Source organism: Homalodisca vitripennis, chromosome 6 (genome assembly GCF_021130785.1).
Source record: "Homalodisca vitripennis isolate AUS2020 chromosome 6, UT_GWSS_2.1, whole genome shotgun sequence".
NCBI classification, from domain to species: domain Eukaryota; kingdom Metazoa; phylum Arthropoda; class Insecta; order Hemiptera; family Cicadellidae; genus Homalodisca; species Homalodisca vitripennis.
This window is the reverse complement of record NC_060212.1, coordinates 150460420-150532508: the sequence shown is the minus strand read 5'-3', so window position 1 is coordinate 150532508 and position 72089 is coordinate 150460420. Positions and strand designations below refer to the sequence as shown.

The following is a 72089-nucleotide window of genomic DNA, read 5'->3' as shown; positions in this document are numbered from 1 at the left end:
AGGGGGAGAGTCGATACAGTACAAGGTCGATGGCACTGATACAAAGTGCAACGGTCACCAACAGGATTCGAACCTGCGCTATCTCTAACTCAGACTCAAAGTCCAGCGTCTTAGACCACTCGGCCATCGGCATTCCCAGTGTAGTTATTTTAAATACGATTATGAATGATTTGAAATGTGTTTCAATTGAAAACTTAATTATATTAATATACTGAATGTCAACAAGATTGACCTTAATTTTCCAGTCTGTTATTGAATTAAACGTTTTTATGCGCAAAAAAATATTCATTTTATTTTTAATTCGTTACACGAGTAAACATGGCGATGTTTTTGGTAAACACGTACTTCGTTGAAGATGGAATATACATTGTGCACTATTTAAAACTGTAAAAAATAGGCACTTTAATAAAAAGTGGTGAATGTTCCCAATGTCAACATTTAAAATGTTTAACATTGGATTCGGAATTCTATGTTATTATCCCAAAAAGGTATGCAGAGGGTGTTATTGCGAGTTCATAAAATGACGATGACAAAGAATAGAATTTGAAGATTTTATTTATTTCGATTTCGAAACATAATGTTATAATTGTACTAAAACTATTGCGAAATAAATGAATTAGTACTCTTGCAGCCGACGTAATTCTGGTAAATTAATATTTTAAATTAACGGTATATAACTCGCTGGTAAAAGAAATAATATACATAAATGATTGGATGTAGAAAATCATAAATACACATTAAAAGAATAATAACTATAAGATTTGAAGCCATCAAATTTATTGTCTTATAAGTTAAATCTAAGTACAAATAAATACCTTAATCCTGAAGATCGTAGATTAATTCATAATAGAATAATATAATAAATTTGTTTAGCGTTCCAGTTACGGAATATAAACATGGAATGGCTTTAAACCATTGCTTGAGTAAATGATACAAAACTAGAAGTTCAAAGAACCGAAGGACGCGAAATGGAGGAACCAAAAACAGATAAAATGTAGAACGTAACGACTGTAAGCAGATAGGATGCAGAGACAACCTGGCGTCCTACCAAGTAAAGTTCAGATGTTTCGTAACTTTACTACTACGGGGGGAGTAGCCGTGGCCTCTGTACATATCATGCCTGATTGGAGTAGCCTTCAGCTAAACTGTTGTCACTTTGGTAGTTCAAGTCATACCGTTCAATGTTAACAAAGTAAATATCCATGTTTAACACCACTGGTGAAATGCACAAGTTAACATGAATTACAAATTTATTTATTTATTTATCAACGGTAAATACACCATTTTACAGATAGGGATATCAAGATGACAATACAAATTGTAGAAAAACAATACAAAGGTATCAATAAATAAAAAAACAATAAAATATTGCAAGCACGTCAACCAACAACAAGCTAAATCAATAAACAAACTTAATAACTAAAACAACAATTCAATAACCAATCATTTTTTTTTTTGTTTTGTTTTGGTCAACCAACAATAAGCTAGTTCAATAGGCAAACTAACAAACTAAATAACAATTCAATAAATAGAGGTAACACGAGGAAAGCAGTATAAATAATAACAATAACAGTTTAACAATAATAGCAATAGCTAACATAACAATGACAAGAAACAACGATAACATACATAAACATAAAAACAATAAGTAAGCTCGAGATATAATATATTTATTTATATAGGAGAACTCCATTCCGGAAAACAAACATTCACCGGGGAACCCGACTCTGGAAGACTCCTCTGATCACAGATTGGCTGTCATCAAAGAAGTCGAACTGGCGACACAGCTGGTTGCCCAGTCGATGCAAACGTGGAAGAGGGTTTTGAATAATAGAAAAATTTCAAATATAATATTTAAGCATTAAGAGATAAATTTTAACCAAAAGATGAAATACACGGTTGCTCATATTCTATTTTAATAAGAATAAAAGTAATCAAAATGTGATAGGTTTATTGACTAAGAGTTTTGCGAAGCGTATCCAACCAGACCGCTGAACGAAATCTGGTTTCTGTCAACCTGTACGCACGATAACTGTGGAATGAGTCGACCTAGTGGGCTGAAATTCGGTGTGGAACCTATAATACCTTTCTTTGCTTTGAGAATGGATAATATTATGTTCATTGGGAGTACCAACGTCTGTCTATCACGTTAGTATTGGTTTTATGAGTTACCTTTGTTAGCGGAGAAAAAAACTCATTATAACAAAATTAGTAAACAGAGTAAATTGGAAAGGTTAATCAGTGATACTTTCCAATATCTTATTGTCATATGAGAAACTTATATATATATATATATATAGGATAAGAGCGAGTGAGGGGCAATCTCCCGCACCCGAGGGAATTTCCTCTACTCATAAGCAGCCGTCATCTTGGATCACGTGACCCCTCTCGACCAATCAACTCTTGTGTGGGCAACTAATATCAAAGTCAAAAGACATTTATTTATTTGAGTTTTATATGACTAATAATTATTATTACTATCAAACTAAGCATAAAAAAATGAAGAAACGTCAAGGCCTCTATAGTCCAGTCGTATAACCTGATTAAAAGAAAAAAATTAAAAACAAAAAAAAACGGTTTATTGAATTTTTTGGGAAATTTTTGAGGTTAGGGCAAAAATGATTACTACATAATTTGTAGAGTTTTTATTTCCAACAACTTTTACATTTGACTGTTTTCAATAGGATGCATTGTTTACTCACAAATTGCAAAAAAACCATTTTCACCCCTAAAAACCACCCCAGCTATACCCCCTAATAGACGATTTTGGTTCGGAAGGTTTTTTTATTTATTTATGATGTATTTGACTAAATTGTGCCATTAGTTTGCTGTAAGAAAACATTTATTTATTTGACCATTTTTAACTGCTATTTCTCCTGGACTACTAATAAAAACTCGTTTATAATAAGCATAAAAATGATTAATATAACTCTGTGAAATATTCTAAGCTTAAGTCTATTTTCTTAGACTAACTATCTCAACGAGTGACGTGACTATCATTTAAGTTTTCTGGTTCGCACAGCATCTAAGCATTCTTAACACAATTAAATCGCGAGTCAGTCGTAGGTGGTTGGTAGAGGAATGCAGACCTATGTTGACCTGTGTATTATGTAGTTTAGTTTTAATGATTAGTGTTGTGTTTAGTTTTTTATTAAGTGCATGTTTTAGAGTTAGTGAAGTTGGCACACAACACGGTGGTTGTGATTTCTGTCTTACGCGTGTCACAACGCTCTGGTACGATTTGTTTATTTTAACCTAGTTTGTAATTATGTGTTAGGTTAGTTATTTACCTGAAGAATAGATCGGGCTGTAGATCTCGAAACGTAGTGTTACTGATTTTTTGTTTCACTGAACGATGGCAAATGTCCGAAAAATTCCTGTTTCCTTCACAATCCTTCCATCGTCAAAAACAAACTTCAAACAAACAGTTAAATCCTTGTTATGATTTGTGTAATGTATTTTTATTGAAGATAAATGTCCTCTGCGAGTCTGAAAATTTTAATTAATTGCATTGTGGCCATTAATGTTTAGTCGTTGTATCAACGAAAACGAAACAAAAATACTTAATGGTCCTAATAAAACAATGGCATACTAACATAATGAATAACCAATTTAATTCTGATATCAGTTGATTGGTGGAATGTATCCTGACCATAAAAGGCGGAACTTAAAATATATGTCTATGGAATTTCTAGTCTAATTTTAATTTATGGCGTAAAGAAAGGATGTAATAAACATTTCATTCATGCATGTACCTAAAACTGCCTTAATTTTTACTATACGTGAATTTCAAATTTGAGGTAAAATTATATAAAATATGCATATGCAGTAGCATAAGTTCATTCAATATTCTAAATATGAATGAAACATTCATTATGGCAATAGCACGTTGCACAGAACAGCGTACATGCCTCTCCTGAGGTTACTGTGGGTTATAAATGTGCCGTATGTGGCTACGTTACGCGTGAGTGTGACATTACGCTATAATTTATTGTATATAAACCAGTTCATCTAGTATTTAACTACTTTTGTACTGGACTAACATGTCTGTGAAACAGTAGTTTTGTGGAGTATCGCACTGTAAAATTTCCCATTTGATTTTGTCATTGCTTATGGATTCCATTGATCGAAATGGAGTAGAATAGAGTTTAGTTTTTAAAACAAAATATAATACTGACGCAAAAGTCAAGAACATTCAGTGGTTAATTTCTTATATAGAGTATATAAAATAATACACACCCAGCCGACTTTAAAACTAAAATAACCTGTTTCATTTATTCTTTGTAATTCTGTTAATTTATTTTTGTGTTGTAAGAAATTGAGTAATTTACCATGAGCCATAGTTTGAGACGAGACAGACGTTATTATAAATTATAAAGGAGCTATAGAAATTCCTAGTAAAAGTATTTGAAAATGACTTACACTAAGCGTTATTACAGAGGATAGTAATTAAATGTAAATAATTATTTCATTTCACATCATACAAAATTTGTGAAAAATAAAAATATATTGCAAAATGTAAGAATAAATTGTATAGGCCTACACTTTTTTGAGCAACAATTTGCGAATTGTTTTTCCAATGATGGGTGACTTAAAAGTCCCCTTCCCCCTATTTACTTTTTGATAAATAGACATGAAGTGATTTACTTTGGGAAATGTTTATATGACCAACTGAGGAGTTTTATTTATTTGTGATAACTCTTACCCCCCACTCCACCCCTTCGTCATTAGGGAGTAATTTTTACGAATAGAACAATACCTTACCATTAAATGTAAGTTATTTATATAAGAAACATTTCTTTGCTGTAGGAAATTATTTTGATTACAATGTACATCTGATATTGTTTAATAATATAGTAATATATTTTGTTAAAAAATGCGAGTACTAATGATACTGGCAATACTTACACTGTACGTACAATATTTGAAGTCATACCTCCAAATACAAATGAACAAATCCGTAACTGTCATAAAACGAGTTCAACTTTAAAACTAACTTTATATTAAGTAATCTAAGAACTTGGTAACAATCTTCTTACTTAATCTATGTTGGGAAGTAAAATTGCATTTTGTAAGATTTGTGTATACGATGAAATAATACTACTAAAAAGAGGTGAACCGAATGTTGATGCTTGTAAAAAGTAATACCATATAACAAACATTGTTTATTACCTAGGAAGTAAAAGAAATTGTTACAGCCTTTTAAGGGTTTTAATAAATATTTTTTAATCCTTATGGAGAAATTTTATACGTACTTCCACTTATCGTAAGATAGAAAACACATATAAAATATTTACTAACATATAGTACAAATAAAAAACCCTTTTTGTAAATTAACAAATAGCTATTGTTAAGAAGACATACAATTTCTCTTGTTGTTTATAGAATATACAAACATTTTATTTTGTCCTAGTCGACATTTAAAACATCTGATGCTGATAAATTGTCCGAACAATGTAAGTGTTTTGTTATTGTGTGTTTTAACTCACTAATCGCGTAAATTTTGCTTTTTACTAATTAGTAATTCAATCAAAATCATCGTTGTCAATTTATTATCTTCCTTCACACTTTATGTTTGAAATAAAAATTTAATATTTCTGTCCTTCTCTCACGATGGGTAAGAAAATATTCCCAATACACATTTTACTGAGTTAAAAACTTAATCTCGACTATGCCAAAGTTCGGTGAACTACAATATGACGTTGATCGATAGAAAATATTTAATAGGAGTCATCTACTCTCATCTTACAAAGTTACTTTATTGCCTGGAACACAATCGCAACTGACTGAGGCTGGAGTAGAATAAGTAAGGAAAATGAGGATCACAAGTACTGTAGCTTGTGCTATTATAAAGTAATTGGGAGCGCTTGTATGACTCGACGGGCTGAGTGTATGGCGCTGGGCCAGTAATCGACCCAACAAAAAGCCAATTATCTGTTTGACAAGCTAACAACAACGTTTGTTTTTATAATCGACCGTATCTTCCTAGCCTACAAGTCTCCTCTATTGATACGCAAATTTATGTAAATACTAAAGCCGATGACGTCGAGACCAAAGCGGACTGAGCGTTAATGTTTCCTTCCAATTCTTTACTCCCCCTCTTTTTTACTCCTTTAAAATTAAGTAAAGTGGTAAAGAAACGTCCCAATATTTGCGCATATAAAACCTAAATTTAAAAGAGTTCCAAAAGAGTGCACTATAAAAGAGTTCCAAACATTCTAAAAAACTAAACTCTTAAATTTAAGATGAAAAATATATCACATTTAAATATTTTATTGCTACCCTTTTAAAATTTTATAGTATGTAACTGAGAATTTTAAAACTTTCTTCTTTATAACATAATATACAAATCATATAAAACAAGTGGGCTTGTATGAATAAAAATTTCTAATAATAGAATTTGCGTTTACAAGTGACAACTTGTTCTCAATAATGAAGTGAAAACTTCTATAGCGAAGTTGGAGTACTTCTAATTCAGTGTGAGTTTCAGCAGTTTCGAGTCACGTTTACACTCGAGCGAGACATCTTGTGCGCCACCATTCACGCAACACTGTAGTATCTAATACATTATTTATCACCAATGATTGTTTAGCATCTTAATTTTTAAAATAATTTATTTATGTATGTGTATGTGGGTAATGTAGCACCATAATTTATTTTTGTTGACTTATCTGTAATTTTGCTACCGGTAATTCATTCAAGTGCATGTGAATAATATAAATTATGTGAGAAATAAAAGGATTTTTTTTTGAAAATATCTAATTGCATACATTTCATAATATTTAGATTTTTTATAACAGGAGGTTTTGTTGAAAAATACTTTATTTACAGTTTTTTGGACTTATGCACAGCCATGTTATTTTATTTTAAAGATAAATCTTGGGATCTCAAGATAGTAATAAATAGTAATTATAGCATAATAATAACCGAAAAGCGAATAGCGTCAATGGTAAAAAGCATATGTCATATACACTCCGTCATTTCCGTGGATATAAAATTACTAAAAGTTTGCACTATGAAATATTTCAGCCCTAAATTTTGTTAACAAGAGTTAAACACAGAGTGGAAAGAGTTTTAATTACATCCGTACCCTGTTTGTTCTAATTGCTCTCTATTTGGTGTGCTTTGTACCAGTCTTTGTTCACTACACGTTCTCATTTAATCATTTAGGCCTGTGTTTGTGTTGATACCAGGGTGTAAAACAGAATATATAAAAAAAGTACTAAACATTTACAGTGTCATATATTGTGTGAGTTGTAACAAAGATATTTTCAAAATCTATTGTTTTTGTCATGAACGCATACTTAATTCTTGAAAGGACATAGAATTAAAAAAGAACAGAATGAACTCCCGTTTGATTTAGTTTAACTTTGATCTAGAAGTTAAGATCAAATTGTTATCATTAATTTAGCACTAATGATAGCTACGAAAATAGATAATATCTAGAAAAAGATCCTGCTTCCTTCAGATAAGGTTTAAGGTTTTAATGTTTTGTATATTCTTGAAGTTCTTTGTTGGTGAATATATTTAATTCCCTTCTCAATAATTGTAAGTGGTTCAGTTTACTTTATATTAATTTTTTTTAGTTAATTATAAATATCAAAACAAAAAACTTAAAAATCTTTAAAGTTTAATCATTTACATAGCATGTTTCCATTTATATCCTCAAGCCTAGCTGTGTTTATTCTTAGTTGTGTGACATTCTCACAGTATACTGCATAAAGATTTAAACAAGCTAGAGCAATAACTGGTTAAACTAGTTAACACAGTAACTGGATAATTGAGAATTTACGAAATAAGGATTAAAGAGAGAAACAACGAATCCACAATTTAAGAGAAATTGTCTGTCGTAACAATTCCTCGAGCAGAACTTGTAAATATGGAGATTCACATGAAGAAACTGTTCACTTTCAACAAGGGAAGATTAAGGAAGCAGCCAAGTGGTCTCGAAAGGCGGAAGTGGTGCTAATCTGCGTGGAAACAAATTCACAACTGAGCTGCAAACACGGAGATGTTTCGCTTGGCCGCACATCTGCCTGAATAATGGCTCACACAATCGCCCACCACCGCTTGCGTCTTAGTTCTGGTTTGAAATTATTTGAACTCCTAGCATTGTGGTAATTTAAGATGCTTCTTAGTTCAGCACAAAGAGGGCATTTTAAAAGGACAACAAGAAGTAAGAGATTTGCCATAGTTACGCGTTATAAGTATAGAAAACTTAAGTTTCGAGAATTGGCCTCTACAATCTTCCCAAGATGTAAATCGATAATACGTAGTTTTAAGGAAGGACCATATTCATCAAAATCTGATAATTAATTCACCAATGTCATGAAATTTTTATTTGACTAAACCAAGTTTTGAACCTAAAAAATGTAAGCGTTTTCTTGAGATTCACAGCTTTGAAAAGAACTATGAACCTCAAATGTCAAAGTCAAAGATGCCTTATTTTACCAGGCGAAGTTATAGGCCTCTCTAAGACTTCACCAGAGGACAAACGGCTTCAAGGTGACTTCCGAACCTTGCCACCACGAATGGCTGGGCAGGCGGACAGCTTGCAAGGAAAGGATCGCTCAGCGATCACCCATCCAAGCATAAGCCACGCTCTAAAGTTGCTTGATTCAGTTATCTTCCGATAACCGCCGTACCCGCTACACTGCGCCATTGGCCTCATGGTTGAACATTTTACGTACATCAAGTTGTACCAGCCAAGATTGGAACCAAGGTTTAATAAAAAAAGTTCTGAAATCTGGGGAATTTACCATTAAATATTAATTTTTAAAATGTCCTCAGGTACGATATGAAATTTCTCAAAATGAGGTTTGAAATGTATCAACCATTAAAAAGTAAGTAGGAAATGGGATTTTTGTGCATTCTGGTTACGTATACTCCTGGAGGAATAAACAAGCTAATAATATTAATCTATTGAAAGAAACAAGAATATATTAAGATGTTACAATCGCAACATATGTTCTATCCTTGCAACACGTGCCGATGGCAAATGTCCGAATTCCTTCAGTCAATGATAAATAAAAAAATAAGTCATGTTTTTGTTTCTTAAGCTACTGTTTCCTAGCAACGCCAGAAGTAAATGTGTATCCTGAACTTATATTTATTTGGAAACAAATTTGTTTGAAATAAACCTTAAAAATAAAGTAATATTTCTGAGCCTGAAAATAAAATTCAATCGGAATTCTATGCCTTTTCTTTCCCGAATATTCGTATATAATTAACTGATACAAACTACAAGCTGGCAACTATCCAATAGAAGTTAAATCTGCGAACATCACATTTTAGTACTAGTTCAAATGCATACTAAGTACTTGTCCTATTAATTCTGCTAAATAATAGGAAGTTGTGGTTAACTACTTGGTTGTTCGCCTAGAACTTGCTAACTTAAGCATCGGGTCACAGCGTACACTTGCACCATACTAACACAACATGAACTTTGAAATTACCACAGAATAAATAGTGGGAAAATTTACTATACCTGCTAAAACAGTACCTTCTGATTTTCTCTCACACATGATCTGTTCTTGTTCTAGACTCGTTCTTATTAAAGTTCCTGTTGCCTTTTTGAATTGACAATAACTACTAAAAATTGCTGCAAGTTACGCATATTAATATGGAACAATAAAACATACCAGTCAATAGGTTATACGTCGTAATACATCATCCAGAATTATCCATAAAAAATTTTACTAAAATAAATGTTCTATTTAGAATGTCATCATTACTTTCATTCAAAAATTAATTATTATGAAACTATAAATGGTACCTTTTAAGTGGTATGTAATTTGATAGTATGAGATTTATAAACCTTTAAAACATATTCGAAAAACCTTCTGTAAATTGAAAATACGGTGAAAATAAAAGGCTATTAATTAAAAAAACGTCCAAATAATGATTGAACCCATGAAAATGGAAGCCGGTTTGACAATACGATTCAAAACGTGTGGCCAGAGTTATAGGTTAAATTGAAATTGAGAAAGGCCAACTTTTATATCTCACACGTCTCCGATAAATTACAACACGGTAGTGCGCTCTTTCAAGTCACCTAACTCTCAAATGGTAAATAAGAGATGCCATTACCGGGTAACTCTGGTTACTATCATCTTCCATATTTTCAATTTGATTTCATTTTATTTAAAAAAAAATTGTCGTGATTCTCTCAAATAGCTAAAATATGTGGCTCAAATATAGAAATATAGAAAAGAATATAATTATAAGGCATCAAGTTTTCTCTATTTTCACGTCTAATTAAAAAAAAAAAAAAACTATTTGGAAACTTTAAAAGTAAACAAAAAATGATTTTTTAGAAGGTTTATTTGCTGAAATGACGGAAATGAATTTCTTAAATGATCTGTTAATAGTTTGTACGTTCATCACTAACATTTAAAAACGTACTGTATTAGTCTTGATTTAATTAGTACATCATTTTTGTTTTCAAAACTAACTCAGTACAAAGTCGTGTTAAAAAGTAATATTTTATAGTTTGTGATTAAATTTTCCTTATAATTTGCAATTCGTGTAGACCGGAAGAAGATTTTTAATCTAGTAATATTCCTTAACATTCAAAGGTTTTACTGTTTCTAACGGTTGACTAGTGCATAAGTGGATCTGGTACGTTGCAGATGGAATATGTTGTCAAAAACTAATAGAATACAACTTTAAAAATGTTGTCTTGCTGAAATTCAAACCATTTTATTTATAAAGGACCATTTTCTACACAGAAAAAGATCACGATTCATATAATTTCCTACTGCAAGAATTTCCTAAATGTCATCAGAAAAAGCGGTAATATCAGACGAACATTACCACACTTGTTGCAACTCTTATTTTCAACTTATTTCAACACTCAATGTTTTGAATTTGTCCAACGAACGAACAGCAAAGTGCGTGTAGTAATTCGAATTAATCTGAAAATACTGTCAGTAGAAATGTTAGGAGATATCATATGATAATGATACATGGTACATGTAGTATACTGGCTGTAATGTATGTGATGTATGACCACACGAGCAGTCAGGGCAGTGCCAAGATATCGCTATCAATTCAGACGCGGGATGTGGATTTGCCTTTGCCCAACACTGAGTTATAACCGACATCTTTCAAGTGAAAATGGGCTTAGTTGAGGAAGGCTATGACCTGTTTAGAAGCAATTCCATTTATACGGCTACAACAACAGGGTACATCCAAAGTGATTTAACTGGAGTATTTGTTGCAAAGAAGTGGTGAGCTATAAATTCCGTAAAGAATTTTGACTAATATGGCAAGATTGTACTCTACTGCTTTATGTAAATATCCATACCAAAAGCAAGAATAGCACCATCTAACTTACGTTTTCGTATATGGTAATTAAAATTGATTAGGTGTAATATATAACGTAAAAAGTTTTATTGTCTCTTAGATTTGGCTTTATTGACAGGTATAATTTCAGTTAGAAGTTCAATAAGATTGAAAGGAGGAATTTAAAAATGTATGAGAATGTAAAGAAAAGCACTAATAAAAATATAACATTCTAATCGTTAAATAAAACTACTTAAACAAATTGAAAACTTTGTTCGAGCGTTTAAAAATACGATTTAATACAATTTTCAGTCGAAAGAAACTAGAAATTTTTGTAAAATTAAAATGCTGTATTTCAAAGATAACGATAAAAAAAAGAATTCATGATTAAGTGTGTGTCGTCCCGTCGGTGTATCACATGAATCTTCTACGGAGCATATCGAAAGTATTTGAGTGGAAAGTGCCTACTAATATTTTTCAAATAATCAAAAAGGGAAATGCTGTATATCAAATATAATGAATAAAAAAAAATAATTCATGATTAAGTGTGTGTCATCCCGTCGGTGTATGACATGAATCTTCTACGGAGCATATCGAAAATATTTGAGTGAAAACTGCTTACTAATATTTTTCAAATAATAAAAAAGGGAAATGCTGTATGTCAAATATAATGAATTAAAAAAAAGAATTCATGATTAAGTGTGTGTCATCCCGTCGGTGTATGACATGAATCTTCTACGGAGTATATCGAAAATATTTGAGTGAAAAGTGCCTACTAATATTTTTCAAATAATCAAAAAGGGAAAGTGCTGTATATCAAAGATAATGAATTAAAAAAATAATTCATGATTAAGTGTGTGTCATCCCGTCGGTGTATGACATGAATCTTCTACGGAGTATATTGAAAATATTTGAGTGAAAAGTGCCTACTAATATTTTTCAAATAATCAAAAAGAGAAAATTATGTATATCAAAGATAATGAATTAAAAAAAAAGAATTCATGATTAAGTGTGTGTCATCCTGTCGGTGTATGACATGAATCTTCTACGGAGTATATCGAAAATATTTGAGTGAAAAGTGCCTACTAATATTTTTCAAATAATCAAAAAGAGAAAATTATGTATATCAAAGATAATGAATTTAAAAAAAAAGAATTCATGATTAAGTGTGAGTCATCCCGTCGGTGTATGACATGAATCTTCTACGGAGTATATCGAAAATATTTGAGTGAAAAGTGCCTACTAATATTTTTCAAATAATCAAAAAGAGAAAATTATGTATATCAAAGATAATGAATTTAAAAAAAAGAATTCATGATTAAGTGTGTGTCATCCCGTCGGTGTATGACATGAATCTTCTACGGAGTATATCGAAAATATTTGAGTGAAAAGTGCCTAATAATATTTTTCAAATAATCAAAAAGAGAAAATTATGTATATCAAAGATAATGAATTAAAAAAGAATTCATATTTAAGTGTGTGTCATCCCGTCGGTGTATGACATAAATCTTCTACGGAGTATATTGAAAATATTTGAGTGAAAAGTGCCTACTAATATTTTTCAAATAATCAAAAAGGGAAAATTATGTATATCAAAGATAATGAATTAAAAAAAAAGAATTCATTATTAAGTGTGTGTCATCCTGTCGGTGTATAACACGAATCTTCTACGGAGTATATCGAAAATATTTGAGTGAAAACTGCTTACTAATATTTTTCAAATAATCAAAAAAAGAAAATGATGTATATCAAAGATAATGAATTAAAAATAGAGTTCATGATTAAGTGTGTGTCATCCCGTCGGTGTATGACATGAATCTTCTACGGAGCATATCGAAAATATTTGAGTGAAAAGTGCCTACTAATATTTTTCAAATAATCAAAAAGGGAAAATGCTGTATATCAAAGATAATGAATTAAAAAAAGAATTCATGATTAAGTGTGTATCATCTCGTCGGTGTATGACATGAATCTTCTACGGAGTATATCGAAAATATTTGAGTGAAAAGTGCCTACTAGTTTTTTTCAAATAATAAAAAAGGGAACATGCTGTATATCAAAGATAATGAATTAAAAAAAGAGTTCGTGATTAAGTGTGTTTCATCACGTCGGTGTATGACATGAATCTTCTACGGAGTATATTGAAAATATTTGAGTGAAAAGTGCCTACTAATATTTTTCAAATAATTAAAAAGAGAAAATTATGTATATCAAAGATAATAAATTAATAATAGAGTTCGTGATTAAGTGTGTGTCATCCCGTCGGTGTATGACATGAATCTTCTACGGAGTATATCGAAAATATTTTGAGTGAAAAGTGCCTACTAGTATTTTTCAAATAATCAAAAAGAGAAAATTATGTATATCAAAGATAATGAATTAAAAAAAGAGTTCATGATTAAGTGTGTGTCATCCCGTCGGTGTATGACATGAATCTTCTACGGAGCATATCGAAAATATTTGAGTGAAAAAGTGCCTACTAATATTTTTCAAATAATCAATAAGGGAAAATGCTGTATATCAAAGATAATGAATTAAAAAAAAAATTCATGATTAAGTGTGTGTCATCTCGTCGGTGTATGACATGAATCTTCTACGGAGCATATCGAAAATATTTGAGTGAAAAGTGCCTACTAATATTTTTAAAATAATAAAAAAGGGAAAATGCTTTATATCAAAGATAATGAATTAAAAAAAGAATTCATGATTAAGTGTGTGTCATCTCGTCGGTGTATGACATGAATCTTCTACGGAGTATATCGAAAATATTTGAGTGAAAAGTGCCTACTAGTATTTTTCAAATAATCAAAAAGAGAAAATTATGTATATCAAAGATAATGAATTAATAATAGAGTTCGTGATTAAGTGTGTGTCATCCCGTCGGTGTATGACATGAAACTTCTACGGAGTATATCGAAAATATTTGAGTGAAAAGTGCCTACTAGTATTTTTCAAATAATCAAAAAGGGAAATGCTGTATATCAAAGATAATGAATTACAAAAAAGAGTTTCGTGATTAAGTGTGTGTCATCCCGTCGGTGTATGACATGAATCTTCAACGGAGTATATTGAAAATATTTGAGTGAAAAGTGCCTACTAATATTTTTCAAATAATCAAAAAGAGAAAATTATGTATATCAAAGATAATGAATTAATAATAGAGTTCGTGATTAAGTGTGTGTCATCCCGTCGGTGTATGACATGAATCTTCTACGGAGTATATCGAAAATATTTGAGTGAAAAGTGCCTACTAGTATTTTTCAAATAATCAAAAAGAGAAAATTATGTATATCAAAGATAATGAATTAATAATAGAGTTCGTGATTAAGTGTGTGTCATCTCGTCGGTGTATGACATGAATCGTCTACGGAGTATATCGAAAATATTTGAGTGAAAAGTGCCTACTAGTATTTTTCAAATAATCAAAAAGAGAAAATTATGTATATCAAAGATAATGAATTAATAATAGAGTTCGTGATTAAGTGTGTGTCATCCCGTCGGTGTATGACATGCATCTTCTACGGAGTATGTCGAAAATATTTGAGTGAAAAGTGCCTACTAGTATTTTTCAAATAATCAAAAAGGGAAATGCTGTATATCAAAGATAATGAATTAAAAAAAAGAGTTCGTGATTAAGTGTGTGTCATCCCGTCGGTGTATGACATGAATCTTCTACGGAGTATATCGAAAATATTTGAGTGAAAAGTGCCTACTAGTATTTTTCAAATAATCAAAAAGGGAAATTGTATATCAAAGATAATGAATTAAAAATAGAGTTCATGATTAAGTGTGTGTCATCCCGTCGGTGTATGACATGAATCTTCTACGGAGCATATCGAAAATATTTGAGTGAAAAGTGCCTACTAGTATTTTTCAAATAATAAAAAAGGGAAAATGCTGTATATCAAAGATAATGAATTAAAAAAAGAATTCATGATTAAGTGTGTGTCATCCCGTCGGTGTATGACATGAATCTTCTACGGAGTATATTGAAAATATTTGAGTGAAAAGTGCCTACTAATATTTTTCAAATAATCAAAAAGGGAAAATGCTGTATATCAAAGATAATGAATTAAAAAAAGAATTCATGATTAAGTGTGTATCATCTCGTCGGTGTATGACATGAATCTTCTACGGAGTATATCGAAAATATTTGAGTGAAAAGTGCCTACTAGTTTTTTCAAATAATAAAAAAGGGAACATGCTGTATATCAAAGATAATGAATTAAAAATAGAGTTCATGATTAAGTGTGTGTCATCCCGTCGGTGTATGACATGAATCTTCTACGGAGTATATTGAAAATATTTGAGTGAAAAGTGCCTACTAATATTTTTCAAATAATCAAAAAAGGGGAGAAATGCTGTATATCAAAGATAATGAATTAAAAAAAGAATTCATGATTAAGTGTGTATCATCTCGTCGGTGTATGACATGAATCTTCTACGGAGTATATCGAAAATATTTGAGTGAAAAGTGCCTACTAGTTTTTTTCAAATAATAAAAAAAGGGAACATGCTGTATATCAAAGATAATGAATTAAAAAAAGAATTCATGATTAAGTGTGTGTCATCTCGTCGGTGTATGACATGAATCTTCTACGGAGTATATCGAAAATATTTGAGTGAAAAGTGCCTACTAGTTTTTTTCAAATAATAAAAAAGGGAACATGCTGTATATCAAAGATAATGAATTAAAAAAGAGTTCGTGATTAAGTGTGTTTCATCACGTCGGTGTATGACATGAATCTTCTACGGAGTATATTGAAAATATTTGAGTGAAAAGTGCCTACTAATATTTTTCAAATAATCAAAAAGAGAAAATTATGTATATCAAAGATAATGAATTAAAAAAAAAGAATTCATGATTAAGTGTGTGTCATCCCGTCGGTGTATGACATGAATCTTCTACGGAGTATATCGAAAATATTTGAGTGAAAAGTGCCTACTAGTATTTTTCAAATAATCAAAAAAGAGAAAAATTATGTATATCAAAGATAATGAATTAAAAAAAGAGTTCATGATTAAGTGTGTGTCATCCCGTCGGTGTATGACATGAATCTTCTACGGAGTATATCGAAAATATTTGAGTGAAAAGTGCCTACTAATATTTTTCAAATAATCAAAAAGAGAAAATGCTGTATATCAAAGATAATGAATTAATAATTGGGGGGGGGGGGGGGTGGGGGGGGGGGGGGGTGGGGGGGGGGGGGGGTGGGGGGGGGGGGGGGTGGGGGGGGGGGGGGGTGGGGGGGGGGGGGGGTGGGTCAGTAAAGATTATGGGTTAGTATTTCTGTGATTTTGTACTATATCTGTTCTATATAAAGTTCTATATCTGACCGATGGGATCGTAATGTGAAATGTTGTTCTGATAACGCTTCTTCTGTGTTTGATCTTTTTCTGAGCTTCACAGCTTAAACCATGTGCTTAGTGATCATGATTAATACTTTTACTCCGCTACAGGCCTGTTTTACATTCACATCCTGAAAGATTAACATCTCTTTTTCTTCCATAAAAAGATCTTCATGTAATAGTGAGACTAATCGTTAGACATTGGTACGTAATAAAAATTCTCAACAGAGTGGTAAATATCTAGGAATGTAGGAGGTGGGCCGTTGCTACTGGACCTACCCCGTCGCGAAGCTTCGTTAACCGGATCGGATTCGGAACCGCGACAACGACAATGTAGCCTAATGGAGCGGAGCTGTCACGATTATTCCGTAACAATGTTTTCTAGCTTTATATTCATCATCCATTTTACATTTTAATCCCTGGTTAAAGAAATGTTTTAATGTCTTTCCCACCTCTATATATTTATTTACATTTCACTTTTATCTTAATCAAAATATACATTTTATATAACATGTTTTATGTAGTTTCTAAAATTGAACAAAACAAAGCTGAATAATCATTGTATTAAACACATTTTAACATCATGTATTAGTAAAATTCTTTGAAATTCCAACCATTGATTGGGTGCGTCTTTTAGCCATGCTGCCTGCAATAAAACAAATACCATATACGTGACGTAACAAAACGTAACAAAATTAATATAGCGTTCCGTTGTAACGGAAATGTTAGCCGTAACCGCTCCACAGGTGTCGTTTAAAATCCTTGCAACGGTTCGGCGTCTGGAACGTTTTTGTCACACCTCTATTATAGATAAGCCCCTCTGTAGGTTATGGCAGGAACAAGACTAAACAGTTGCCTTTTTTTCTGTATTGTTTTTGCTAAAGACCGATTTGCCATCTTTGACATTTTTAACAAGATTAGTAAGTCCCATAAGAAAGACCTGGTCGATTGTTTTCAACCTTTTATAATGCTGGAGAGCAAACTGCCAGAGCTTCTTTTGATACTTTCAGGGTACGCAGCACGTCCTTGAAGCCCAAGTACTTGGCAATAAGCCATCCCTTAAAAGAAGAAGAACTTTTTACAAATATGAATATGCTATAGCTTCTAAACCACACTAACACCTAATTTAAAAGATTATTTCTCTATTAAATTATTTTGATATAATCACTTATTCTTTTTATCAGAATAGTGTCCCTAGTGTCTTTATGAATGTAAAAATCAATTTAAAACTCAAATTTTAGTGTATTAATATAATTTTTAGTAATTTTCCTTCAACTAACCCAGTCATGTGATCTTGCACATTTTGTTATATTTATAATAGAAAAGGCATCTTAAAATAATGCATTAATTCCAATCTTCTATGGCTTTATAACAATGTAAGATAACTCCTACGATAGTATATAATATAGTTTTAGTGCAATTCAAGGCTATAAATCCAATCATTATTGTGTTTTACAATATGGTTTCTACAGACAGCGCAAATATTTATGTGTTGTACCACCCTTCTACCACGTTCTAGTCTTTCGTATATAGATCACAACTGAATAATAGATCATGATCTTGTGTATTGGTTAACTTACTTAATATTCAGTCAAATTTACTTTAAAATTATTTTTGAGTACCAACATCGGTGTCAACAAAAAATAGCTTCTTAACATTTATTTATTATTCATATTATGTTTATTTCAACAATTATCTCCACTTTATTTTTCTCACTTTCATTCATTGCCATACAATATAGTGTCATAATATAAGCGGACTGGTCAAATAACTTATGTAACATTAGCAATTGGTTTACAACACATAAAAATATAAAATTATGAATAAATGACACTAAAGCGGTTTAGTAATGAAACTTGTAAAGATCGTTAGTAAGGAATAATCGTGTTAGTCTATATTTATATACTAAGAAAAGCTCCGATAAGTGTTACTTAATGTGAAGTTGTGTTGTAATAATGTTTTTAGACAAGAATATTAAATTACTGGGAAACAATAATGTTTGCTAGTGATTAAGAACTGCTGTAGTTAACAGCGGTTGTCAGTCAGATATGGACTGTAAATAATAAAGCTATAACCTAAATGTGAAGTGACTAACCTTAACTTCAGTGTGGTTAGATTACTGTAACTATGGATTAACTTTAAATCTAGGACATGTCAGGATTAGTTCCAAACTGAGCCACAACGGAGCAGGATGAAAATTTAAAAAAACGTTTAAGCAGAAATTTATTTGATTTAAAGTGTAATAAAGATATTATTGTACATAACTTTTATTTTATATTTGAAAATAAAAATGTACATTTATTAATTTTGTGGAGGACAGATTTTTGTGAGTTTAAAATGTTACTTTTAAATCGGTTGAATAGTTTTATCAGAGTAGCTATTTCCGTAATTTTCAGTATTTATATGTTGCTAGGTTTGTGTTTCCGCCATGTCATCGATTCTCACGTAGCACAATACTTGCTAAAATGCTATCGACTGTTTCAAAACTTCCATTGCACGCATGTCCAAAATCCAGGAATCAATATCATTATTGAAATTACATTATTCATCTCATAATTTATTTTTAAGGTGATTGAAACATTGTACGCTAACTTCACATTTTCAAAATAAAACTATTCTATTTGATTAGTAAATGGATTTTCAAGTAGTGAAGATGTGTAATCGACTTACATATCAGCACTATTCTAGATAAAGTAATATAATATACAATGTTTAAAACACTTTTTAAAACAAAACGTTTTTGTTTCAATTTGTTTGAGGTTTGATGCCAACATTCTAAACTGATGCAATACTTTATTTATAGTACCAAAATATTACATGTGATAATGAACAATGTGACAATGACGTGACTGGCTCTCTATTAGATATCCAACAGGTGGTGCCCGACTAAGCACCAAAATCATAAAAGTGTCAAAATTGTATTTTTTTTTTTTTTTATTCTCGTTTTCAAGTTTTTCTGCGGACAGACCAATAGGGACATAGACGGTTTGGGGTTTGACTCTAGGGATCCACATCCACATCTGACTGTAGGCTAGGCTTCCTAAGTGCGATCCTACATTGGAAACGGAAATTGATCTAGCCACTAGATCCTACCTGGCCAGACTAGACTAGTAAAGTTAAGACTCGGCTCTCCTACAACACTGCAGCTAGTTTTTAGGCAGGAGCGGAAGAACCAGCACTGGGTCAACTCTCGACGAGGAAAGTTGTCTATTACAGTTGCGTAGTCACCCTGATGGATTGAAAAATATTATAGTGTGACTCTCTAATCTTTTGATATCATTCTCTTTCATATAAAAGTAAACCTACGCTAGTGGAGAAGCTTCAGGACTTGTACAGAGCCAGCAGAGAAACTAACAATTAGGTAATGATGAGGTAAGTTACTTTCAATGTATAGCTTAGCAAATAGTTATTCCAACAAAAACTTTTGCATAAAATACCTAGTAACTTTTTAATTGCGTATTGCTAATTTAATTTAGCTGAAGCAAAACAAGTCTTATTATCCATATCCGAGAAGAACTAAATCTAAAAGAAAATAAATTCAGTTTCTAGTGTGTGTGTGGGGGGACGCGCGCGCGCGCGCGCGCGTGTGTGTGAGAGAGAGAGAGAGAGAGAGAAGGTGAGGATTGAGAGGAGGAGGGGGAGAGAGAATGTGTGTGTGAGAGAGTGAGAGAGAAAGAGAGAGAGGGAGATAATTTGGTGCTGATACAACTAGATATGTCAGATGACGATCCAAACGAATTGGAGTATCCTGATGCTGAGGGGCATCAAGGAGGTTGTATAGTCTCAGTTGTTGATGGCCATGTCCTATTGGTTTCTTGTATCGTTTCAAGCTCAAGAATGGCACAGTTTAGAATAGTAGATCATACTTTCATCCTACGAATGCCCAAGAGCTTTTTCAACGAAGGCCTTAAACTTTTTAAAGAAAGACAGATCACTATCTTCCAATGATGTATATGTTCGTGGAGAATCAAATCGTACATTTCCATCAACTGAAACTTTGCGCCTTTCTAGGTTTAGAGTCTCGTTTTGAATTGACAGAGCTTACTTTAATTTAGAACCTGGGCGCTAGGGTTAACTACAGTACCTTCTGGATTCGTAGTAATGGTAGAGGAATTTTTAGTTTGGAGGACATTTCCTCCCTCTGTTATTTCTTTAGACTCGTTGAAGTGTTGATCATGTTCAGTGGATAAAACAAGGTCGTTTTCTGTAAACGGGGCCTCACCATGTGCCTCAAATTGTTGAGTACGGGACGTAACTGATACGGGGAGATAGCCTGAAGTAGCTCTTGGCTTCATCAAAGGAATCGAGAAGCTCAATGCTTTAAAATAAATCCATTTAGGTTTTGCTGCTGTTCTTGATACTCCTTTGGATTCATTAATTTTTTTCCGGAACATGTGTCTTAGTAGATCCCATTGCTTGTGGTATTCGTCTCCTGAAAAAATACTTGAATACATTTTATATATATAATTAATAAAACCTGCTGCAACGATGAAGTAATCTTTGTATTGTTTTTATAATTTTAATTTTTTAATTGAATTTAATTTCTAATTGTTTTAATTTTTTTAACGGTTAGCTACAGTACATTTACCCATTACAGATCAACAAGAATGTGTTAAAAAGCTCCACAGATTTTAAGGATAGGTGGAATTTTCCGAACTGCGTCGGCTTTATAGACGGAAAACATGTTTAAAATTAAAGTTTCTCGGAAGATTGGTACTATGTTACTATAAACAGTTTTTCTCAGTTAACCTTTAAGGCGTAGCCGACGCCCGATTTATATTCATATTTATTGAATTCGGGACATATGGAAAGCAAAGTGATGCGTTTGTAATTAAAGCTTTTCAAATTTTAACATTTTTGAAAAATTTATTAAATGTTGCCTGTCCCCTCACCAATCGATGCGTACCCGTTAAAGACGTACTTAATAAAACCATTAATCAACGAAACTTGGCAGTGTCATTTTTAACTATCGATTGTCAAGTTGCATGCGACGCATGTAAAATTTTAACTGCAAAATGTAGATTGCACTACAAAGTCACCGAAACATATGTAGAAAAAGCTGAGGAAATAATTAAATGTAAGCATATAACATAATTATTGACAAAGGGAATATTACGCTCAATCAAGTAGTTATTGAGACAAGCTATTTTTAAATGTTTTGTCTCATTTTTTTAAATATAATTCAGGCACACACAAAAAGGTTTTTTCGATCGGGGTCGTTGAATTTGAATCTGGGGTAAATTTTTCCGTATCACGACAGTTTTAAGGTCACTAAAAAGGCTTATAAGGGCTAAAGATGAACTAGCCTATTCTAAAATGAACAAAAATGTGTATTGCTTCTTACCTTCATTTTTCAGCACTTTTCTTACTTCCTCCCACAGTTCTCACCTCAAATCGGTGACAGTTTGTCCCTCTTGTACTACAATACTATTCGCTCACGCACCAATTCAATTAACGTTCCTTTGTCTACCATTATAGCACAATTAAACACAAAAACCAAGTTCAATAGATGATGTTAAACGCACCACCTTGACCAAAGCTTCCATGCGACTAAAAGACAAAATTAAATCTGACCAGACCCACCTCTCCGGAACGAGCACTGGCTCAAGTATAGGAGAGGGAACGGTGCGTCATGTATTTGTTTTCTCCAGATGGGAGTGGTCGAGAGAAAATGCGCTTCCAATGTAAGACCGGCCTTATTCAGTTCCTCGAGCCGACATTATCTTATTCATCCTTTCCGCAGATTCTATAGGTCTGGTGGCCTGTTGCCTATTGCCACCTTCTGCAGCACGACGCACCCATATGTATGAAAGGGCGTATCGGCTTCCTCTGATCCTTAACCATGTCCCCCTCCCCATAGCACTCTCTGTACTGCGATCCGTCGGATAATTTTGTTACACCAAAATGTTTCTCTTACCAAATAGCTCATACCTAAGTTGATCAATCCCTAGTCCTGCATCCTGGAGTAACAGGTGGTGGTGGGCCAAGGCCACCTCCCTCTGTGGTATTTGCCCACCGGATCGTTGCCCAGATTTGTGGCGAATCTGGGATTTGGCGCCGGAAGGTCAGTTCTAAAAGCATCCCTCCAGAGGTATAAGATACACCGGGATGACCAGCCCCATAGCCTGCACCATGGATACAGACCACAGTGAGCCAAATCCCCCTTTCTCTGTAGTCTCGAATCATCGGATCCGTAACACAGAGGATCTGGGATAGTGTGCTGGAAAGCCATTTTTCACCTATATATACCCAGAGTTACAGAGTACACACCAAGGCGGTACCAATCAGGGTTCTAGAAACAGCCCAGACCCTCGGCCCACTAAGGAAAAAGCCACCTCATTGCCCAGCTCACTGGAGACAGTTACCTGCCTCTTAAGGACTGGAGTCACGCCGCTCGTTGTGTTTGAGTGTTACAGCCTCCAAGAACTTCGTGAGCCAGAAATACAGACAGATGTTATTTTCCGATGGCTCAGTATAGTGGATGGATAACCGACTTAAGCCTATTCGAGCGTAGCTGCTACTTGGATAGTTGACCGCTGGGCTCTCCTGTCCTTGCAAATAGTCCGCTTGCCGGGCCACTGGCGGTGGTTCGGAAGTCAACTTTAAGCAGTTGGTCGCCAATTTCTTCACCAGTAGCCAGTAAATTTGCCTGTGGAACAAGATATGCTCTACCTTTTTTTACAAATAGAAAAGAAATTTCGCCAGCCTCCCGAGTTATTAGTCTTCGCTAACGTTTATCCAATAAAATGAAATATTAAAATATTATGCACAATTACGATTGATTATCATATAGCAATTATCATATTGATTTCAATGATAGCATTAATTTTATGACACTAGGCAATGGAGAGTTGTATCTTCAGTTGGTCAGTTTTCGTTGGAAGATGTTTTGGTGCATGACTTTGATTCTTACAACCTGTTTATCCACATACATTTTGTTTGTTTGTTTGTTTTACTATTTTATACTATTAGTTTCTTAAGAAATTGGCTTCTGTTCTGATTATTGGTAATATTACAGGTAATTTGATAAATAAACACGTCAGTTTTTGTTGTACCCAGTATAAGTCTGGGAAGCTATCTACCACCCAGAAGTAAACCTTTTTCTGGATAAGTTTTTACAGGTATTTAATCAAAATGTTACTGATGAACATAAATACGATATTGTAAATCAGTTAGTAACTCTTTTAACTTTCCCATTCAAGTGCTAATTTAAGAACAGTTATGTTAATCAATGACAAACTGTTATTACTTCGTCCCACAGACGATTTTCTAGTTCTAATTGTGGTTACGATCATAATTCAAATTTTAATTATTTATTTTACGCAGAAAATAATACTTGCATAGGCACACAACTGAAAATGTTGTAAATACTAGTACTAACTGTTCTACTTTACCTCTCCTCAAAATTGAATTTTTCATATAATTAATTTCATACTTGCTTCTTCAATTTCAACGCACTCTTTTTACTGAATAAACTTTTCATATTAGGAATGATTTTAGTTTAGATCTACATTTCTTACTACTTGAATGTTTTAATGTAATTATTTCATAATTTATTTTAGAATGTTATCAATGTGTATTAAGTTTATTTTTGAACGTGTTTGTCCTGTCGCTTTTGATTGTTATGTTATTTTTATTTGACCATTAATATATAACTGATTACCTTTAAATAAAATGTTCACTATGGTAGCGCTCTCTACACCACGGAATAGAGCTAGTTTTACCGAATAAAATTTGCTGCCACACATTGCATAGGTATCGTTGGTACAAGGCTTAGCTGTTCTCTTTTAAAGTAAAATCTTTTACATAATCAAAGGTATAACCTGTACTGTATTAAGTGACTAGTCCAATCAAATATTATATAACACTACAACGTGGGAAAAATTAAAATAAAACTGTTTCGTAGAGCACCGCCTTTTACAATCTGGATCTAATATATTCTATTCCGTACACCCTATTTACATAACAATTCAAAACCTACTTAAAACTAATGTGGCGTTTTTACAGTAAATGGTTACTTTTTGTGTCATAATTTCAATTATTTTCTACTGTATGAACAAAACAAACAAATTATAAGAAAAATGAATATTAAATAAAGATAATATAAATCGTTATTAGCTATGTCTTATTCCAAAGAGAATAATATCCAAAATTGGAGATTATCGTGGCAGAAATGATGAAATTTGATTCGGTTGTAAAACTAGTTTTGTTCGGTGACGGGGGCGCCGTAGATAAAGCTTTTATTACTTAAATACGGTACTTTTGGGATTTATTAACCGACCACACATCCCAGACATGAATCGTTTATTTAAACATTTTGCTCTCTACTACAGATTACTAAGATTAGGGTTAGAATTACTATATTTTCGTGTCCAGTATAAAACAGGAATTGTCTTATCGCAAACCCCTCCCCATCCTATCAGAACAGAGGTCAAAAGTCGAGGCGTCTAGTAGAAATAACGTGATTTGCAGAAGACCTCGCCGCCCGCCTTCAGCTGGTGCATTCCGCCTATTGTTGTACTTTCTGGGGGGTGGGGGGGGGGGGGGGTGGGGGGGGGGGGGGGTGGGGGGGGGGGGGGGTGGGGGGGGGGGGGGGTGGGGGGGGGGGGGGGTGGGGGGGGGGGGGGTTGCTCAAACAACCAAATTTTTAGATTTTTCAAGAACTCATTTAGTTTTGTAAATTGGTTTATTTTCGGAGTTATTAAATTAAACAAACGCGGTGCCACACTAGTATAAAACTTTTGATGTACTGTTAAATGAGACTTTGGCACAAACACTACTTGATATTTTCTTAAATTATAGGTTGTTTGGCGAGCCATGGAAAATGAGGTGCTTCTAATGTAAAAGATATTTAGTACTTTAAAAATGTATAAATGACGCAGTGGAAGAATCTTTAGGTTTGAGAAAATTGGCCATGTATGTTCAAATTTTTCTCTACGCACGATTAGTCCTCATGAACCTTTTTTGAAAAATTATAATGGGATACAAAGTTGAGCAGTAGATCCCTCCCCAGCATGTAATGCCATAAGAAAGCCTAGAGCCAACGAGAGCATGGTAAACCCCAACCAACACTTCAACACTCCTACACATCTGCTGAAGTAAATACATGCTCCTTAGACTAAGATACAACTCTTTTTTCAATTTTTGTATATGTTCCTTCCAGTTTAAACTGCTATCAATAACCAAACCCAAGTATTTTATACTCTTAACTTGTTCTAATTGTAAGCAATTACAATCATTACAACGTAAATGAAAACATCTGAAATCATGAAATTTCAATGGTATGTTAAAAGTTAAAACATTTTTCAGACTAAATATTATAAATTTGGTTTTTTCACTAAGAATCATGAAATGTTTATCAAACCACACCCTTAAATAATATAAATCTCTTGACATATCACTATGCAAAGCCTCAAGGTCAAAGTTCTCATAAATAAAAGCAGCATCATCCGCAAAAGCAACGAGTCTGCCCTTAAAGCATCCATCGCACAACTCATTAATGTACATAAAAAAAGGATAGGCCCCAGGACTGAGCCCTGAGGCACTCCAAAATCATTCTTTCATTCACAAATTCTAACATAGTTTTAGAAGTGCTGTACTGGAAACTTGAAATTTGGCATGAAGGTACCTTTTGTAATATGACCCACAGGAAAAGTCTGAAAACCTGGAATTTTTACTTTTAAACCCCTCAAAAAAATTCACGCATTTTTCACCCTTACAGGCCTTTTTTATAAGTCCGATAGCGGGCAAACCGTTGGAGTTAGCTCGGATCTGACGAAAAATCATTAGCCAGGAATGAAGTGAACTACAAAAAAGGTTCAGTAACTTTTTGGTCTGTCTCCATCGGTTTGGTTACAAAACGCCATTATGTGCAAAATTTATGCAATTTTCACGTAAAACATTAGATTCTGAGCTCGATAACGGTGTGAAACCATTAGTCGTAGCTCAAGGCCAATTATTAAAAAGATTTAGCAAATTATGTGAGGTAACTTTTTGCCCTGTCCTTAATGGTTTGGCCGTTTTTAAACGTGATTGAATGCAACTCTTTTGTAATTTTTGGATAAAAATTTAATTTCTGGAGGTGATAACTGCCGAACCGTTGATAGGAGCTGAAATATTTATCCCTTAGTAACTAGAAAATTATGAAATCTCTAAAAAAGGTCTAGTAGCTTTTTGTCATGTATCCTTTAGTAAGCTCAATGGCAAAATATTTGTCGAAGACTGCCAATTTTTTGTATTTCAAATTTTACTATACTATTATTTGTGCAATTCATTCTGGTTCTGGATTGAACATATTTCTACGTTAAATAGTGACTACAACCCCTCATCTGGAATTGGCTGAGCGTTAGCGAAGCGTCAATAGTAGATAGGGACAAAGCGAATTTTATTATGTTCACAGACAAAATACCCTCCAAAAGAGAACCACGTGTGTCCTAACTCCCAGCACAGATCCATAAGCCTAACCTCCTTCATGGTGAAAACTATGGAAAAAATAATAAATAGACACATAAGGGACGTAATATTACTGGAACACCCACTTAGTCCCACACAACACGCCTACATAGAAGGAAAATCAACCACCACTGCTCTCCACAGTTTAGTGAGAGAGGTGGAGAATACCTTCGAAAAAAAGGAAGCCCTAGTCATTGTCTTTATGGACATTGAAGGAGCTTTCGACCGAGTAGCATATCAATCCATGGAGACTGCGATGGAATGTTTTGGAGTTTCCCCAGATTTAGTCAAATGGATAGTAGCCCTACTAAAAAGCAGACAGGTGAAAGCTAAGTACGGAGACGAGTCTGCCGCGATCACGGCCCAAAGAGGCTGCCCCCAGGGGGGAGTCTTGTCTCCTCTCCTATGGGCGATGGTAGTGGATGATCTCCTAAGCAAAGCAGAGAAGAGGGGAATAAGGCTACTATGTTATGCAGACGACCTAGTGCTTATGATTAAAGGGAAAAACAAAGGCAGGCTGGAATGCCTAATACAAACAGAACTTAACTTCATAAGGAACTGGTGTCATGGGGAAGGTCTGCGGATCAACCCATCAAAAACAAATATGATTACCTTTACCAGGAAAAGGAAATTCCAGCTAGCAAAACCTGTCCTGGAGGGAATTAGCATTAATCAAACAAAGGAAGTGAAGTACCTGGGTTTAATCCTGGATGAAATGCTCACTTGCAACTCCCATATTAGAAACAGGACATCCAAAGCAATAATGGCCCTTGGGGCCTGTAAGAGACTTTTTGGATTTAAATGGGGACTTAAACCCAAAATGATATATTGGATTTACAAAACCATAATAAAACCAATGATCACATATGCTGCCTTAGTGTGGTAGCCGAAGGTAGAACAAAGAACAGCTGCAAAAAGGCTACAGAGTCTTCAAAGGTTAGCCTGCTTAAGCATCACGGGAGCGATGAGCTCCTGTCCAACACTAGCAATGGAAGCGGTCCTGGGGTATACTCCTCTTGGCCAGGAGGTGATGAGAACAGCTGCGATGAGCGCAATGAAGCTTCTAGGAACAAAGGTAATAAATGCTACCTCTTTAAAAGGCCACATGAAGATATTGGAAAAATTTCCTGAGGCTGAAATGCTAACCAAAGTATGTGATGCTATGGTTAAGAAATACTCCTTTGAAAAACCATATACGGTCTCTATCGGAAGTAGGGAGAAATGGATTAAAAGGGAGGCCTACCCTACAAAAGGAGTCCTGAAGTTTTTCACTGATGGTTCACTCCTAGACTCTAGGGCAGGATACGGAATACATGGGCCTGGAGTCGACATGGCTGTGCCCCTAGGAAGACATGCTACAGTTTTTCAAGGGGAGGTCATGGCAATAGACTCATGTTCCAGAAGACTCACATAGTTGAGGACAAAAGGATTATCATACCTAATACTTTCTGATAGTCAGGCTGCACTGAAGGCACTGGATACCTATTCGATTGATTCAAAAGCGGTCTGGGAATGCACGAATGTTCTAGCAGAGCTGGCAATAAATAACAGAGTAACCACTCGGTTGGGTCATGAAGGTATTCATGGGAATGAAAAAGCGGACATCCTCGCCAAAAAGGGAGTAGAATCCACATTGGTGGGGCCTGAGCCAGGTTGTGGGATAGCCTTCTCTAACATAAAGCTCTGGTCAAAGATTGGGAAAAGAGGACAAGACACAAGAATTCGAATAGAGCCTCAGGTTTGAGACTATCCAAAATGTTTATCTCTCCTTATGCAAAAGGGTGGACAGCTCTCTTAGACCAGAATAAGGAGGATATAAGACTGATATTAGGAATGTTGACAGGACATGGCCCTCCGAGGAAGCACCTCTTGAAGGTAGGCCTCAGTCAGAGCAGTGAATGTAGACTCTGTGGAGAAGAGGAGGAGTCAGCGGAGCACATTTGGTTGGATTGTCCTGCCATCGTAGAGACTCGGAAAACATACTTGGGAGCATATCTCCTCAGCCCCAAGGACATTAGAGAACAGGAGCCCTTAAATCTGATTGGTTTTTGCAAAAGCCTCGGTCTTTGAGGGCACAAATTAAAGTAAGGGAGGCGCAAAGGTCCTTTTTAGGACTGAGTGCGGGGACAAACTGTCCTCTTCCCTCAGGAAGGAAAAAAAAGAAAAAAACTCCCGGCAACATTCAAACCCCCCCCTCCTCCCGGAATTTCCTGGTATGACCAGGAAATCTCCTATGTAAATTAACCCTCTAATCAAGTTAATAATCTGATAAACATTACTGATTTGGATTATGTACTCTTCAGGAAATAAAAAAAGATTGTCTTGAATGCTGTGTATAGTGTAATCCACTTCATAGTATGCTAGAAATTAAAATATTGGTACAGTTGTAGCTTAGTTCAACCACAAAACGGCCATGAAGTCAAAACTTTGGTTAAATCCGGATAATTGAATAAAATAGGTCTATCTTTAACTCCCGGATCCCTGTAACTAATGTCCGGAATTGACCTGTTACTGAATTCCACTTATCCCCGAATTTAGAAACAACCCTAATTAGGGGCCTGGGCGAGTGTGTATTATATATATATATATACAGGGTGTATATTATGTCTGGAAACACCCAAATATATCCTTTAATAATTTAAATATAAATTTGAAACCTCTTACAATCGTGATAGAGATTGGGCATCTACTTTTTGGAACAATGTTTTGTTATGTCACACCAACGGGGGACGTCCTGCCGAGGGTATCGTGAATATTCTTAATGGAAGCCTATACCTTGTGATACATAATTTTAAAGGTAATAGCTTACTGAATTGAATGCCACAAACCGCATCTCAAAGGAATTATTCTATCAGAAAATAGAGCATTTTTAGTATTGAAAATTTACTGATGTTCAACAATGTAATTTTAACATGGTTCTTGCCACAAAATGTGTTACACTAATTTTTTAGCATTTTTTTAAATGTTCAATTAAATAAAACAAAAATTTCATTTTAAGCTGGTTCTATTAGCACAAATTTGCCAGTTTTTAGTATTGAAAATTTACTGATGTTCAACAATGTAATTTTAACATGGTTCTTGCCACAAAATGTGTTACACTAATTTTTTAGCATTTTTTTAAATGTTCAATTAAATAAAACAAAAATTTCATTTTAAGCTGGTTCTATTAGCACAAATTTGCCAGTTTTTATTACAGTACAATTATGGAAATACTTATGTTATTGATTTCTTATTACAAATAAAAAATAATGTATACTGTTAGAAAAGTCTTACAAACAAACGTTTTACCTGCATTTGGTGTCAAAGCAATTGTTCGAACTGTGTTCCTTCTACGGTTTGACAATGAGCCAATCTTGTGTAAAATGATTCGACAGAGTTGCCTAACATTTCTTCAGTTATCTTAGGTCTTCCAAATTATGAGGCTTTCTTCTATAAACATTGGATTTTAAATGACCCCATAGGAAATAATCGATTGGTGACAAATCCGGAGATCTTGGAGGCCATTCGATTTCTCCTCTTCGGCCAATCCATTTATGAGGAAACCTTAAATCCAAATACTCTCTTACCTGTCTCCCATAATGGGGTGGAGCACCATCCTGCTGAAACCATACGTTATCAAAGTATTCTCCTGATGCAATTTGAATAGCTGGGATTATTTCATTTTGGAGCATATTGTAGTAAAGTTCGGCATTTAAATTTCCATTGATGAAAAAGGGTCCAACAATTTTGTTACCTAAAATTCCACACCATACGTTCAGTTTTTGTGGTTGCTGTGAATGGGACTCAGTAATCCAATGTGGGTTTTCACTAGCCCAGTAACGGCAATTGTGCCTGTTAACATTGCCATTTAGGAAAAAAGTTGCCTCATCAGAAAATAGTATGTTGGTCAGAAAATCTCTATTGTCATCACATTTGCGCATCACAAGTTCACAAAACTCAACTCTTATGTCGTAATCATCCTCACTTAACTGTTGGACTAAATGAACTTTAAATGGTTTGTATTTATTAATTTTCAAAATCTTACTCACAGACATAGGGTGCATATCATGTTGCTGTGCAGCTTTTCTGAGCGATGTATGTGGGTCTTCAATAAATGTTTGCAAAACATCTAGTGCATGTTCTTCATCTGTTGCAGATTGTATCCTACCCGACTTTGGCCGATTACGTACACTCCCTGTCATTTCAAAACGCTCAATAGTTTTTGATATTGTTGAAACACTTATGGGATTCCTTTCTGGGAAAGTGTCATTAAACAAATTACAAACTTCTCGATAAGATCTTTGACGATCGCCATATCCTCGCATCATCAACAGAGTAATTCGTTCTCTTTCAGACAATTCCATTAAAATGCCAAATAAAAACTGAACTACTGTAATTAGATAACTTGTTGACAGCAATGCTTCAGAGACACTGATTAACTCGACAGGAATGATATGACCTTTGTCCATTTGTAATTCCCAAGCTTAGACCTGTCTAGTGAAAGCTCCATGCTCAACAAACTGAAACCTGTAGACCAGATGATTAATAACACAATAATGTTTCTCATAGGCTAGTGACCTTTGTCTCTTTAAACCTTCCTGCTGACTGGAAAACACCAAGTACAGATTCATAAGTAATCAGAGAAAGTGACTCATAAGTTTTATTCATTGTAATAAAAAACTGGTAAATTTGTACTAATGAAACCAGCTTAAAAATAAATTGTTTATTTTATTTTAATTGAACATTTAAAAAATGCTAAAAAAATTAGTGTAACACATTTTGTGGCAAGAACCATGTTAAAATTACATTGTTGAACATCAGTAAATTTTTCAATACTAAAAATGCTCTATTTTCTGATAGAATAATTCCTTTGAGATGCGGTTTGTGGCATTCAATTCAGTAAGCTATTACCTTTAAAATTATGTATCACAAGGTATAGGCTTCCATTAAGAATATTTACGATACCCTCGGCAGGACGTCCCCCGTTGGTGTGACATAACAAAACATTGTTCCAAAAAGTAGATGCCCAATCTCTATCACGATTGTAAGAGGTTTCAAATTTATATTTAAATTATTAAAGGATATATTTGGGTGTTTCCAGACATAATATGCACCCTGTATATATATATATATATCTCGGGTGTATAAAAGCAGAATTGCTCTATTATATCAATTATTAGACTTCTTGATATAAAGTTCCTTTAATATTTCGGCTTTGCCGTTTTCAAAAAGGTATAATAAAAAATAACAACACAGCAACAAAATTTAAAAAAGTAAATAAATAAAAATTGACATAAATAAATAAACAGGAATTTTTGAACATGTGATTAACACCAAAGAGAAATAAATAATGTCATAAACAGAGAAAGAATTTAGAAAAATAATTTAGAAAAAATAATACATAATAAAAACAATTTATCAGTTCATCTTTTATTCAGACTAATATCTTTGGTGTTAATCACATGTTCAAAAATTCCTGTTTATTTATTTATGTAAATTTTTATTTATTTACTTTTGTAAATTTTGTTGCTGTGTTCTTATTTTTTATTATACCTTTTTGAAAACGGCAAAGCCGAAATATTAAAGGAACTTTATATCAAGAAGTCTAATAATTGATATATATATCTTGAAAATGTCTTGTTTAGACGAAATATAGAGAATTTGTATGTTTCATTTTTCAGTTTTTATTGATAGTACACACGCACACACAAATTATCAAGATCAGCTTTACTGCTAATGATATTGTTAGAATGACTTGCTTCAAGTGTTTCCATTTTGATTCTGACAGTAAAATAATAGATCAATAAATAAATACAACAGCTGTAAAATGTATTAAATAAATATTAATTCATTGAAAAGGTAAACCTTTTGATCCAAGTATATATTATATAACAAATACTATTACTATTAATCAAGAACTGTACAACTCATCCTTAAGACCAGACAGAGGATATGCTAGTTTGTGCTCTATCATTAGTTCAGTTTGTTAAATAGAGGTAGTGTCAACCACACAGTCAAACCATACAGTCTTGTACTGTATCATTTTTCTTGGTAATGCCAATTCACGTATAAAATAAATATGTTGGTGTATTAAATAAAACTTTAGAATGATATTAAACTCTAGCAGTGGTTGATTAGTGTTTGTGTGGCTACTAGTAGTTTTTGTTTCTACTTGGTTATTTATATTATAATGTTTTAGGAAGTTAGTAATGAAGAATTAAAGTTCATGGGTCTCAAGATATATTTTGTAACCTTCATTTAATGTTAAGCAAAGAATGTAATTGATGCTTAAAGTTAAAACATTATATGTGTGATTGCAGGTTGGCTCTCTGGCAACAGAGTGTCTGGAGTAAAAATGAGGGTGCAGGATGGAGCACACCATTCTGTGGACTCAAGTGACTTGGCTTTCAACCTGGCCACTCAGGGAGCCATAAGGCAGGGTAGGTAGACGTCCAAGTCCTTCCAATACTGTTTACAGGGAGTAATAATTTCATTTTACTCAACATGACATGATAATATTTGTGGCAATATTTTAAGATAAAAGATTATTATTATAGTCTGTAGAATGTTTCTTCAAACTACTCGTCAATAATGTAAATTACAAGTTGTATGAGAGAATGTTAATCAAAAATGTTTTATCAGTCAAGTAAATTTTTCCTGATAAATACATTATTTAAGTAGATTCATTTTCTACGTAGTAAACTTTTAAATAAAGTGCATTGTTTATATTTTTGCAATATATTTATTATGAATGTTGCTTATCAGCTATGGTGATCATTACATGCTCAATATTCCAATTTTTCAAAATCTTTTAAGACAATAGTTTTTCACTATGGTAATCTCAAGTGATTCATTCCATTAAAATTGGTGAATTTTAATTTAATGTGCTTTAAAATTTGCAACTATCTTTTTCTTAATTAATAATACTTTGTTTTAAGAAAATAGCACAGATGGATTATTAAAAAAAGTATCATTAACAAAGTTAAAGAACCTGCCAAATGTAAATGCAAATTAAATTGAAATTAGACAAAGAGATTACTCTACTAAGTTTAATACTGTTTCATAAATAGGACTTGTCTCGTATCTTTAAATGTTTCACTTCAGAAACATAGATTTTAGTGTCTCATTGCTAATGAATTGTTAAAAATTCAATTATATGTTAATTCTAATACGTTTATTATTTATATTCAAAATAGGCTAAATATAAATTTTAAACAATTTAACTTGCTTTTAATACTAATGAAAATTGGTATTTATTAACAACTTGGCTGAAAAATGGAAACAGTTCTTTACTAGTAATATTATTATAAAATAAAGATATAATTTAAGGAGGAGCTTGTCTTATTGGAAGCAGAAAGAGAAGCATTATTTTATTAATGTGTAAGAAAATTAAAATTATTGGACAATTGTGGGTTTTCTTTTATAGAAATTAAATATATTTGCCAATTTTCATTCAGATCCCTGTCATCAAGATAATGCCAGATCAACAAAGTCCTTTGTGCATTAGATTACTGTGCAGTGTAAGATTTACTTAAATTTATGTCCACCTGTTTTTTAACACTACCAAATTGTGCTCAGCATACGAGGAGGGCAGTTGGCAGATTCTAGAGCCCATCATGCTGGTGGAGGCTTCAGCTCCCTCCGAGTTCCAAGGCGCTGTGATAGCTATGATCAGTAAACGCAACGGAATCATGATCAGTCAGGAGGGAATCAGTGACTGGTTCACTCTGTACGCAGAAGTGAGTATTCATTCATAGTGGTCTCTGTTCACACAGTGTATGTAATAGTTAAAATTGTTTCTTATAGTAATAAGAAACACGGTTGTGATTTGAGGAAACAGAAAAAACCTTCTGCATGATTATACGATTTTCATAAGTATTTAAATAGCAGAAAAAGGTCATTCTTATGTAGAATTGAAGAGTATATAAAAATTGCCTGATTCAAAGAGAAATATAATATTATTCTACATAGGTATTTTTAAATTCTATTTTAATAGTTTTACCAGAAAGACATATCTTTATGTGACTGAAACTATTATGGATAACCAGTGACAGAAAACTTGGAATTATAATTAGAATTAAGAAAGAAAAATGGAAATATAAAAGAATGTTTTTTTTTCAAGATGTATTCTACATCTAAAAAACATATTTTTTAATTGTTAAAGTATTATGAGGACAGAATTAAGTAGTTAGTTAAGGACATGAAGATCCACTTATTGATCAAACATCCTGAGAACTTTTTTGTAATATAGGCCTTGCTGTTCTTCCTGTAGTGCACTGTCTGTTTATTAACAAAGAACTAGGGAACACACGGCCTTTCACAGAGTGTAACTTCTGCTTTTAACCCATTGGCTTATACATGTTTTTACTATCAGCTCAACTGGAGTTATCCTATTAAAAACGCTAAAATCGTAAGAGTTTTGTTACATGTTTATAAAAAATTTATTTTTCAAGTAATTTGGTTATATTTTATATCTTTTTGGATTAACATGAAATGGGCTTTAATAATAAATAGATAGTGATATAATATTTGGCCATAATTTAAAAATAATAATGCTGTACAAACTAAGAGTTTTGAAATTTTTTAAATAAAAAAAGTTTTTTTTTACTCAAACAATATAAAATAAAATACCCCATTGTTGCTTTTATTTTATTTGAAATGTATTTCTCTACCTAGCAATACTAGAATATGTGTATATATATGCATAGTTTGTCAGAATAAATGTTTTTTCTAAATACTGCAAATTCCAAGAATATTGATTTTTTTTCTCTTGTAGTAAACTAATATTCTTATAGTAACTTATTATTCATTTAAACATCCATTAATAGTAGTATTGCAGTTTTTCTTATGTGTTACAACAATGTTAGTCTAATTTATACTAACATTTGGTTGAAAAAGGAGTTAAAAAAAAATAATTTAGATGGCGCTGTACTTGTCACGGAACCGTTCCGTGATACAAGGCCAATGAGTTAAAGTTCATTAGTGATGTAGGAAGATTTAAGTGGAAAATGGGATTGCACTTGCCTTTGTTAAATTAATATTACAATAATAGTTACCTACATTTAGCCAGCACCCACAGGAGTAACACAAATGAGAAATAACAACACAACACGGCTGATTGTCTTGTGACTAGCAATACTAAAGTAAATTACAACAATATTTTCTCTATAATGTTATCAACTCCACATTACAGGGTTATTTTTATATTAGTATAATAAATAGTTAAATAAATTCCTTTGTATAAAATATTTAATTGTCATACACGTGTTTCGGTATTCAACCATCATCAGCATTCATAAAACCTAAAGAAAATAATAAATAACAATATGAAAAATAAGACACCCAATTTTTGAAAAAATTAAAACATTAAAACAGAATATTAATCAAAATTACAACTTTCATATATATTTAACATATGTGTAAATGGTCCACATGTGTATATTTAGTTGTTTATTATTTTCTTTAGAGGCTAATGAACATTGATGATGGTTGAATGCAGGAACATGTCCATGGCAATAAAATGTTTTTAAAAAAGGGTTGTAGTTAACTATTTATTTATCTATAATATTTAAAATTTTAATCTTAGTGAGAATATGCGTAATAGATATTGAATTGCTACCCTAAACCTAAAAAAACCAGAGTACCAGGATTTTGTTATAACTTTTATGTTATTAAACTACGTTTATAGGTTCCTCTGAACAATATGTTTGGGTTCGTGGGAGAGCTGAGGTCTCTGACACAAGGAAAGGGAGAGTTCAGCATGGAGTATTCCCGATACTCCCCCTGCATGCCAGATGTACAAGACAAGCTGATTCAAGCTCATCAGGAGAGTCAAGGCCTGCTGCCTGAACAGAAGAAACGCAAGAACTGATCTACCATGTTACTGAAGTCTGTAAATATATCAAATAACTGTATATAGGATGTAAATAATATAATTCTAAGTGTAGGTAAGTGTGTTGTTTAATGTTTTTACCTCACAAATTTCTCAATGAATTATGAAGTGGATATAGATATGACTCACAGGAAATGTTGAAGAGGATAGAAGGATTATGCAAAATGTATAAATCTGCCTAATCTAACCTATCTGGTGATGGAAAATACCTAGAAGGCTGGACTGGGGGAGAGCTGCTGACAGATACCCACGTTAGATACGCAACATACTTGTGGTGGGCATACACCAATAGGGCAAACATTTTTTAAGACTAATAAAATTAAAATAAATGAGTAAATAAAAGACCTCTAATTAATTTTAAAATGATTTATTACAAAATGTATCAATATTTTTACACTGTAGCCTCTATGAATAAAATACTATAAATAACATCTATATACACGTTGCTCTTAGCAATTAAATAATGCAAAAAATATTATTTAATAGAAATCTAAAAACTATTAGGAAAAAGTTCAATATAATTATTGTTTTGATAAAAACTACTATCAAAGTTTATTTTTCCCTAATCTGAATTGTATGATATTAATTTCTCCTTTTTTGAACATTGCCTTAAACATTTTAAGCAATGCAATTGATTTTAAGATATTTATCTCACAGAAAAGGTCTCTTCTTTCATACTCTATCAAACCACCAGAAGAGGTAAGAGGGGTGGACCAAAACTCTCTTCTGTTTGAGTCTCATACTCAAGTTGATTCAACTGTAAGTGTAATGCCACCAGACCCCTCACTCGTCGACCATCATCCTCTCTACAGTTGTGCGCTCAATGGTCTCAGTCCGTCTGTTCCGCCGTTCGTGATCTTCCTTCTCCAGCTGTTCCAGGGTTAGCAAGGACACCCCCAGCTGGTCCTCACGGCTGAAAGGTTGAGCCATTTGTCGTAGCCACCGCTTCGCTATCTGTTTACAAAGAACATTTGACAATTAACTGACAATCAATTAGGCATAGTGTTTGCCTAGTGTAATAATTAAAACCATATTTATCTATTTGCACGTTAAGGACTTATACATTAAATTAATTATTGGGCAGAACTTTTCTCCAAAATAGTTCTAGTAAATTAAATCAAGTAGAATTAAGTCTATTAATTGAAAAATGAAAGTTTTCAGAGTTCAAATCTTATCTTGGCCAATTGAGAGCAAATTATGCCATAAAAGTTTGGCAAGGGTTGAAAGTTATGATGAGCTGAGGAGTAGTAAGTCTTAATTAAAACAAATATTTCAGTTTGATGAAAATCTTCATAATCATGTCATGAGTTTGTGTCATTGGAAGGTCTTAAAGATCATTTAAATGTTACTGTTACACACATGAATTTGATACTTTGAATTTCAAGAATCCCATTCAAAGAAACCTCAACTAGTAGCATGACTTGAAATTAAGAAGAGACCCCATTCATTGATTTTATATACCTTGTACCTTAAGCTTCTTTGGCACTGAAGAAGAGGTAAGTTACAATCCTCGAAATGTAGTGTCCTATTTTAGTAACATAACAATGCCATACAGAAACTTTTAAAACAGAGAGAGGAGTAAGGCAGGGAAGCATATTGTCACCTTTCCTTTTCAATATTGGAATGAAATTATTCTAGAAGTACAAGGAAACAGAGGAGCAGAAGAACTTAAGATGATAGCATATGCGGATGACATAATGATATGGGAAAATAGGGAAGAAGAGTTAGAACGAGAGTTGAACAAATGGGCAAAAGTGGCGAAGAAACATGGTTTAGAGATGAACATACAAAAATGTAAAGTCACCTTTCCTTTTCAATATTGGAATGAAATTATTCTAGAAGTACAAGGAAACAGAGGAGCAGAAGAACTTAAGACGATAGCATATGCGGATGACATAATGATATGGGAAAATAGGGAAGAAGAGTTAGAACGAGAGTTGAACAAATGGGCAAAAGTGGCGAAGAAACATGGTTTAGAGATGAACATACAAAAATGTAAAGTAATGAAAGTAGAGAGAAGGGAAGGAAATAACAAAGACGTGTTAGTTGAAGGAAAAAGACTTGAAAAGGTGAAGAATTTCTGTTATTTAGGAAGTATCATAACAGATAGGGGCACAATAAGAGAAGAGATAGTAAACAGAATATGGAAGAGTGGAAAGTTTTTCAATATGGTGAAGAAGATTGTGTGGAGTTGGAACATTGGGAAAGAATCAAAAGTATTTATGTATAAATCTTATTTCCAACCAATTTTATTATATGGAGCAGAGACGTGGACGTGGACTAAAAATGATTTAAGCAGATTGCAAGCTGCAGAAATGAGATTTTTAAGAGGGATAGAGAAGACTACAAGAAGAGATAGAATAAGGAACGAAATAACCAGAGAAAGATTGAAGGTAGTTTCACTGCAAGAGACAATGGAAAGAAGAAGAATACAGTGGATGGGGCATGTGAAGAGGATGGGAGATAATAGAATGCCTAGAATAGCACTGGAGAAGGAGGAAAGAGGAAGAAGACCGAGAGGAAGATGGGAGGATCAAGTGTGGAAAGACATAGAGAGAAGGGGACTACAGAAAATGCAGATGGAGGAAGAGGAGACCTGGAATGACAGACAAAAGTGGAGGAGGCTGTGTACGACGACCCGTGATAACGGAAACGTCAGATGATGATGATGATGAACAATGCCAAATGTCTGAAAACCTGCTATCCTTTCAAATCATCAATAGTCAGCTTAAACAAAGAGTTGTAATCTGGTTGAGCTTTATCAAACAAAATATCTTTATAATGGTTTCCCAAAAATTATTATTTACCTGAACTGCTTCTTCAGTGGATAAGTTGCACAGAGAATCTTTTAAGTGTTCTTGTATCCACTTGGGCAGCTTATTGCGTTTATCTGACCTTGAAAACCGCTGTAACAGAAATTATCAATAATCAATTTCATTAGATTGATACCAAACAATATCTAAAATAAAATGTTAGAAAAGTTTACAGTTCTATATAACCAGACATTTAGAAAATCAACCAGTAAAATGCGTTGTAGATTTTAAACTATATGATAAAACAGAACATTCATAATACAGAGCAAATATTTTTTTCATAATTCGAGTACTAAATTTATCCACCAATTTAGTGCTTAAATTTGTTTCTTTCCTAACAACATCCTGAGGAACCTCTACTGCACTTAGACCTGAAATATCAGAGTTGCTACACATTTCCTATAATAAAATTCCCTACAGATATCCAGGTGTTTAAAACCAAACTCCAGGAATGTTTAGAGATATCGGAGAATGAGTGTAATATAATTTGATCAAAAGAAAATTCTTTGCTGGTACTTTAAGCCATTATAGTAGTTCCACATGATGTCTGAATAAAAATGAAACTATGTAAGTGGTACTTACAAAAGAATAAAGTGTGAAAATAAATTAATATATATGATTATTTGTTGATAAAATGTTCAACGTTTGTAAGTAAAAAAAAACAAAGCCACTAATATAATAATTATTTAGTTTAAGAATGAATTTTCCCTCCGATTTGGGAAACTAAATATAGAAAATACTAACTGGTAGCAAAATGTTATTACAAAAATAACTTGTAATTAGATCATTTGTTAATTAGCTTATCTATTAACGGTTTTCAAACACAGTGTGACAAAAACAAGTTTTAGTGATCAGTAGTTGCTGGTTAGTTGCCGTCCAGCAAAATATGCAGCCTTGCTATGTACACAGGCATTGCATATACATAAACACAAAACTGGAAGCGAAATACTATTTAGGAATTTACGATATTTTGTTAATTACGTTATCTATCTGCAGGTTTTCCTACACACAGTAAGATAAAATAATGTTTTCGCGATCCGTAATTTATGGTCAAATAAGTTATCTATTTACAGTTTTAAAAACATGATCAGCAATTTGTTCACTGTTGACCAGCCGATAATTAATTAAATGGCAGATATCCGCAGATTCGATTATCAAGTCCCGTCAATTGATCTAAACTTTTTGTTGAAGAGTTGGGATTCAACTTTGTCACTACTTTTAAACAAGGCGTTAAAAGATTCCTCTACCTTTAAACTTGACATTTTCAAAAATAGGAAGAAAAAATTCAGTTGCAACTAAAATTATGATACTTCAGAGATATTTAAATCTCTGATATTTCTCTGAGCATAGCAACCCTGACTATCTTCTGAGAAGCTTCTGGGATGATAGGATATTCAGGATGCGTAGGGGCGGGTGGACTGGGGCTGTGGTACAGCCACAACAAGGAGACTCGTTCTAACCAATCAAAAATAACAGGGGGAGGAGAGATCTCCCTTACTTTAAACTTCTTCCACCATGTTCAGCTCTGCCTCCCAATATCACTAAACACTGAGTGATGTCTTAATTATTGTTACCAAACAACAAATATCGTTGTTCCGAAAATTTACAACAATGTTTATCACACATAGATGATGTTTCACATATAAGACTTCTATGTATTCTGTAAAATGACACCAATTTTAATTGTATAAACACACAACCTAGTTTTTCTTGAAATCTGTACAATTATTTCTCCTAAGAAAGAAATCAATCGTCAGCTACACTCGTTTTGATGGAGGTTAAAATGGGAGGGTTAAAAACATGAAATAAATTTGTTTCCCAGGTCATATTTTTCCTAGCTTGACACATTTAAAACCACTGTGCAATACATAAATAAATTTTTAATCAGTGTAAGCTAACCATATACAGATCCTGAAAGTGGTGATTATCAACATAATTATCTAGTTGTCTGACGGTGGATATAACATTATTTATGTGCAAACAGTTGGTTTCAATTGTGTTAAGCTAGAATAAATAATGATCTGGGAAAAAAATTATCATTTCGATCCCCAACCCACCTCAAAGGAGTATGAAAGGTTTTACACTACTAACCTTTCTATACTCACCATTTTTATCTGCATCAAAACTGGTGCACTTGATGATTGATTTTTCTTACTCTATTGATTTTGAGGAAATCCAAGTTGTGTGCTTGTACAATGCAAAAATTCAGCTCCAGGCTCCTATACTATTAAAGGAAACAAGAAAGATAGAAATGTCATTGAGTCTCCAAATTTTTTGGGAGTTTACAGTTTTTATTTTTGGTGTCCAGTCGCAATATAAAGAGAAGGTACCTCACGAACTTACCTTATCAGCAAACACCATGATGCCGTAGTCAGTCTTGCCACGAAGAGCTCTGCCTACACATTGGGCTGCATGTCTCATTGCGTCAAATGTCAGGAAGTCATTCTCCCGGATCTGTTGCAAACAAGTTTCTTTAAACGTTGCTTACTTTATCCTACTTTAAAATAATACGATATTTATATTACATAGGAACAAAACATAAAATTATTGACATTAAGTTTTTATAAATAATCTTATCTATCTATCTAATCTTATTCAACACAAAAATTCAATTTTAAATGAATTATTTTTAATAAGATGTTTTATGAAATTATGTGACTGGAAATTATTTAGGAGGCAAGAAAAATGTTCAATGCAAATGTACCCTGCTAGTTTCAAAAACTAGAACCTCCTAAAGGTAGTAATTGTAACTGTAACAAAGTGCAAGATTTCTCATGTAATTGAAACTTTAACCTGTTGTGACAGCCACCTTGGTGTCAGGTGAAGCAGTATTTAAATTGTGCTAATTGTACTTCATTCTTAGTGATTGTGTATATTTCAAAATAAAAGCACACTAATTGTGAAGTGTGATCAGTGATAACATTTTTATGGTTTTTATAGAACACAATTTTTTTGTACTTCATCGTTTGAATATTCAAAAAGTGTATACTTTATATGACAAACTAAAAAGTAATACATATTAATAATATTTTTAAAATGAGACAATTTGCATACTTCTGCGACCAAATATAATAATGTAACATATTTGAGGGTATATCATTGTTTTAATAGGATATTATTTCAATACAGCCTGCTTTTAATGTAATAAAATCTGAGTTCATAAGATCATCATGCTAGGTTTTAAATAGGAGATAACACACTTTAAATATCTAAAAACACGTGTATGTAAGAGTCACTAATGTACCTGGAACTGATCTCTAAGATACTCCAGACGAGCGCGCAGTATCCGGGACTGTGTGTAGACATATGGGATACCCAACATAAGCACAGCCCGGCCCAGGTGATGATCAAAGTCCACCCCTTCCGAGACCTTCCCTCGTGCTACTGACAGTAGAACTGCCCCTCTGCCACTCTCACATGCCTGCACCATTAACAGTATATAGACATACTACTTATTGGCTTAATTATCTCTTAGTAAAAACTGTGTTCTACAAAGTAAAGTGACATTTTAATGTCAACAACATCTACTTCCATAGCTAGATTTGATTTGGAATCTATAACTCTATATTGTTTTCTCAAATTATTGTTTCTTAATTATATCCTTTAAAATTATATGCTTTAGACATATTTATTTTAATTTCAATTTTAAGTACAGAGGCAATTGCTGGAGATGATCTTGATGTAGCTTTTAACAACTTTATGGAAGTTGTGTGTCTCACAACTTTAATGACTGCTGTCCTTTGAAAAACTAAGTTAGGAAATAATCTTGGCAATAAGGTACTAAAGCCCAAAATGTTGGTATAACACCTCTGTTAGCTAAAATTAAGATACTACTTGATGTAAGTTATGAAAAATGTAAAATTAATCCTGACCTATTAGAAAACCATAGGAGAATTAAGAAGTTATATCGGAACCAGATAATCTTAGCAAAAAAGAACGCCAATGATGAATTCATATTACAGTCGCATAACCTATTGCAAAGCAGCTTGGAGAGTAATTAATACAGAAACAGGGCGTGCTTCAAAAAATGCTCTCAAACGCTACCTCCTATCTCTGTTAATGAATTTAACAACTATTTTGTAAATATTTCTAGTCATGTAAATAGTACAAATGTTAATTTAGGCTTAAATACAGCTAGTTCCAGTGATATGATAGAGTCGTCTGGCATAAATAGACCTAAGGCACCATCTTTAAAATGGCACACTGTAAATCCTACTGATATTCTTAAGACAACCACTAGGCTTAGTAACTCAAGAGCTGAGGATGTCTTTTGGACTCTCCAATTTTGTAATTAAAAAAATAATTTGTGAAATTTTGTATCCTTTTACTTTTCTTGTAAACTGGATGTTCAACGCTGGACTCTTCCCACAGTGCCTAAAAGTAAACAGTCACTGTCCCTATTTATAAGAAAGGTGATAAAAATAATGTAAATAACTACAGACCTATTGCCTTGGTACCTGTCTTTATCTAAGTTGGTGTCAATATATTATTAAGTGTCAAATTGAGTATTATTTTGAATTTAACCGCCTGCTTTTATCTGCACAGTTTGGTTTTAGGCAAAGCTTATCTACTATTAAGGCTGTTGAGAGTGTTGTCTCATATATTATTAATAGTTTTGAAAATAAAGAAGAAGTTAACACTTTGCTATTGGACTTAAGCAAGGCTTTTGATTACTGTGCATCACCAAGAACTTATTAAGAAACTAAAGTACTATGGAGTTGAAGGTAACGAATTATCACTTATAACTTCTTATATATCACAGCGATACCAGTTTGTTTAAAATAGGCGAACAGAGGTCGGATCTTAAGCAGGTGGTAAGCGGGGTTCCCCAGGGCTCTGTCCTGGGTCCCTTCTTATTCACTGTCTTTATTAACGATTTTCCAAATTTTGTTCCTAATAAATGTGTACTTTATGCTGATGACACTACGTTAATGTGCTCTAACTTAAATCCTGAAATCAATGCAGCCATGATCACATATATGAGAGAAAGGTCCAACCTCTGGTTTTCTGCCAATGGCCTATGTGTGAATGAAGATAAGACAGAAAAACATCATCTTTAGCCTAAGCACCAGTTCTGTAACTAAGTCAGTTAAGCTACTTGGAATTAACTTAGACTCTAAGCTTACCTGGAAACATCACACAGATGCTCTTTGTGCTCGGTTGTCTAGAGTTATATTTTTACTAAAAAAAACTTAAAACCTGTACAAGCTGTAGTCTATTAATGAAAGCATACTTTGCATTATTCCACTCACATCTTTTGTATGGAACTTTTCTTTGGGGAAATTCAGGTGGGGCTAAGGAGGTCTTCTCATGCCAAAAGAAAGCTTTGCGCATAATGTTTAATTTTAATGTCACTGACTCTTGTAAGCCACTATTTATAAAGCATAGTATACTCACTGTTCCTTCCATTTATATCTTGCAAAGCTTAATGTATGTTAAGGAAAATCTAGATTTATTTAAACTTAGACGCGCTCTAAGCATGACTACTGCACTAGACAACGAGACCTTATTGACCTAAAGCACGCTAGACTAACAAAAACTCAGCACGCATACTCTTATATTGGTATCAAACTGTTTAACAAGCTGCCTATGTCTGCTAAGGATGTTACCTGTAAAAACTTTAAAAATGTTTTGTAATTAAGTGGTTAAAAGAAAAAGCCTTTTTATAGTAATAGATGAAATGCTTCTGTGTAGTATAGACGATTTAGCCTTTTAGATTTTATTTCCTTTTGACTTGTACTTTTAACCATAAGTGTCTAGTATGTATTTTTATTTTATACTATCTTGTTTATACTGTGTAAATGTATAACAAAATGACTTTGTCAATGCATTGTAATATTGTGGGACGACAATAAACAGATTCTTGATTCAAAAAAAGTATATATCTTGTATTATAATAAATAATACAAGAGAGAGAAGGGAAGGAAATAACAAAGACGTGTTAGTTAAAGGAAAAAAAGACTTGAAAAGGTGAAGAATTTCTGTTATTTAGGAAGTATCATAACAGATAGGGGCACAATAAGAGAAGAGATAGGAAACAGAATATGGAAGAGTGGAAAGTTTTTCAATATGGTGAAGAAGATTGTGTGGAGTTGGAACATTGGGAAAGAATCAAAAGTATTGATGTATAAATCTTATTTCCAACCAATTTTATTATATGGAGCAAAGACGTGGACGTGGACTAAAAATGATTTAACCCTTAAAGCGCCAAACATTTTCAGCTAAACTCTGGATTAGCGCTCATTTATTATAAAAAAATTAAAATTAGATTTTCTCAACGCTAATTTTAAATTCTTTTTTTAGGTAACAAAATAAAACAGAAACTGCAAAAAAATATCTTTTATCATATTTATTGCCCTAAATACACATGATTTACTATGTAGCGTTCCAGCTCCTTTATAAATTTTACCCAATGCTTACTGTTTCCTTTTTTTTATTATTTATCTAAATTGCGTGCTTATATGTACTAGAATAGAACTAGAAAATAAGTATATTACATATTTAATACAAATTTATTATAAAAAAATTAAATTTTTCATGCCAAAAATTTGAAAACCTAATATTTTCCAAATTCTTAGCCCTCTAACGGGTGTTATTTTTATAATTACAAAATGGTTTTCAGATGTTTATAGAAGTAAATAAAAGATTGTAACACTTATTGGAGTAAAAACAAGCCTAAATATAAATAATAAAAATAAATGTAGAATTTCGGAACAAGAGCCAAAATACATAATTATAAATATTAGGAGTCAAAATATTTCTACGAGGAAAAAAAGACTTTTATCGCCATTCAAGAAATTGTTTATTTCAAAAGTTTATAAATATATAACTTTCATAAAAAGATGATCATATAACACATAAAACTACACAGTAGTTTACCGATCAACTATTCGCACTGCTTCAACAGGATATGAAGAAGAACACAAGAGCTGCCCGGCGAGGCAGTGACGTACGCATAAATGCGCTTGCGGCGTTGAGCAATACTACCAAACTGACAGCTGTTCAACAAAAACCGGTTCAGTATCGATCGATAAACACAAAGATTGTCACGTGATGAGGCACAGCTCCGCTACACTACTGTAACATACACCCCTCACAGTCTAGCGGACAAACTCTGAACTAACAATGCAAAATAGTAAAAACAAGTATATTGCGCGTCTACGCGCTTACGGCGTTCAGAGCAAAGTCGATCCTCGCGCGCATATGCGCTTACGGCGCTTTAAGGGTTAAGCAGATTGCAAGCTGCAGAGATGAGATTTTACAAGAAGAGATAGAATAAGGAACGAAATAGCTAGTAAAAGATTGAGGTAGTTTCACTGCAAGAGACAATGGAAAGAAGAAGTAGATGGGGCTTGTGAAGAGGATGGGAGATAATAGAATACCTAGAATGGCACTGGAGAAGAAGGAAAGAGGAAGAAGACCGAGAGGAAGATGGAGAGGATCAAGTGTGGAAAGACATAGAGAGAAGGGACTACAGAAAGTGCAGTGCAGGTGGAGGAAGAGGAGACCTGGAATGACAGACAAAAGTGGAGGAGGCTGTGTACGACGACCCGTGATAACGGAAACGTCAGATGATGATGATGATGATGATAATAAATCATAATAATAGTATAATAAATCTTTGTATATGTTATAAAAATTATTTGAAAGAATATAACATCAGTTGTAACATTAATTAAGATTTTTAACGGCATTTTGTTAATGTTCACCACACTTTCCAACAAATAGAGTCTGGTAATAAATCGCTTAATTGTCCCTGTTGTAATTATTTTCCAACAGATAATTTTACAATTGCTCACCGCCCCATTAATCCAAATATCAGATTAGTTTTACTGTATATTTACTAATACAGTATTTCATATTTTATTTGAGTTGCTCTATAATTATTATTATTATTATAGAATTAAGCTCTGAAACTTGTAAATTTTAAAAATCTATTTCCCTATGTTTTTCAACTTTTATTATGATACTCTAGGATGGTAAAATTCTTAATCTTGAAAACTTAGATTTTGCAAAAATTATAACTGTTTAAGAATAATCCATGAGGGACTAGCTATGATCAGATATACTAACTGTCATTGTTAATATTAGTGATCTCTTCATTTGAGGTTTTATCACATTTTGAAGTACTCCATAGATTACATACTTTGATATAGTTGAGCAGTGCTAAGCTGGTCTCTGCTGCGTCCTGTGTCTCAATGAAGAGTAACTTGCGTCGTTGCAATTGATCTATCACTCCCTGATCATACCTGTAAGACAATTTTAGTCAGTATCATCTGCACCAAAACCATACACTATGGGTTGTAGGAGCAACCCATAGTGAGATATAAGTAAAAAAAAAACGGGGCCTTTGGCCCTCTTCCCTTCCTAGGGTTAAGGGCTGTTAGTATATTATATTACCAGGTAGCTCAAACAATATATGATAGTTGTTTCATATGAATCTCAATCAATATCAACTAATGTTTTTTGTTTATTATTTCATATGAATTCGATAGTGCCAGTGACAATTCGTCTACCACAAGTAGTATTAGTTTTGAGCCCTCACACCAACGTCTGTTCAGTAATCTAGCCACTCTCCCATCCAAAATCTATCACCTCTTCTCATTGTGCAATAGCCCTCCCTCACTAAAGTCCCATAAACAGCTTCCCAATTCTCCCAGAGTTTAAGGTCTATAGAAACACCAATATCACTCATTCCAGTAAAAATTTTGAAAACTAACTTTTGACTGAACTAATCAAATGATAAACCAAAACCCCACATTGAAGTAAATTTAATTCTCTGCAACTATTCTCTATTTGAAAAATGTTTTGTGGAACGAAGAGATCTAAGGCACTACAGACAGAAGTTTTGCAAAAAATGTCTAGTAAAAAAATATTTTTTTCAAACTCTACAGATTTGCAAGAGCTTAAATATCTCATAAAAGGTAACACATAGTAAAAAAACTATAGGAATAATAAATTTTATGTAGGAGCTATAGAAAGAGCCCTAGTGAAATATAGAAAAAAAAAACGGGGCCTTTGACCCTCTTTCCTCCCTGGAGTTAAGGGCTGTTAGTATATTATATTACCAGGTAGCTCAAACAATGTTTCATAATTGGCCTTTCAACTCACTGACTTTCCTTACAGACCCCTCATTTGTTACAACCCCTATACAGTTATATAAAAACACTGCTGTGTGATATTGTAAAAGAAAAACTGAATTATCTACCATAAATCAGTAAGTTACATGACAAGGTAAGCTACTTACCAGCTGGCCACTACGCTCTCCAGGTAAAGGTACGAGGTGAAGAAACAGACGACACCGTCTGGTACGATGGTGCTGATCTCCACCAACAGTTGTCCATAGTTACGCACCACAGACACATCCTCTCTTGTCTCAAACCTAGATGAGATTGCTACCTGGTCGTTACCCTTTGAGACTATCTGAAATTTTAATTTATCTTTACTACTCAACAATTATTTGTGTGTGTGGTTAAATGACTATTCAGAGTGCTATTGCAAAAAATCGTGTACTTACTTCGGTATATCCAAACAGAATTGTAATATTTTGAGTGTTTTAGAAATCTTTATATTTTTTATATTTTGTGGTTACAAAGTCAATCCTTTCCACTGTACTACAAGAAAAGAAACACCAAGCTTAAGCAAAATATTAATCATGTATAAGGAAAGTATTGCCCACTTTTTAAGTTTCACTTTGTGTGTACAAAGAAATATTGTCCTTGCTCTTGTGGATGTTATATCTGAAATAATCTTAAGTGTTCTGAAAAAGAAAATTTTAAATTTCTTAAAGTACAGCTATTTGTTCACAATAGCTCAGTATGGATTTAGAAATAATTTGACAATCGTTACAGCAGTGAAAAATGTTTATATCTAACGTATTGGAGAGATTTTAAAATAGGAAAGAAACCTGAGCAGTACTTTTAGATTTGAGTAAAGTGTTTGATATAGTACCTCATGATGAACTCATAGAAAAATTATGTTACTATGTTACAATATGGTATTGAGTATACACAACTGTCTTTATTCACTTCATGCCAATCTGATAGCTTACAGGTTATATAAGCAATTGAAGACCAGTCTGGTCTTCAGCATGTTATTTTTGGAGTGCTCCATGGTTCTGTTCTGGGCCTCTTTCTGTTTACTATGTTTGTAAATTACTTACTTAACCTTGTGCCTAATCGAACTATACTCTATGTAGATGGCACTCATCCATTAACATTATGTAAAGATCCTAATTTTAACAATATAATAATGAATTACGTACTGAAAAAATGACATATATGGTTTCATGCAAATAAATTAAAAGTTAAGCAAGAAAAAACACAAAGAGAATAGAAGAATAGTGTTTAGTTTAAATAAGCTTACTGGCTCTGAATATAAATCAGTTAAGAAATTAATCTAGATTTAAGGCTAACACTCTCTCTCCTACTGCCTTTCCAGAGTTAATTTTTGTTCAAAGAAACTCAAGTTTAACCCTTTTAGTGCCGCGACCTTGAACGCCTTCCTGGCTGTAAAGTGCCAGGCCAATCTGAGCAAAAATGTAAGTGTTTGGTTAAAAAAATTATAAAAAATCCATTTTTTGTCATAGACTCATAGAATTTTTTTGTTGTATTCTATGGTAAATGTTGCATAACTTTGTTTGTTAGTTATTGTAAAAAAACTTGTACTAAATATTTATAATCTTAAACAAAAATAAAAAATAAAAAAAGTTTTGACTTTGAGTCCAAAAATGATAACTGTAGAATTTTATTGATTAAAACAATTAATACATTTGCAAAGTACATCTAAAACTGAACAAAATCAGTACATAATATATTATTTTCAAGCAACAAAAAATATTTTTTTTGGAAAACAAAAATACCTTACAACGCGTACCAAACGCAAATCTAAGATCTAATCAGGACAGTAATGCAAACCATTGTACCCACTATAAGAAACAGTAAAAACAATGTAATAGTATATACTAAATGCTTATTTGATTACCTAAACCTATTTTGTAACCATAGTAATTATTGTAAATAATAAAATAATAATTATAAATAATAAAACTATTGTTGTAACATACCTTATGTATAATTGTCAATCCAGCTTTAGTGAGTTCAAGTTTCTTGAAAATTGCATATTATACATAATGTTGTTTACACTAAATAACTATTTACACAAAGCTAATTTCATTAATTTTTGCACTGATGGGTAGGGATACACTCTGGATGCAATCCTTGATCACACTTAACGCATACAAAATGTGAGCGTTTCAGGCGTTGTTCGGTTTGAACATCCATAACATTTCCTAACCATGTTTCCAGGCAATCTTTTTATTCCATATAAAGGATTTTGCTGAGGTGGATCTTGGGGCTCAGGTGTGTTTTTATACGCTAACCATTCTTCTCCGATCGCATTTATTATGCTTTCGGTAAATTGAAGGCGGGTCATAGGTTTTTTTACCTGTTGGTTTGATATTTTCCTTGTATAATATGTACAGATTAGACACCATTCTGCTCATCACATTGAATACTACTTTCTTCCAATACTTAACCGTTCTTCGCTCATCAAGATAAGCATAAATCATCATGTCGGACACATCAACTCCTCCCATGAACTTGTTATATTCAAGTATGATATCAGGTTTCTTTATTATTTCTGGCTCTGTTTGATGTCGTACTCTTCTCTCTACTTCTGTTGTTGTATTTTGTGCTTTAGTAGACAAAACTAAAACTTGGTTCTTTTGAGATTTCTTATCTCTGTGGCCACACAAAAGTAAAGGGCCATTTTAAAAAAATTTGGTTTGTCCAACATTGAATCTAGGTTTTATTTCTTTTGGAAGTAGCTTTCTGTTCATTCTAATTGTACCAGTGATGTAGGTCCCTACATCATAAAGATATCTAGCCAAGGATATGGAGGTATAAAAGTTATCAACAAACAAATGATAACCCTTGTTTAGATAATTACCAACTTGAAGGAGTTTTTTTACAACCAAGTGAGACACGCCTAACTGTTTTTGATTCTGTTTGTCTTCATCAGTGACAGAAAATGCCCCCTGTATTGTCCCCTGTATACAGAAAATGCCAAAATGTAGTTTACTACAGAATCGCATAAAACCCATAATTTTATGCCCCACCGATGATGCTGTTTATTGGGCAAATATTGTAATAATGATGTGTGGGACTTTGTGCCAATAAGCGATTCATTAATTGACAATTTTTCGTGTGGAACATAATAGTGTCTAAATAATATATTAGCATGTTCTACAATGGGCATAAATTTTGCACAAGGGTCATAAGGGGATTTTGCTTGTTCTTTATTATCTATCAGGTGAAAGAATTTTAGAAGTAACTGGAAACGATTTCTGGAGAACATTTTTCCAAACCATGGTGTTGCACTGCAGGGCAAAGTGGACCAGTATGAGGCAATCGTACTTTTTCTTATTAGACCCATGTTCAAAATACATGCAATGAAAGCTCTCATTTCATTAAATGAAACAGGTAATTCAGTGGCACGGGACTTAGGCTTCAATGAACCAGATGTTATAGCATTTGCAATGGATTGTGTTGTGTAGCGGTTGGTTTCAGTAACAAAGTTCGTAATCGAATATAATTCGAAATAAATAATCGGTTGGGAGTCTGTTGGGGGCATATGTTTGGGGCCTACGTATTCTATAAATTTCACAGGAGAGTCAGGCAAAATATCTCCTTCGCGCATTTCATACCAGGGTTCGTCTTCATCACTGTCTGGGTCATCAGCGTTATCTTCCTCGGAAGATAAAAGGTCATCACTAGATTCTAGGCCTAATAAATCTATTCCAGTTTCATTCTCTACACCATCCCCAGGCCTCTCAACAATATTTGGGTTGTTACCGACGCTAGTGTTAGGCTTCACTAATTTAGGCCTACTAACTTTGAGACGGATAGGTTTCTTTTTTCCCGGAGTCGAGGCAGCGAAACCTCTTCCTCTTTCTCTACGGCCTCTTTGTTTTCTCCTAATTTAGGTTTGGAATGGTCAGTGGAGGGTTCAGTGTCACTAGGACAGTAGTCCTTGTCCTCATCTGTGTTATCCACAGTAGTGTCTGACACATCCAAATCATAGCCTATAGGCCTAGCTAGGTTAGGTCGCCTATACCTCTCTGGTAAGATATTGCAAACACTACTAGGACCTGTTGTAGGCCTAGGTGACATAATATCAATATCATCGTCTACATCTACATCTAGAGTGGGATTTTCAACCAAGATACTACTTTGTGCAGGCGTACTATCATACGTTACACTTTGGTCAGCAACCAACGTTTCCATTGTAGTTTCCAACTCCCCACCACTTCCAACTTCTTCTAAAAGGGCTCTCAATAAACCAGAGTCATCACAATTAACTTTATTTCGTTCCATTTTGAAATAAAAATAAACAAAACTAAGGTTCAAACTCACAGCACAAACAGAACGCAACGCCACTCAACGCAATGTAAACTAAAAACCAATTCGAATTCGACTATGTATACAATGAATAGATCGATATAAAATGGATATTGAACATCAAACATCGATCGATCCGAATACTCGGTTATCTTAGGAAGACGTCTGCATCGATATTAGCCAGTTATTACAATATCAGAGTACTAAAATAAATCAAATACTAATCGTCACGCTCCGTGACGACGGCATTTTTCGCACTGATACCTGTCGTCACGGAGCGTGACTCGCGGCACTAAAAGGGTTAAGTACAAGTTTTAGTTTATTCATCAGTCCTTACTTTTCACTTTTTCACTCTCACCTTTTGTATGGCACTATGCTTAGGGGTAATCCTGTACGTGCAAAAGGAAGTATTTAAATGTTAGAAAGCTACCTGTTGTCTCATAAACATTAACAAGAGTTGAAAGTATTGACATTGTTAATACTATTGTAAAGTGGGATAATGATAAATAATTCTAGATTCTTGATATGTACTGTAATGACCTATACTTGAGGTTAGTATAAAAATTCTAAAATGATTAATTAATATAACACTGATATTAATGAGTAAACTGATGTACCATTGGTAAAATACAAGGACGGGCCAGGGTCATGGTGAAGGAGCTCATGATCACAGGATTAAAGTCCAGAATTTTGGGGTACATGTCCAGTGGTGAGAGAGTACCCGACGTTATCACCACTGACTGGAATCTGTCGAACACTGGCTTGATGGCAATGCTGGAGTCCAGGCAACTGAAACAGTAAACATTACATTAGCAGTCTGATAGGCTAACAGTAAACCTATGTCCATATCATCATAACATGAGGAGTTGATTCAAACTGGCTGTACTGGTCTTGATTTCTTAATATTAACCCCATAAGAACCTTGATAAATCTCAAACATTTTTAGACCTTTACTTTTGTTTCTAGCCTTATGGGAGGTGTCTGTCTTATTTTAAAGACTTCAAAATGCATCTAAATATAATTCAGTTTTTAAAATTTTGTTTTAGGTTATTATTGTTTTAGATGAAACATTTTTAGTTGATCTTTTAATTACTGTTCCAGACATATACACTCCCAGCAAACTCAGAAACATTTGTATGCGTATTAATTATATTTATAAAAAGATAAACCACCCATAATTTTAATCTAAAAATGAGGGCATAAAAGTGTTTGAGACCTAATATTGTTATTATTTGGGGTTAAAAACTAAAAGTCGTTTCATCACTTAACAATGGTAATTTCCCTCTCTGTAATGCAATATCTACCTCATTATCATCTGTTGTGATTGTTAACAAATAATAATGATGAGCACTTTCCAATAAAGTTCATATGCAACTTAATATGTTTGACCTATGAACACAAGATAACTAAACCTAAAGTTGGCTCCTCCATCAAGCCATTTTGGAAAGGTTGAAATGGTACCAATTAAAACGATTCATTGAATTGCAATGATACCTTTATAAATTCAAAAAATTTAAAAATGAAATACCCTTACCTGAAATGGAGGATGGGATTAGATACGGTTGGAGTCTTGTCATCAAAAGGCTCCACGATGATGGTAAAGCCTCGTGTATATGTGGACACCAAGGTGGCGAGGTTGGCAACCATTGAGAGAGGAGAGAAGTCTGTCTGGTCAGCAATTTGCAGAGTACGCAGCAGTGATGAGAGCCTCTCTGCACAGAACCCTAGCGGCTTGCGTTCTATACACACTCGCATTGCCACATCCTTCACACACAAAACCAGTGTTAACGACATCACATACTTTTTAATTTAGTACGAATTATCACTTAAACCTTACATTTTAAAACATATGAATTTAACTATTTAAACTACCTTGAGAAACCCAGCAGGGGACTCTTGTACCACATGCTGCACTCGTAATCGTGTCTTGATGTACTCCACAAACCGTTTGAGGAAGCTGACGAAATGCTCAGCATTCCGGATGTTTCCTGGCACCACCTCTGTCAAACAAAATGCAGTGATAAATGTTAAATAATGCTCAGGTACTATTTTACTAAAATATCTAATATTAATGGAAAAGTTGAGAGTAACTATAAAAGTTAACATGGAAAATAGTGTTATTGAAATTTTTAAGAATGTTGCACCTAGTCTATAGATATTTGCAGATTGCAAAGTTTATAGATGTTCAGAGACTATATTATAACAAACCATGAAGTATCTGATCAGGCAGTACGGGGTTGGCCAGAACAACATCAGTTTCTCTCGCTACACTCGCATCTCTCAGCCCTTCCACAAGTCTGGTGTACTCGTCCTTGAGCTTCTGGGCATCCACTTCCTTCATCCTGTTCACACACACACTGATACTTTATCTATGTAACTAATAAGTTTTCCACTTTTTTTTTTTTTTCCTTTGGGGTATTGGGGTGGATTCACAGATCCTCACACGTCAACCTGAGCTTATTGTGTGCCCCTTTGATGTCAGAGGGGTAAGCCTATCTTCGTGCCCTTAATTAGGCTAAGAAGCTTTTCCCCGATACTAGCATCTGGTTCGTCGCCTGGTTGTTTATCACCGAAAAGAGCCCTTCTCCTTGCTCCCAGTCTCTCACAGTCCAGTATTATGTGTTTTGCAGTCTCTTCAGACTTATTGCAGAGTCTACACTCCGAGTCCTCATTTCGTAAACCAAGGTTGGCTACTGGTAGTAATTTACTAAAATAATAAACATACAAACAATAAAACTACTATTTCTGCAAATATTGAAAATAATAATAAAGCTTACCCCCATTGTCTTCTGTCAATAAGCCAATATCACAGACTTCATTTGAACCAAACAATACAGATTGAATGAAACCAGTAAATCTAAAAAATTCTTCTACTAAAACTATTGTACTTGAGAAATTAAACAAGTTGAACAACAGCAACTATCGGGACCAGCATTACTCTGATCATTCAGTCTCAGCTGATAAAGCATTTAGGGAGGGTTCCAACCTTACCACAGATGTTTTTCTTATTTCAGCTCTTTCCTCTACTTAATTTTGAAGATTTTGGACTCATAAATCAATTACTAAGATATATATGTTTGTAACTATTCAAAAATTATAATTATTTTTAAATTTTTTGAATCAGATTTTAATTTGTGTTAAATGATGGTATTAACTTTTCAGTTTTAAAAGGTAACATGATTGTTTCTACAACTAATAAGTTGAGATAAGTATCACATAATTTTACATGTGATGAATTCACATTTTATATAAAAACATTGTACCATAGTTCTAATTCTTTATGCTGAATCGCGGTAGGAAGTAGGCTCCTGTTAACTAGACGCGGTGCGTGGACATTGTTTGTTTAGTTGGACCGGTAATCAGCTGATCGGTCTACGTTCCGACCCGGCAAGCCTGGAGAGGGAGTGAAGTAGTGAGTCGAGTCTTGAAGCCACGACGAGAAGGTGTACCGGTCGAAGCTGAAGTTTTCTTCCTCTAACCCTATAGTTGGGATTTAGAGTAATTATTTATCGCGTGTAAATTCAAGTTCAAGTATTTAAATTTTTAGTGCGTTTAATTTTCTGATCTGCCTCCGTAATCTTCAAAGTAGTAAGTCCCGTACCAGCGTATAGTTAATATCTTTTATTTTATAATACTGTAATTAAAATTTCTAAAGTTTCCCATCTTTCAGAGTCTGAAAATTTAATTCAATTTTTGAAGTATTGTGAATTAAATTTTGGTCATAAAGTAAATATCAAGTTTTGTGTTATATTAATTTTGAGTATTTTTGAGAAGAGAACTTTTTATTTTGTTTTGTTAATTTAAACCATTTTGGGAGAAGTATACATTTTTAGTTTAATTTTAATTTTAATATCTTTTAATCAGACTCTTAATTAGATTTGTTCGATTGAGTGACATTTGAAGAAAATTGAATCAAAAGTTTGTAAACTTTGTAAACTTTTGGGTGAACTTAAATTTTGGAATAAAGCAAGTATTTCCGAAAAGTTGTTTAATTTATAAAGTATTTGCTCCATATAAATTTAAAATATATGTGCTATAAAAACGGTACATAATTTGCGCCAATCTGCTATTTCTTTTTGAGCATAAACTTGTACAACAGGTTATTTACAGGAAAGAACTTGTAAACTGGTATAAACTTGTATAATTCATGAAAGTGTGTGTAGCTTGTGTAAGACTTGCATAAACTTGAAAAGTGTGTATAAACCTGCATAATTTTGTGTAGTGAGTAAGACTTAGGACTTAGAATAATATTGTGAGTTTGGAATATTTGATTTATTTTAAGAAAATTATTTTAAAATAAAAATGGAGCTAGCGCATGTGGATCTGTTGCTCAAAAAGGAATTATATTTGAAATAAAATTTTATGGGCGGAAATGCTTCTGAAAGCGACACCGTTAGAATTTTAGAAAAATGTCGAGGTCCCTTCGGAAGTTAAATATAAGGGCCAGTGCTAGTAACCGGAAAGGGGTTATAAAATAATTATGGTTATGAAAGGTTCAAGAACAATGAGGGCAGGAGATAGGAATATTGTTGAGAGCGTCCTGTGTAAATTGTAAAAAGGTCCGGATGTAATCAAGCTGGAATAACTCGGCCCCTTGTAAAAGTATTTGTTCAGAAGAGTCCGTATCGTAAAGTTTAATTACAAGTGAACCCGATAAGTGAAAGCGAAGTGACTCTGATAAGTGAAAACTAAGTGGGCCCGATAAGTGAAAGAGTTTATGACACGGCAGTAAAGATAGGACTGGGCAATATGATTGAATATTTTCATGTGAAATGCTTATCGGAAATAACAAGGAAATATTGATCCTGGTAAAATGTGTTTTTGTTTTAAAATAAAGATAGCTTGTTTTCTTTTTTTTTTTTAAGGTGCATAAAGTATTAACAAATAATAAGGTACAATTTCTAAATTTAAAGTTAAAGTACTAAAAGTGAAAGTTGAGAACTCAATAAACATTAGCCCGGGGCAAAGGTCAGTATGTTTTATTTTCAGGACAATTATATTGTTGAAAAGGAATTGAAGATGGGTCTAAAAACAATAAAATGACAATATAATTTATTTCTAAATTAACTTCAAGAATTGATTATATACTTATGTATTAATTTGGCCCAAAACACAAAACAAGTTAAGTATGAGAGTCCAGTAGTTTATTATTATAATACAAATAAATATTGGAATATGAAAGGGTGATGTGACGACGTTTTTATTTCAGCAATTGTATGGCTAAGATGAGAAGTCATAATATAAAATGCCAGTGTAAGTGTGTGATAGGAGTGTTGTTGTAAACCATGTAATTTTCAGGGACAATGAATGGCATTAATGGTGTATGAAATTAATACACAGAGGTATTGTGATATATCATGAGATATATTTCTTCCCTGTTCCTTCAAATGTAGAAGGACAGGGTAATTTTGGTAATGTTGTGGTGTTGTTGTCCCCTGTTCCTTCCAATAGAGAAGGACAGGGTAATATTTTTTGGTGTACAATGAGTTGTATTGATAGTGATATTTCTTCCCTGTTCCTTCAAATGTAGAAGGACAGGGTAATATTGTTTTTTTATCACTATATGAGGTTTATTGTGTGTAAAAAATTGATTATTGTGCCATTGTAATCCCTGTAAATTGATTGTATTGTAATTAACAACATCTGGTAATGGTTTACATTCGTGACACTGGCGCAGGCGTACAATAAGAACACCGTGAAAGACTGACAGCCATACAATTATACGGAGGGAATATTTTGTAAAAAGGAATGTCCTCCAAGAGCTCAATGTCTCGCTGGCTGAAATTGTTATTAGATTGGAGGAGCAGGTAGCAGTGCTATTAGCGAACCAGAGCCAGCCAACCACGAGATCAACGAGGCCGCCGCACTGCACCGACCGCACAATCATTGGAGAAGCTACCTGCCTCGACTCCTCACCTACCACATCCCTCTGCGATGGCTACCTGGGGAGCCACACTGGACGTCGGACACTCCTACCACATCACCCCTCGGACTACACATCACAGCCTCCACGTAGTGATAAGTACAAAAGAATTGTTATTTAAAAGTGTGCATGTGGAGGGATATTATTGTACTTAGTCCGGGATGAGTGTTTAAAGGTTTAGGTTCCTACCGTGATTGCAGCTTCGGGCTAGGGAAAATATGTACCATAGTTCTAATTCTTTATGCTGAATCGCGGTAGGAAGTAGGCTCCTGTTAACTAGACGCGGTGCGTGGACATTGTTTGTTTAGTTGGACCGGTAATCAGCTGATCGGTCTACGTTCCGACCCGGCAAGCCTGGAGAGGGAGTGAAGTAGTGAGTCGAGTCTTGAAGCCACGACGAGAAGGTGTACCGGTCGAAGCTGAAGTTTTCTTCCTCTAACCCTATAGTTGGGATTTAGAGTAATTATTTATCGCGTGTAAATTCAAGTTCAAGTATTTAAATTTTTAGTGCGTTTAATTTTCTGATCTGCCTCCGTAATCTTCAAAGTAGTAAGTCCCGTACCAGCGTATAGTTAATATCTTTTATTTTATAATATTGTAATTAAAATTTCTAAAGTTTCCCATCTTTCAGAGTCTGAAAATTTAATTCAATTTTTGAAGTATTGTGAATTAAATTTTGGTCATAAAGTAAATATCAAGTTTTGTGTTATATTAATTTTGAGTATTTTGAGAAGAGAACTTTTTATTTTGTTTTGTTAATTTAAACCATTTTGGGAGAAGTATACATTTTTAGTTTAATTTTAATATCTTTTAATCAGACTCTTAATTAGATTTGTTCGATTGAGTGACATTTGAAGAAAATTGAATCAAAAGTTTGTAAACTTTGTAAACTTTTGGGTGAACTTAAATTTCGGAATAAAGCAAGTATTTCCGAAAAGTTGTTTAATTTATAAAGTATTTGCTCCATATAAATTTAAAATATATGTGCTATAAAAACGGTACAACATCTTGATCTATATTTTCTTTACCATCTTTACATACTTATGACATTCGTTAATATAATGTCCAGCCCTACTACATGAATTCACACTATATTTTCTTTTAGATAATTTTTGCAACATAACAATTATATTAACAGAATTTATTTAGAAAAGTAAAATTTTAGTTCCAATTATATAAAAAATGAATATATATATTGATAAAAACTTACCCATCATGACTGGGCTTGTAAGTTACATTAAGTTTTTACCAACATTTCATTCACAAGGTGTGATAAAAAAATACAGTGATTAATTTTTTAACTACTAAACTTACGTTGAATTCAATTTAATCTCCTTCAAAGCAGGGTTTAAGATATGCCTGTGAACCGAGCAGAGAAAATGTGAGATTGTTGATACAAGCTCTCACAAAATTGCGAGAAAGAACAACTATCCGTGAAAAAGTATATCGCATTTTGAAAATAAGTTGACAGCGTTAAAAATATTTTCTTTCGTTGATACTAGAAGATCACATATTTTGTCATTACATTTAATATTATGTACATCAAATATTAGACACCTATACCAGATTCACGTTGCATGTCTACCTTCACAAATTAAAATTAAACAATAAAAACAATCACATCTTCAGTTTATAACAATATTTTTACTTAGCTCTTTTTAAAACTCATTTTAACACATTAACAGGCAAAAACCACACAGCACTGAACATGACAAAGAATACTTTGAACGTGTCATGTCATTGGCTGATATTGCTAGTGCTTTCTAGTTTCTCCACTAGGTTTCAGCACTTATGAAGAAAGTTTGAAATATATCACTTTTCTTCATGAATCAAACTGCATGTTTGTGCAAAGGGTAGCAATTCTGACCATTTGAAAATTAAATAACAAACAGACATACAACAATAGCTGTTTGTCAGTTATCCCATCACCAGCTGGATGAGAGTTACCTGAGCCTAAAAACAAATTGTGATTTTAAATAAATTTATTATGAATGTTTTTTTTTTGTAAAACATTACAGAAAAGTACTTTTTCTACACTCAACTAAACAGAAGTTACTAGACCAAAAATACTTATCTAAACCTATTATGAAAACATATTGATAAAATAAAATAAATATTAATTGCTAAATAATAATTACTGATCGATCATTAACGTATGTACTGCAAACATACTCTGAGTTTATTGAACAACATTTAATGAAGGTCCATTAGAGTGTACTATCCGAAATAGGATATATTGTATTTTATATATTTCAATACTTAGTTACAAATTCTAATTTGTACTCACTCATTAACTGTTTTCTCCAAGACCTGGATGTTAGCTGCGGCTTTATCCATAATTCGCCGGTTGATTTTAACACTCATTGAATCGATGCACACGTTATCTGTTGAGTAGATTAGAACAATCAATTTAGATCAGCTTTTTTAGAGGTTTTCAACCCTTTGGACCCCAGTTAACAAGGTATAGGTTATATTCCTTTGGGTGTAGGGATTATTACCAAAACAATCGCTGCGAAAACTACCAGAGCCCAGTATATTACTGCTAAGATATCATTATTCTTGTTTTATAGATTACTTGTATATTGATGATACAAGTATTTCTTTAAAATAGGTGTTGTTGATATTTCATGTTCAACCACAATAGTTTCCTACATGTTTATATAAATCAACCAAATTAAACCTTTTATTAAAAAATTCTTAAAGCTGATATTTTTTACTTATTTGTAACAGAATTTATATATAGAATAATTACAAATTTGTATTTATTAATGAATATAATTTTTGCATACAGAAAAATACAAGATTAATATAAAATGTATTCAACTATCAAATTCTAACATGTCATTACACGACCTCTTTTGTAGACGAGTACACGCCCTCTGTGGTTTTGCTCACATTTTTACGAATGCCTTTAAAGTAATGTAAGTTAGGTAAATTTTCCATAAGGAAAGTAAATATTTGTATTAGTTTATATATTCTATGTATTAGTTACGGATTTTAAAACCTTTTGAGTCCTATGGGCGCTGGCATTTCGTCTGTATTAACTTACTAACATCTCGTTAGCCTACCAAAGTGTCCTGACCTAAGCGTTCGGTAAAATCGTCAAAGTTTTGATACAAAATTTGGACAACGTGGGGGACTTTGTATTTGCTACACAAATTAAACCTGGGGTCTGAAGGGTTTGTAAAATGTTTAATGATGAGTACTTATAGATTATATTTATTTTTCTACAAAGCAATCCAGATCAAATTTAAACTGTGACATTTTTCTAGACAATGACAGACTTAAACAAGTAGACCACACAAAGTTTTTAGGACTTATAACAGATACAAATTAAGCTTGGGTTAAACATGTAGATCATGTTACTAATAAGATGTCTACTGGTCTATATGCATTGTGATAAATGGCAAAAATTAGTAATTTACATACACTGAAATTAATATATTTCTCATTGATCAACACACATTTAGCTTACGGAATAAGCATTTATGGAGCAACAACAATAAGCAATTTATATAGGCTATTGGTCATACAAAAAAATCTTTGAGAATCATGACAAATTTAAGATAGACAGATTCTGTTAAACATATTTTTTTCTGAACTTGGAATTCTGACAGTATATGGTTTACACATATTTGAATCAATAATTTATGTAAAACAATTTTTTGATCCGATACTAAAAACCAATAAACATACATATAATACTAGTTTTAATAGACATATCAATCAACACAATCTCAAATTTTACAAAAAGAAAAACATATTACAGAGGTGTTAGATATTTACATAATTTACCAACAAAATTTACAATAGAAACAGATCTGTTAAAATTTAAAAAAGAAGTAAAGGATTATTTAAGTAATTTGTCTCTATATTCTTTTGAGGAATATTTCAATACAAAAACCGATTAATTCATTTAAAGAAGAATTGTTAAGATGTTAAGATTTTTTTTGTTTACTTATATTTCAAAATTAATATTAGTATTTAGTTTTATTGTAGTGACGCTATTATTTGTACCTTGTACATATTGCAGAATAAAGTAGTTTGACTATGACTATGACTATATAATTTGACTAATATAAAATGTGTATAAACCTGAAATATATAGTATGTAAGAATATATACCTATATTGTGAGCTTCATCAAACACAACCACTGCAGACTTGGACAGTTCTTTTGAAACAACATCAGCAATCTTCGGGTCAAGTAAATAGTGGTAACTATACACCACTATGTTAGCGGTCATTATCTGTAAAATATACAATAATTACAGCACAACTTAAAAGATAAGAAACATTTTATATTAGTTAAAAATTTCTTTTTAATGAAATCAAATATAATAAAAGGTAAAGAATGTCTTATTTTGCCAGGCAAAATTAGGGCTAAGAACTCCTCTCTAACACTTAACCTGGGGACCAACGGCTTAAAGGTGACTTCCGAACCAAAGTCCAAGTTCGGCCAAGTAGGCGAACTGCTTGCAAGGTCAGGATCACTCAGTGGTTACCTATCCATTTATACTTATTCTTTAAAAAGTTATTTATTTATCTATGGAAAATGGTAACCTATCACTCATGATTACTGAATGATTTAAAACACCAATCAGAACACTGTACTTCTGATTAGTAGGGGATGATTTAATCCAGAGATGATTGGATCTTACGTCCACATGAAGTAAGGACTATGCATAAAAGAAATTAAAATTGGCTTACAATATAACAAAGTAGGAATATGCCACAACCATGTGTTGCGTAACATGCTTCGCTCAGGTTGCATGCAAAATTTGAAATCTATAGTTAGTTCATATCATTCTCAATTCGTCCTGTGAATAGATAGACAATAGACAGACAATCATATAGGAAATAAATTTTTACATCCCCCTGGTAGACAAAAGATACTTGAGAAATTGTGTCAGCTTACTGAGTGATAGGCTTCAATGATGATCAACCAAATGCCATGGTTGGACATACACCATTATTAGAACTAATTTGATTGTTGAAACAAAGTTTCATGTGAAATTTAAAATCTACAAATTAAATTTTTCTCCTAATATCCTGCCATGTGACACCCAGTCTCTGTCTCAAAAACAAATCAACCCAAGATTTGGAAATCAATTCTTTCATAGAATTGAATGCCTGCATTCAGTATTTTGCTGAAATAAACCTGAAAACAAATCAGTCAAAAACAAATGTCATACATTTTAGCCTTCGACAAAATGATCACACAGCGCGCCCTGCTGTGTTTGTGGATGATGTTCGTTTAGAGGAAACTGATTCCACAAAGTTTTTGGGAATGTTCCTAGATAGAGGACTGACCTGGGCTGATCATGTGGACAATGTATGTGCTAGAGTAGCCTCAGGCATATATGCCTTGCGGCATTTAGCAAAGTTTTGTTCCCTCAGAGTTTTAAAAATGGCCTATTTCGGCTTAATCCACCCACACTTTGCGTATGGAGTGAGACTCTGGGGAGGTTGTGCCAGAAACAAAATGGAAAGAGTTTTCAAGCTCCAAAAAAAAGCAATCAGAATAATTGCAAAGCTGAATTATAGAGAGTTGTGTAGGGAATCTTTCAGGGAGCTGGGGTTGCTGACTTTGCCCTGCCTCTACATTCTTGAGGTGATCACGTACTGCAAATCAAAGTGTGATTTGGTTCGTGGCGGTGACGTTCACCAATATGGGACAAGAGGCAGGGACAATTTTCGAACTAGCCAATACAGATTGACGTTATCACAACACCTCCCGCAACAAGTTGGTGTCAGACTCATCAACAAGCTCCCTGAGAGTATAAAAAATTCCATCAATCAAAATCAATTAAAAACTCGTCTCAAATGCCTTTTGGTGTCAAAAGCGTTTTATTCTGTCGATGAATTCATGATGTGCCGCTGGGAGGTCTAAATTTGCACAGTATTTAATTAATCAGTTTGTATGTGTTTGCTCTGGATCTGGAGTCGGTATGTATATGTTTGCTTTGGATCTGGAGTCAGTTTGAATGTGTCTGAGTGAATGTATGAATTGTAAGTGTGAATGTGTATGAAGGTATAGTTGGGACTATTTATTTTTGTTTATGACGATTGCGATACAATGTTAAATTGTTTAAAAAATGCAATAAAGAGATTATTATTATTACCCACATGTTTGTTCATTAAGTTAGGTTTGTATATCCGTGTTCAAATAATAAAAGATCTGGTGAGCAAAAGTGCACTGGAATCAAATCTTTGATATTGGCTTTCCACTCTACTACTTTTCTTTCTTCTCTATGAATAAAAATGTCACACATTAAAATCTCATGATTGCACTCAGTTTGTTTACAAATTTATTTATTCTACTATTTTCTTGTTGCCATTATGGTTATCTGTAAGAGCAACACAAAAATAATTGCTAACGTTCAGCCAAATCCTATGAAGTGACATGCATCATCATCAAACTCAGTGTTGCCTATACAGAAATGAGGTTTCATGCACAATTTAAAGTCAATAATAGCTCAATTTGTTTTAGAGATATTGTGCAGACAGATAGAAAGTTAGAGAGGAAGACAGGAATTAAATTTTTCAGCCCCACGGTTTTCAGCCTAGGCTTTGCTGACGCTCAGCCAATTATTGAATTCTTAAAATAGATCTATGCTCAAGGGTACATAGAAGTAACATCCTTAAACACTCTGGAATCTGTGGTTCTGGTATTTAGAGAGGAAGAGATACAGAATCCAGAATTTTTCAAGATGTTCAAAATTTAATTTAAGCAAAAATTATTCTACCTCTATATTTAATTATTAGTTAATGTAATTTCTAATTTGACTTAACACTGTGCATTTTTTTAATTAATGTGAAATTTCAAAATGATAAATAAATATTTTTTTATTATTATTAAAATTTCATCCTACTTACAGCAGACCTGGTGAGGAAGTAGGGGCAGAACTTCATATCACGACCGTACTCCTTGAGGTCATCTAAACTGTAGACTCCTGGAGCAAGCGGCACCTCTCTTCCGATTCGGTCAAACCCCTCGTAGTACTGACATACTGGCACACTACTATCAGTCTCATGCTGCTGTCTGATGTATGAGGCTGTCAGCCCATGGCACCGTCCATCCACAATCTTCCCATCTCGCTCCTTACTCACCTACAGTGGACGAAATTAGAAAATACAAAACAACATTTTTATGTACCTGAAGTTAAACTGTTTGGAAAATGTGTAACAACAAAGTTTAACCATGATATGTTTACATAGACTGATTAATACAATAAAACTAAAACAGTTCACAGACAGTGGAAAGTCAACGGTGATTCTAAATAATTTGAAGCAAAATTGTCTGTATTGTGCAATAAAATAAGAAAAATAAAAAAATATATAATGGTTATTATACTTGCCAACATTGATGACATAAAACACAAGGGAATCTCTTAAATGATGGGTAGATGAATATAAAAATATTTAGAAAAAAAAAATCACTGATTGGACAAATGTATCAAATGTAATGGAAAGTATTTTGGATAAGGGTTTGTAAAGAAAATGAAATGCATACAATACTAACATATTATATTAAAATATAGTACATACAAACTAGAGTAAAATACATATCGTAATACAAGGACTATGATAAAGGTGTTAAAAGGATTTGCACCAAAGAAACAAAAAAGCTCATGAAAAAACACAATTTTAACTATTTGGGAATGAATCTCTTAAAATTAAAAGATTTAAAATTCCACATTATTTCTGTCAAAATGGACACGGTGTGGTAACTGCTAGAATTATAGATAGGCTAAATAGAAAGTTTTATTTAAATGACATCATCAATGATATTTGTGAGTTTTGAGAAATTTGTTGAGATAATCAAGTAAACCTTAGACTGTACAAACCCTTCAGAAAAATTTAATAGCTTCCAGATCATCTTTACTAGTAAGAGAGTTTCATTACAAAATTAAAACATTCTCTTCAAGTTCAAGTAGATTATGCTAAAAAATTCAATATGGAAATCAAGTCACTAACCAGATTCCTTTCATCAAGAAGTTAATTTATTGTTAACATAAAATGTCTAAATGCTATCTTAATGTATGAGATACCTTTAGCAAACAACATACCTGTGGATGAATGCACATATTTTTTCTCGAACTGAGAACTAACCCAACCATGTTTAGCTTGTCATCGTTCTTCTCGTAATATGTGAATAGCTTTCTCAGCTCCTCTACTACTTTTTCTATTTCAGGCACTGTTCGGGAGCAGTAGATCAGTTTTGAGACATCATAAGGGTTGGCAACCATGTACGCAACAATCAACGACAGCAATGAAATAGTCTTACCAGTACCTGATGGCATTTCCAAGAGGCAATGTCCCTGTAAAATGTTTATCATGAAAGTATTTTTTATATGGATGGAATTGTAATTTATTTATTGCTATACATAACAACTACTAACATAAAAACTTGAGATGATTCTGATAGGAACTGAAGAATAATTTCCTAAAAGGGTTCACTTCTGACTGGTTTATAATGAGTCACGTGCCTGTGGGCAATCTAATGGATATCATAAGCATTACACTTCTAACCGGATGAACAGTCTACTGAACATACACATTGGTTTGACTCTTGAGTATATAAATGTTAAAATTGTATATAGTTAGAGAGATATTGATATCGTACACCAAAAATCTATTTCTTTGGCTATAGAGATACTAACATAGAACTTTCTTATGTTCAATGCCAATTTCACTCAATAGTGTCGACTGATAAGAAAAATTTTATTTTGGATGAAAAAGAGTTGGATCAAAAATGTATCAACTCATCACAATCAACCTAAATTGCCTAATTATTAGGTAAATGGTGAAGTTAAATTTATGTTACTTACTTTGGCATCCAAGGCTTTTTTGAGCTCCTGCATGTAAGCATACTGCTCGGGATATATATAATCATAAGGAAAATAGACGAGCAAAACCATCCACACTAAGCCTGTAAATAAATGGATTATTATTTTCCTATCAATCTAAATCACATAAATTTAAAAACGTACATTACTATATCAACGACTATTCTCTTTGCACTCCAATATGTTACAAAGTAAGATAGTAAAAAGAGAAAAACACATAAAGTAAATGTCATAAATACAAAAATTGCATGTTCTCTTGATTACATTATTAAATTTCAATGAGTAAGTTATGTTATTAATGACATTTCCAAAATGTTGGATTTCTTAAGTAGTGAATCCAATCCAGTTAATTATGGTTAGGTGAGTTTTACAATACAATACAACATTCTTTATTCATGGACATAGAGTACAGAATAGGCGTCACAGTATGCTAAGCTATGCAATAATAATAACAATACAGAGATAGAAAAAGAAAAATGATTTTTTAGTTGTTCCAGGTCATAAATTCGTCAATTGAGTAAAATGTCTGTTTGATGAGCCATGTTTTCAGTTGAGATTTGAAGTTCTTCACTTTACTGCTTTTCTTTAGATGGTCAGGTAGGAGGTTGAAGAGTTTTCGTCCCATGTAGCTTGGCTGCCTCTCGTACTTTGTAAGGTGATGGTTGGGCAAGGTGAAGTCGTTTGCATTTCTGGTGTTATAGTTGTGTGTCTCTCCCAGTCTTGTAAGATTTTGCGAGACAGCATAGCAGATTACTTCCAAAATGAACAAGGACACAACTGTCAGTATGTTTAGATCTTTGAAAGCTGATCGACAGGAGTCCAAAGCATTTAGGTCTGCTAATGTTTCTCACTGCTTTTTTCTGTACAACTAATACTCTTTGCCGATTTGTTATTGAGGAGTTGCCCCACACTGTCACACCATATCGTAAATGTGACTCGAACAGCGAGAAGTATGCAGTTTTGGCTGTGTCCAGGTTGCAAGTAGTTTTTAGCCTTTTTATAACATATAAACTGCTGTTAAGTCTTTTACATAGTTGATTTATGTGTGAGGTCCAGGTTAGTTTACTGTCAATAATAATCCCAAGGTATTTTGCTTCAGTTGTAAGTTCCACTTCTGGAAGACTGGAGGTTTTTATAGTTTTCAGCCCAAAATTTATTTGCTGTGTTTTACTTGAGTTTAGCACAAGCTCATTCTGATGGCAGTATTGTTTTGCCATACTCAGGGCAATAAAAGATGACACCTCAAGCTCCGAAGGTTGTTTGTCGGCTACAATTAGAGCAGTATCGTTTAATATAGTTGTATTTAATATTACATAATAATAATTAATGACTCTCAGACATTTGAGATTAAACCCCTAAACATTTAAATTTATTACTAATAGGTGCAATCATGGAGTGTTTTTTCCACAACCTACATGGTTGGCCAGAGACGTTAGTGTAAGCCTTTTTTAAAGCATTTTATATTATTTATAGGGCTTTATGCATTTTGCTTATGTTGATTTTCTAGACTTATAAACTTTTTAGTATTTTCCGTTTGAAAAATCAACAAATAATACAATATGAAGGGAAAATATGACCATACAGTAGAACCCCTCATATCCGGCCACCACGGGACCGAGCCCCTGGCCGGATAACGATTCGGCCGGATAAACCAACCTACAGTACACAGCACTTGACGAAACAAAACAATTGTACTGTACTGTACTAACCGGACTGGAAATAATCAACGAACTGTTTACAGGTTAAACCTATTAGCTCAACTGAGGACAACACAGGAAAATGTAAACAAATAGATACACCAAAATAACGCAAGAGTCATGGGAGACTAGTGCGTGCAACTGCGCGTCTGCAAGCCGTGGTAAATAAATTTCGATATTGGCTTCCGGGAAGTGGCCGGATAAACCGAGGTGCGGTAAAACCGAGGCCGGATATGAGGGGTTCTACTGTACTTGTAATTTTCATTTCCAACATTTGATTTCTTTGTGTTTTTCACTATCAACCTCACTTAGCAACATACTGGAGTACAGATAAACTGATGTTGATACAGTAGTTGTGAAGATTTACTCTAGGTTTCTTTATTAATGTGGCATTTTACTCATTCAGTAAATAATGTTGAAACAAAACATATATTTTTTTTAACCTTAAGAGAGGCATTATAAATGTATTATCTGTAATAGCATGGTACATTGGGCCAATCATTCCTATTTTATAGTATTTATTTTATTATTATCATTATGTTGATATTCCTCTAAATATGAGTTTAATGAACAAAGAATGATTAGCAGGGCCGCTGAGAGGGATTAAGGGCCTGGGGCACAAATCTGTCTGAGGGCTCCAATACGAAATGTTTATTAATCATATTAAAATTAAAACAATTGTTAAAATTAGTGCTCAGACACAATTTTTGTAATTTACATAAATTAATATTATGAATTATCACTGATAATTATTACACATTTTCCAATATCTATTGTATTTCTGCGAGGCCTTTCAGAATCAAAGATTCTATCATCAGGCAACTTCACAAATGAATAAATATTTACATTTTCTAAACAATCAATATTAAAATAACATATGGTAACGAATTTTAAAATATGGTTAGCCAGAATCAAATATTTAAACAGAATTACATTTAAATTTTCTTATAAATTGTGATGAGAGTAGAATTTAATTTTGAAGGTATTTCAAATAACAGTATATTTTAGCTGTTTTAAAATCTATGTCCTCCTCCGTAGACTTAATGGATATAGTCTCGGCTCTCTAACTGACAGATCACGGGTTCATATCCCGGGGAAGTCCAATCAGGCATAGACACGATTGATAGAGTACTTTGCAAATAAATACCAGTGTAATAAAATAAATATCAGTGTACATCAAAGCCAGCATAGCTTAAAAGCTGAGGCATAAAAAAGAAGAAAAAAAATCTAAAACAGTAATAATTTAATGATAAATAAAATCTACCTAGGTTATGTGTATTTATAAAATGTAACAAACAAAACACTACTGTTTACTTTTTACTATTTTTAAGAATAAATGTGTCTGACAGCTTGCGACACAAATAACAAATGAAACCTACATCGCCATTGTACTTGCGACCATTACTTAAATAGCCTACCATACAAATTATTTTATTTTGTTTTAATTAATTTGGAGCAATATAGTTGGGTAGGGTACGATAAGCGGACCCAGTTTTTTATATCGAAATTTGGCAAACGATATTACTTAATCATAACCATCGATATAATCAATCGATACTGATTAATTATTTTAAACAATTTACTTAAATAATCTATATCAACAGCTGTAAACACTTTTAAAATAATACACGTAGGATAATATTTCAATTTTACATAAGTAACATTTGATTATTAAAAAAGCCAGTCAATTTTAGAAAACTACACGACATTGCTTTTAAAGTTGATAAGACATATTTTTCGTGGCTTCAGCATGTTGGAATCATACCGAAAAACCATAACGAAAGAAACAGCTGTAACTGTGAGAGGAGCAAATATGGTCGTCTTCAGTTTTCCTAATTTTGGTTATAATAATTTGTTTGATCACTGTAAATATTAAATTCATATTTTAATTTAAAACATATGATTATTATTGAGGACTATAGATACTTTTAAATCGATTGATAGTCTAGGATTTGAGATGTGAATATTAGGTATCGATGATTACATTCTTCGAAATAAAAAAACCGGGTCCGCTTATCGTACCCTACCCATATTGTTATTCAATACATTAAAAAGAGATGGTAATAATTAATTATAAATAACAATAATTAGCATGGTTTGGTATTCGATAGTGTAGGTATTTTTAATCGATAATATGATATCGTAATCCGATTGTGGTGGTAACTGCTTACTACAATGCAGCCTGAACAGTTTTAATCAGAACCAAATGATGTTTGTATATCCCTTGCGCAGTAAATAAGTTTTAAAAATCCTGAAATTAGCATGTAATATTTATTTATTTAAATATTTTCATTCACTTCATAGTATAATTGCAAATTATTTTGATTTCAGATAATTGAAAAACTATTTTTATTGTACTGTAAAATAGTTTGTTGGAGTGAAACAATACTTTATTTCACTAAGACCAAAAAACCTAAGTTTGCATCAAAACTTAAACACGTTTTGCA

The 72089-nt window shown here is 33.1% G+C and overlaps 2 protein-coding genes across 2 annotated transcripts; one reads left to right on the top strand and one right to left on the bottom strand.

Annotated features, from left to right (window-relative positions):
- Positions 1-33353: 33353 nt before the first annotated feature.
- Positions 33354-37017, top strand: LOC124365011 (elongation factor G, mitochondrial-like). The gene is made up of 3 exons (XM_046820888.1): positions 33354-33506; positions 34645-34805; positions 36755-37017. The coding sequence occupies exons 1-3, from the start codon at positions 33422-33424 to the stop codon at positions 36935-36937; spliced, it is 429 nt and encodes a 142-aa protein (XP_046676844.1). The 5' UTR covers positions 33354-33421; the 3' UTR covers positions 36938-37017.
- Positions 37018-37309: 292 nt separating this feature from the next.
- On the bottom strand, positions 37310-68024 carry LOC124365010 (general transcription and DNA repair factor IIH helicase subunit XPD-like). Its single transcript, XM_046820887.1, has 15 exons — positions 67928-68024; positions 67166-67417; positions 65973-66206; positions 63220-63343; positions 61382-61478; positions 55380-55513; positions 55044-55171; positions 54706-54935; positions 53789-53960; positions 49019-49194; positions 47918-48020; positions 43016-43192; positions 42115-42225; positions 39766-39864; positions 37310-37912 (listed from the first exon to the last, which is right to left on the bottom strand). The coding sequence occupies exons 1-15, from the start codon at positions 68015-68017 to the stop codon at positions 37742-37744; spliced, it is 2298 nt and encodes a 765-aa protein (XP_046676843.1). The 5' UTR covers positions 68018-68024; the 3' UTR covers positions 37310-37741.
- Between the last annotated feature and the right edge of the window lie 4065 nt (positions 68025-72089).

Excerpts from the sequence above, each read along its gene's own strand:
- LOC124365011 (XM_046820888.1), top strand. The coding sequence starts at position 33,422 with ATGAGGGTGCAGGATGGAGCACACCATTCTGTGGACTCAAGTGACTTG. Across the intron at positions 33,507-34,644 it reads TCAGGGAGCCATAAGGCAGG|CATACGAGGAGGGCAGTTGG; the intron begins GTAGGTAGACGT and ends AATTGTGCTCAG. Across the intron at positions 34,806-36,754 it reads GGTTCACTCTGTACGCAGAA|GTTCCTCTGAACAATATGTT; the intron begins GTGAGTATTCAT and ends CTACGTTTATAG.
- LOC124365010 (XM_046820887.1), bottom strand. The coding sequence starts at position 68,017 with ATGGTTTTGCTCGTCTATTTTCCTTATGATTATATATATCCCGAGCAG. Across the intron at positions 63,344-65,972 it reads ACTTCCTCACCAGGTCTGCT|ATAATGACCGCTAACATAGT; the intron begins GTAAGTAGGATG and ends TATATTTTACAG. Across the intron at positions 49,195-53,788 it reads GTCCTTGTATTTTACCAATG|ATAGTCTCAAAGGGTAACGA; the intron begins GTACATCAGTTT and ends TTAAAATTTCAG.